Consider the following 72,089-nt stretch of genomic DNA (forward strand, 5'->3'; position numbering starts at 1 on the left):
CTGGGTTGGATAATGCTCAGATAAGAACTCTACAAAAGGAAATGGACATTTTGCTTGAGGAAAAGGACATGTTTTGTTTCCAAAGAGCCAAACAAAAATGGCTTCAAGATGGCGACAGAAATATCAAATACATCCATAAGTGTGCCACTCAAAGGAAGCAAAAAAACTTAATTGTTAAAATTGAGACTGAGAATGGTGATTGCCTTACAACCAATGAAGAAATTGGGAGAGAATTCCAGGCTTTCTTTATGGATCTTTTCTCCTCTTCCAATCCAGTAGGCATAGAAGACCTTTTGGAAAGTTTCAATCCAAGTGTCACTACTGAGATGAACTCAAACCTTACAAAGGACTACACTCTAGAGGAGATTGAAAGGGCCCTTTTTTATATGAATCCACTGGGTTCTCCTGGACCAGATGAGTTTCCTGCCCTATTTTTTCAGAACCATTGGTCTATAGTTGGGAATGATGTAGTTGCTGCTATCCTTGAACTACTCACCATGAAGACAGGCTTTCAGGCCATTAATAATACCTTCATTGCCTTAATTCCCAAAAAGAACTCCCCCTTGTTTGTTTCACACTTCAGACCTATTAGCCTTTGCAATGTCCTCTACAAAATCATTGCAAAGGTTATTGCAACCGATTTAAAGCCATTCTACCTTCTCTGATTTCAGAAACACAAAGTACCTTTGTCCTTGGCAGGTTTATTTCTAATAACACTATTGTAGCCTATGAATTGTTGCATTCCATGCAAAACAGAATGAGGAAGCAAAAAGATGCATTCATGGCTCTCAAACTCAATATGAGTAAGGCCTATGACAGAGTGGTCCTTTCTACAAGCAGTTTTGCTTAAGATGGGTTTTGTAGAGGGTTGGGTTGACCTTATCATGCAATGTATTGGCACAGTTTCTTACTCCATCAGTCTAAATGGATCTCCTCAACCATCCTTCAAACCCACCAGGGGTATTAGACAGGGAGACTCCCTCTCTCCCTATCTTTTCATCTTGTGTTCAGAAATGCTTAGTTTTGCTTTAAACCAAGCTGAACAAAAGGGGCTCATATCTGGAATTCCCATTACCCGTGGATCCTTTCCTGTTAACCACTTGTTTTTTGCAGATGACAACATTGTCTTCTATAAGGCCCAGGTTTTGGAATGGTCTAGATTACACAGCACACTAAGATCCTATGAATTAGCTTCTGGGCAGAGGCTAAACCTTAGGAAGACTTCCATTTATTTCAACAAGAATACCAAGCCTGGAATCCAACAAACCATCTTGGCTACTGCAGGGGTTCAAATCTCGGGTCTTTTTGAGCAATACTTAGGTTTGCCTTCCTATGTAGGCAAGAACAAAATAAGGGCCTTCAACCATATCCTAGACAGAATCAAAGGCAAGATTTGCAGTTGGAAAACCAACCTACTATCTCAAGCAAGAAAAGAAATCCTTCTAAAGGCAGTTATCCAAGCAATTCCCACATATTGCATGGGTATTTTCCTAATTCCTAAGTGTATCATGAGAAACATTAATAAGAGCATGCAATCTTCTGGTGGGGCTTAAGAGACCAAAAAACCAAGATGCATTGGCTTAGTTGGCAGGGAATGGGAAAGCCTAAACAAAAGAGGGGTTAGGGCTTCAGGGAATTTGAAGATTTTAACAAATCGCTCTTGGCAAAGCAAGGATGGAAGCTACTCACAAACCCATCTTCACTTGCAACACGAGTACTCCAAGCAAAGTACTACCCTTCAATAGATTTCTACAATGCGAAAGGAATTTTGACTCATTTTTCTGGAAAAGTATCACAACAGCCAGACCTTTACTACTTGAAAGCCTTCTATGGAAGGTAGGGAATGGTCAAAGTATTAAAATATGGTCAGATAGATGGGTCCCTTTCCCATCTTCTTACAAAATACAATCTTGTCCAAGGATTCTGCCCCAGGAGGCTACGGTGGTCTCTCTAATTGACCAAGACTCCCTTCAATGGAATATGCCTTTGATCTGAGACTTATTTAGCCCAATTGAAGCCCCAACCATATCAAAGATCCATATCAGTCCATGCAAAAGCAATGACAAACTGACTTGAAGATGCACTTTAAATGGCAGATTTTCAGTGAAATCTGCATATCATCTTCAAATGTCACTTAAAACGGCAAATCTGGGACAAACCACAGAGCCATCTCACAACACAGAAATATGGCAACATATTTGGAAGCTCTAGGTCCCAAATGCTCTCAAAATCTTTCTATGGAGAGCTACCAAAGACATACTCCCCACAAAGGTGAACCTGCATAGAAGAAAGGTGATTGACTCCCCTATGTGTCCAATCTGCCTGTCTAAACCAGAGACTACTTCTCATGCTCTTTGGACATGTAAAGCTGCTCAGGATGTGTGGAGCTGCAACTCGAGAAAATTCCAAAAATGCAGTATTGATGTGGCCCCTTTAGTGTAATTCTGGAACAGCTTTTTTCAACACTTCGAGAGGAGGAACATCAAGCATTGGCATTCACCACAAAGCAACTTTGGATCAGAAGGAACAAGTGGATCTTTGAAGCTCAGTTTTCCTACCCTCAACAAGTTAATAACCTTGTCTCTACTCGTATCCCAGAATTACACATGGCAAGGAGTCCTCAAAAGCAGAAAAGCAACCAAGTTCAATTTCCTCTCCAGTGGAGTAAGCCACCACTTGATAGTTTCAAGGTGAATTGGGACGCAGCCATAGACAAAACTCATTGTAGGGTAGGGATTAGAGTAGCAGTCATGGACTGTAAGGGACTAGTTATAGACACTCTCAGAGCATCTCGAGCTTCCTTCCTGGATCCATTGCTGGGGGAAGCATTGGTAGCCTTAAGAGCAGTTCAATTTTGCATAGAGCTTGGACTCAAAAATATTATCCTTGAAGGGGATTCCATGATTGTGGTAAATGTTATCAATGGTAGGGAGGATAGCTAGAATTCAACTGGCTTAATCTGTCAAGATATCAAGCTATTGCTAGAACAAGTTAGTCCATGGTCTGTTAAGCATGTTCCTAGGCAGGTTAATGTAGTGGCTCATAGTTTGGCTAAGAGTTCTTTAGATCTCTCTAAAGAATCCATGCATGTAGAGGATTACCCTCACTGTATTCACAACCTTCTTGGGTGAATTATTAATATGAAGTATTCGGTTTTTCTCAAAAAAAGGACTTATAGGCCAACCCCATTAGGCATGTATGTTAATGAACTACGACCCAAGACCCTTTGGAAGCCTCAAACCATGACCCGAATGGCTTCAACCAAGAATCGAAAACACGTTATAAAGACCACCCAATGGTTCCATTTTCATGCATGTATATCCAGCCTCACTTAGGTTTTTTTTCTTTTTCTCTTGCTTCAGTTCCAGTAGCCTCCTAGTGATGGAACAAACAATTTTTTTATAGGGGGCCAGCTTTTCTACCGTATAACACGTTTATGAAAAATAAAAAGAGATAAATATTAATCTTAATTTTACGAAAAATCATCAAAATATAGCTATATATAAAATTAGATCTTGATAATTTGCTACATTTGTTTTTTGGCTAAATATTGATAGCTTTATTGCAAATGCCCTTACTTTTGGTGGATGAATACATTGGTTACATTATTTCACTAAAAAAAACCAACCTTATGATCAAAACACAATTGGAAAAAAAACTAACATCCCCAATCTATAATTATTAGCAAATCCTTAAAAAAGGCAAAGCCAGTTTATCAATATGGATCAAACCTCTAAAAAACCTTGGAGCCTGAATTAAAGAATTTCACCAAGGTCTTTTGAAAAAGCTAGAACAACATTACCATGAGAATCACGTAAAACTCCTCCTGCCCCTAAAGCTCCCAGGTTCCCCAAGCTAGCGTCTATATTTAATTTAAACCTTCCAGAATGGCTTGAACCAAGATTCGAAAACACGTTATAAAGACCACCCAATGGTTCCATTTTCATGCAAGTATATCCAGCCTCACTTAGGTTTTTTTTTTTTTTTCTCTTGCTTCAGTTCCAGTAGCCTCCTAGTGATGGAACAAACAATTTTTTTTATAGGGGGCCAGCTTTTCTACCGTATAACACGTTTATGAAAAATAAAAAGAGATAAATCTTAATCTTAATTTTACGAAAAATCATCAAAATATAGCTATATATAAAATTAGATCTTGATAATTTGCTACATTTTTTTTTTGGCTAAATATTGATAGCTTTATTGCAAATGCCCTTACTTTTGGCGGATGAATACATTGGTTACATTATTTCACTAAAAAAAACCAACCTTATGATCAAAACACAATTGGAAAAAAAACTAACATCCTCAATCTATAATTATTAGCAAATCCTTAAAAAAGGCAAAGCCAGTTTATCAATATGGATCAAACCTCTAAAAAACCTTGGAGCCTGAATTAAAGAATTTCACCAAGGTCTTTTGAAAAAGCTAGAACAACATTACCATGAGAATCACGTAAAACTCCTCCTGTCCCTAAAGCTCCCGAGTTCCCCAAGCTAGCGTCTATATTTAATTTAAACCTTCCAGACATCACTTTCTTCCAAGATATAGCCCATAGCACCTTCTGTTTGATTGGGATTATCAGTACGTTGATATCATGAAGCCAAGCTTCATCCAATCGTGACCTTCTTTGAAAATTCAAAGACATATTATGTGACTTGCCCACTGAGAAATGAACCAGTTGGCATATTTCCTCAGCTACTAACAACTTCCCTTCCATCCTTACTTTGCAATGACATTGCCATAATCTCCAAGAAATAATTTATGGAAGTAAAGCAATGATACTTCCCATTTGAGTTGCTCTTGAGGCCCTCCTAAACCACAGCACAACTGATTGATACCAAGACCTGCCCGACTCATATGGAACACCCAAACGAGCCGCAAAAATCTCCAAACTGTCAAAGCAACTTCACCCACCATCAAGACATGATTTAAATCTTCTAAATCCCATCCTGCACAACAATCACATTTTGAAGGCATTGGAATGCCAACTTTTCTCAACCTCTCATCCACACTGAGACAAATGTTCATAGCCTTCCACATAAACACAGAAATGTTTTTTCGTAAACTTTTATGCCAAACCCAATCAGCCCTGCACACTTCAAGAGCATGGACTCGAACACACCCCCACGCACTTCTTGTTGAGAACCTCCCATCAGTATTTTTCGTCCATACCAAAATATCTTGGCCTTCTTTGCTTGAGCCCAGGAAACTACATATTTCTGCCGCCCTCTCAACTTCAACCATCCTTTTCAACTTGTCAATATCCTAGTCATTCTCAACCTTCAACTCACATATTTGCAACTTTGGTTCTTCCACAATCTGATTTGCATTTGCAAATGGACCCCCATCCAACCAGTTATCAAACCAAAAAGATAACCTTCCATCCCTAACCTTCCATTTAGTTTGTTGTAACACAAACAAAATGCTACAAACTGCCAAACGCCATAACCGACTACCTTTATGTGGATCAACCAAAGGTATATGTTTATTGGCACAATATTTTGCCCAAAAAAGTCTGCACCACAAGTCGTCGAACCACTATGTGTGCCGCCCAACCACCACTAGCCCTAGGAGTTGTACTCAGACTGGTTAGTATTGTACAAGTTGTGTGTATTTTGGTGATTTAAGTGCAACTCATTGTGATGTACAACTCTAGCGGTCTCGAAGTGGAAGAGATTTGGAAGGTGTAGAAAATCTAGGTCCTAGGTTTGGTGCTACTCAGGTTTGATCATTATTATGAATCCATGAGTGTAACTTCGAGTTGAAGTTATGAATCTTATTCGAGTTAATTATGGGTGTAGAGAATCAAATGTGAACTTATGGAGATGTTTGAATAAGGTGTGAAACTACTTAAGTATTTCGAGCTCTATAGGTTATGATTGACAGGTTGTGTGTTTTTGAAGTCTATTCTTTCATATGGAGGATTTTTAGGCTAAGCAACGAGGATTGGTGATACTTTTGAGGTTGTATGATACGATTTTATAGTCGAATAACAGAAGAGTGCAATCACAAAGAAATGAGGTTCAAAGGTTATACCTATAGTTAAGGTTGAGTCATGATGCTTTCAAGTTTGGGGCTGAGATAAGAATTTTTTGTTTTGTTTGAGAGTTTAAAATATTATATTTTAATATTATTATTGTTTTAGGATTTGAAAAATGTGAATTGTTTATTATATTTTGTATGGGGATTTGAAAAATGTATAACGATGAGATGAGATGAGATGAGAATTTTGCATCTCATCCCACCCCTGGGCCCAGTTTGCAAACCTGCCCACGGGTCATCCTCTGGGCCCAGTTTCATGATGCATGTTCCATATGTTAGTTAATGTAATAAGATGCTTATCCCACGATATTAATTGTTATAGGTTCCACTTGACAGCTTTGTGGCTCATGCCTTAACTTACTTCTTCGCATAAGGATGGAGAAAAGTGGTTATGATCATATTTTTTATACATCATTTTATGTAAACTGAAAGGTCGTTTGCAACTGTATATGTAAAGTACATGTTTATAAAAATATATGTATTATATGCATGATTCTTCTTTTGTAGCTCTTATTCATGAACCCCTATCTATGATAAAGATAATTGCATGTAATTGAGAAATTGCATGAAGATGGGACTAAATATAATATGGTATGAAACTATATTTTTAAATGAATGAAAGGCAAGGTAAGTTACAGTTGAAGGTAAGTTAAAGTTAAAGGAAAGAAAAGAAAATGAAAATGAATGATTGCATGTGATCGTTGAGGTAATGATTTGGCCATGACAATGAAGATGGTACCATAAGGTTGGGGGTAGATTGCAATGCCGGAATGCAACACTTGTAGTGCACCTAGTGATGACCCAATCTTGAGGAGGAGGTTCTTATCCACTAGCCATGGAAAGAGTCATGATCACAAAGTTCGATAACCCTAACATAAAAGGGTAATAGTGTGTTACAACTATTGTGAGGACTGTGCCGAAGTAGGGAAGAGACTCCTTCCCTTGGGTAAGGTGCTATGGAAGATGAGGCTACGATCAGGTAAACTGCAGCTGGTCCAAAGGATAGGACGAAACACACTATGTAGAAAGCCTGGCAGACACAGTTCATCACCGGAAAAACAAGGAAGGTTCATCCAACAAAAGGTGAAGAAGAGACAACTAGGCGGACAACATGTGGCCAAACAATGAGTAAGGTGAGCAACATGTTGTAGAAAGTGTAACTGACACATCTCAGGACTAGGTGATAAAGGAATTTTCACCCTGTGCTAGGCGAGCAAGCATTGTGCTAACCGTATGAAAGCGAGAGCGAGAAGTTGAAGAGGCTGGTTGTTATGGAAAATGACAGCTCGCAATACAAGGGCGAGCAACAGTCAAGGACAATATCGTTATGGACGTGAGGGTTCTCCAGGATAATGAAGAGATGTCTAGAAGGCGGCAGGTGTCGTACGCAAAATCCCATACTCCATCCGAGACATCATATTTAAAGTTGAGCCAACAAAAGAAAAAGATTACGGACCTACAGGCCATATCGTCTGATCTTAAAGGTATGGTCCAATGCCAAATGGAAGACCTTTATTAGGGGAAGGGCTGTGGGATTGGACCCAATGCAAGCAACACGAACATGCGTGCTTTGTTCCATCAGCCACACGGTCTCTACAATTCTTCGAGTCCAAAAGACAAATGGATGACCGACATGAAAAAGCTTCTATTCAAATATATATAGAGTCAGAAGAATGACAGAAGGGAATCTAACGGTCCTGCCTATAAAAGGCATTAGACAAGGAAACAAATCTCACTTTTAAGATCGTTAAGTGATTTATCGTCTTTGGAGTCGGAGTGATCAAAGAAAGCAAGTGACTGTGAAGGAAGCAATAGAAGAAGTAGAGCCAGTGCAATCGCAGTATTTTAAATATTGTTAGGGTATGTTAGCTTCTAAGACCGTATTGAGAATGTGGGGTGAATGTTTGTGGGTATGTTTAAAGGATAGGCTTTGCATATTCTGTAACTCTCTCCCTTTCTACATGAAAAGTAATTTCTTCTTCATTATAGTTATGGATTATCTTTATACTGCAATTTTGAGATGATGAGTTTGAATGGTGATGACTGTGATTTTCGGGTGTGTGAGTCTTACCATGTGTCGATCATCATGGACAACTAGAGTGATTCCCCACGCCATTTCTACGATAAGCTACCACGAGTTTCATACGGGTAGATGGAGTCCTCATAATGATCGGGGTGGAACGCTTTCGTATTGGCCTCACTTAATAGACAGGTAGAGAGATTCTTCGGATGTATCATGTGTGTTGTCTTCGAGTCGGTTGATTGGGTAGAGTGATTCCCCAGGTTGATCATATGTGTTTCCTTCAAGTGTGTGGACCGGGTTGAGTGATTCCTCCTACCGAAGGTTTTGAAACTAGTGAATTAGCTTGCACGTTGACCGAGTAGAGTAATTCCTCATGTCGAATGGTGGAGTGATTCATTGCTTGGCATTTATATGATGAGACATGATGGGTTTTATGAGTCTTGATAAGAGGGTGGTTCCTTGCCTCAATGGTAATTACCTATACTTGAGATTTACTCAAAGGGTGGTTCCTCACCATGCTTACATGTGTTTCTATCATTTTCCAATGGTGATTCATCGCCATGTATAAATATGTGTTCACAAATCATTTATATGAAATAGTGCATGCATCTTCACTTGCATTGTCTCTTATTAGTAGTATTATCATAGATGTTTAACCTACCTATGATTTCATTAATATGAACCGTAGGTCTTGATGCATTTGTAGTCTAAAAGGAGGTCCCCAAAGAGGAAGGATCAACCCCCCCTGAGTGATAGAAACGGAGGCTGACTCTGATATTAGGTATTTGTACTTGTTGAAATGTACTATTTAGTGAAGTGAAAATTTGTGTTTGGTATATCATACTTGGATGAGAGTGTTGAACAATTGGTATTGTATAATAGTATTTGGAGAAGTGAAAATGACTTGTAATTATTATTAATAATGGATGAACTTTTTGCTAGGTTAAACCTTTAGTACAATTAGCATTAGTTTGTGACTAAGCCTTTACATATTGCTCTGTAACTTATTCTACATACCGTGTACTCAATCCATGATTACGGGCCTAGATCAGTTAGTAATACCAGGGTGTTGCAAACCAACTAGCGTCTCTAGCACCACGGCTTCTTGCCAGGCTCTTTACCGAGGAACGAGGCGCCACAGTCATTAAGGATTTAGTAATGCTAAATACAGTCCTAGGGTGAAAAAAGTGGGGTCCACTATTAAAATAATAGTTGTTTCATGTGTGTCCCAGCGTTATCCACTTTCTCAAAGGGAGCGCATGAAGCCTATATACCCTAAGACTATAAATATCATTTCTTTTAAGGATATAAGGTTAATGATGTATGCTTTGAGGCTAATGTTATATATGCTACGAGGTTAAATCTTCTTGAGAATGTTAATATTTGACTGAAAAACCTATACTGCTAGTATGTTTAATGCATGACTGAGTATTCGAATCATTTTTTTGCGTTTATATGTTTTCCAAATCCAGGTGGGAGAATTATAAGGATGTTGTAGGACAGAATGATGTTTAGGGATGACATCGGCACTTGAGCCATTAAGGAGAACTTTTATTTATTTACGATTTGAGTGATTTTGTAGCACATAACTATTTTGTTTCTTTTATTTTTTAGAGGTTTTTCTTTAGTAAGGTACTCTGATTTTCGGATGTTTATGAGATCTTTTATACCTAATGCTAAAAATGTTAATATTTTAAGGTTAGTAGCATTCAGTTTCTCTAGTTTTACTAAAGAAATTAAAGAAATTAAAAAAAAATAGAGAGACGAGGTGTTACAGAATGAATCCACTTGACCATTATGTCCAAATAGAAGAGCTGTAGACCGTCGATCTCAATGGCAAAAAAGGAAAGTTAAAATTGTGTGGCTATTAGCAGTGACTTGAAATGTACAAAAATGCAAGGAATATATATATCCCCACCCTCTATGTTGCAAAACATCCAAAGTACTATGTTTTCTGGCCATCTTCAACTTACTACCAAATCAAGGATATTCTTCCACTCCCAACAAGAAGTGTTGGGAAGGGTTAATGGTGAAAGGTTTGTGCATGGAGGGCCTGCAGAGAGGGGTTACCATCAAGGCTAATATTGAGGGATCTTGTTGTTTTTGTAGGCAAGGGAGTGAAGACACAGCACATGCATTGTTTTATTGTCAATCTATACATTCTAGCTGGTTCCCATATGTTTCTTTAATGAAAAAATTGGATAAGAATTTAAATGTAATGCAGATTGCATTGCAGGTTTTAGAGAAGGGATAGGAAGATGAGCTCCCTTTATTATTCTCTATAGCATGGGGTTTTTGGTGGTGAAGGAACCAAATGATTCATGAGCAGAAAGTTATAGCAGTACAATGGGTTATTAATTATGCTCTTTCTATCCAAAGGTCTTTCATAGATCTCAAACAGTTGCCAAAGCCTAAGGTTCGAAATTACTTTGAATGGAAACCACCACCTATTGATTGGTTGAAATTGAATGTTGATGGAGTTGTTTTTGGTGAGATCAACAGAGCAGGGGTGGGGTTGGTGCTCAGAGATGGGAAGGGAGATGTTATATCAACAGCTAGTAAGATAGAGTTTGAAGTGCAAGATGTTGAAGCTATCAAATTGCTAGCCATCCTACGAGCTTTACAGTTGTGTGCTAATATGGGAATCCAAAGAATGGTGGTTGAGTCAGATTGTTTGATGGATATACAAGTGCTCAACAATGAGCTTGAAACTGTTGTTGTGTTAGCTCTACCAATGCAGGAAATCATAAAGCTTCAAAGGCTTTTTGTTGAGTGCAAATTTCAACATGTGTATAGAGAAGGCAATGGGGTTCTCACAAATTAGCCCCGTTTGCTTGAAATGTTGAGGATATCTCAATGTGGTGAGATTGTTTTCCAGATTTTATTTCTCAAGTCATTTGGTTTGAAAAATATCTGTAAACTTTCTTTTATTAATGAATTGTTATGTTTCCTATCAAAAAAAAAAAAGAGACTGTGTTCTCATTTTCTTTGAATGTAGAGTTAGATGTAGGACATCATAGAAGTGGATATCTCATGAATTGAAAGCATTTAAACAATTGACAACTTTACCCATTACTTATTGTGGCTCCCAATCCAATTTTTATTTTATTTTGATGCGTTGTGTCCACTGTAATGGGATTCTTATTTAGGACTATCCACCCTCCTCTTGGATCTTTGTTTTATTTAATTCATAGATGATTAAAAAGCTTACATAACTCTACGCCAATTTACTAACTAACTGGTTTCGTAAAAGATGAGCCACCAAGGTTAGATAATAATATATAATAATAATAATAAATAAATAAATATTAATTATATTACATAAACAGTTAGCTAGAGATTTGAGCTTCGAGATTTGAATATTATTGAGTTTTGTCCAACTCTACAATTTAGATTGAGAGAATAAAAGAGAGATACATAGTGTGTTCAATATTATTTATTAAGCATTCACATGGATCGAGGTGGCAATGTATATTCTGACGCCCAATTTATATGTCTATCTCTCTCTTAACTATAAATCTTTAGAGTTCAAACTAAAATTTTAGGTCATTTTGATCCATTGACTAGAACTCCCTTTTTGCATTTCCTTTCTTGGTGTAGTTTTGTGAGTGCTTACTTCCATTTTCAAAAATTCAGTGATTAAATTTTGTGATAGATCTTTGTTTTGTTTTGTGAGTACACTTTTGATTTGAATTGAAAGTGATAAGATATTGATAGTGTCAAAATTCTTTGATTTTGAAATAAAAGGTTATGATCTTTTGACAAGATCACATCAAAAAGATTTATTTGATCAAAATTCAATTCAAACATTCCATGAGTCACAAATCGGAACCATGTTATCACAGATTCGGTGCTTTCATGAATATGATACTTCCAAGTTTTCATTAACTAAGTTCCAAAGAGATTCAACTATTATAATAGGTTGAATACACATTGGCAAAACAAGAAGTGTTGCCGTTCAATCAATGGATGGGCCTTGCATGATCACCATGGCAACGGACGATCTATTAAGGAAGATGATGAAGATCTGTCACAATCCCAACCGAAGCAACAAATCAACAGCAAATCAATATATCAACACCAACTCTATCCAGCAGTAAATCAAGGGATTGTTTGAAAATTATTTGTAAATGCTGTCAGTTTTTGATTTCCCATGTAAATGCTTTACGTTGTATATTTCCATAGTTAGCTCATTAGAAACTTGTATTTAAGGCTAATACGAATTGCAATATTAGTGTGTTCAAAAATAAAATCAAGTGCAGGACCTTGTTTCTTTATGGTATCAAGAGAGCCAGTCCTCTAACGAGTTTCCCTAAGTTGTTCTTCTTTCCTCTATCTTGATCATGGCCGATGTCCCTGCACAATCCTCTTCCTCCGAAACATCCATCATCACAATCAACCCAGCCACCACCATTAATGAAAAACTTACCCCTGCCACATTTCCCCAATGGAGAGCTCAATTTGAGGCACTGCTCATAGGTTACGACCTTATTGATTTTGTCACCAGAAAACATTGTCCAGCCATTGATGCCACAAATTCTGCCACCTCCCAAGCCGCGTACTCCCACTGGGTTCGCCAAGATAAACTTCTCCTCCATGCCATTCTTGCTTCCACCTCCACGACAATCACCCCACTTCTTACCTCTTGCAAAACGTCTCAACAGGCTTGGTCTGCACTTACTCGACTTTATGCGGGCAAATCTCGAACACGTGCAATGCAACTCAAGGAGGATTTAACATTGAGCACCCGTGGCAGTAGATTTATCACCAAATTTCTCCAAAGCATAAAAATGCTTGCTGATGAACTCGCACTCATAGATCATCCTGTTTCGGATGATGATCTCACACTCTATATTTTAAATGGCCTTGGACCAGAATTTCGTGAGATTGCAGCACCCATCCGTGCTCAGGAAACCTCAATGAAATTTGAGGAACTTCATGACTTGCTAGTTGGTCATGAAAATTACATCCGCCGACTGGAAGTACAATCTCCAACTCTCACAGCCACTGCCAACTACACGCAACAGAAGCAGAGCTTCTCTGGAAATGGAGGGCCTTCTTCACATAGGAACCCTTCACATGGCTCCCGTGGTCATGGCAAACGCGGGCCTTCAGATTCAGGCTTCAAGAAATATAAGCCCAAATGTCAACTTTGTGACCAAATGGGCCATACGGCCAAGAACTATTTCAAGTTTAATTCAACTGAAATCACAGCAAATTGTGCAGCTTCTTCTCAAGGAAAGAATTAGAAATGGCTTGTTGATTCTGCTGCATCCCACAACATGACCACTGATCTTTCCAATCTTTCAATACACTCGGAATATGATGGTACTGATGAGGTAGTAATCGGTGATGGTTCAAGTTTGCATGTATCTCATGTTTGTTCCTTGTCTTTTGCTTCACCTAATGGTATTTTTCATTTACATGACACTCTTTGCGTTCCCACCATTCACAAAAATCTTATCTCAGTTCATCATTTCACCAAACAAAACAATGTCTATTTACAATTTCATCCCTCTTATTTCTTGGTGAAGGATCAGATCACGGGGGTGACGCTACTCAAAGGCGAGTGTGAAGATGGTGTGTATCCATTACCGGAATCGTTGGCCATGGTTTCAAAAAAAGATGTAGCGTATGTGCATGAACGCACTACATCTGACGGTTGGCATAAAAGACTTGGTCATCCCTCGTAAAAAATTATTAATCATATTATTCGTACATTTTCCTTACCCACAAAAAATCATGGGCGCTCATCTCTTTGTAATTCATGCTCTCAAAATAAATCTCATCGTCAACCTTTTAATTCTCATGGCTTAGCAATGCTCCCTTGGAATTAATTTATTCGGATGTTTGGGGTCCCGCTCATGATATTGGTATTGATGGTTCAAAATATTATATTATTTTTGTTGATCATTATACCAAATATATTTGGCTCTATCCTATGCACAATAAATCCAATGTCAAAACTATTTCTCCTCAATTTCGACATCTTGTGGAAAATAGATTTAACACCAAAATTAAGAGTCTATACTCGGACAATGGTGGAGAGTATATTGGGTTAAAATCTTATTTATCTGTCCATGGCATTGCTCACTATACCACTGCTCCGCACACCCCACAACAAAATGGCATGTTTGAAAGAAGACATCGCCATCTTGTTGAAACATGGCTCACTCTCCTCACAGATGCTCACATGCCTCGATCATTTTGGCCCTATGCCTTTCAAGTCGTTCCCTACCTTATCAACAGGATGCCGAGTTCCATATCTCAAAATAAATCTTCATTTGAGCATCTGTTTAAACAAGCACCAAACTACATGAAACTCAAGCAATTTGGTTGCTTATGCTACCCTTTTACCAGGCCCTACAACAATAATAAGCTGGAACCCAAAGCGATGCCGTGTGTGTTGTGGGTTACTCTCTGTCTCAAAATGCCTATTTATGTATGGAGCCCAAAACGCAGCATCTTTATCACTCTCGCCATGTCCTGTTTGATGAAGGGGAATTTCCCTTGGCTTCGCCCAGCTCTCTAAATCATGCAGACCCATTTCTGCCCTCAAGTGAAAAACAGTCTCATGTTCCAATCACCTTGCACAAAATCTCATCCCCTTCGGCTCCGCCTCTCACGATTCAGGAAATGGATACCTTCATGGATCGCTCGCCTCTGGTTGCGTCTTCTCCGACTCCGAATCCTTCTCAGGTAAATATTTCTTCCTCATCTCCATTGATTGAACAAGAAATTTCATCTGTCCCGATTTCTGAACCTCATCCATCAGTTCCTACCCAAATCGAGTCTGTGTGCCCTCTACTGTTGATTTGCGCGCACACACTATGGTAACCCGATCAATGAATAACATTTACAGACCAAAAAAATCTTTTTTGGTCACCAAGCATCCCATTCCTCCATCATTGGAACCCAACACAGTCTCTGAGACCATTTCTGATCCCAAATGGCGTGAAGCCATGTCCTTGGAATTAACTGCCCTCATGAGTCATGATACATGGCAGCTTGTTCCACCCCCAAAAGGGTGCAATATAATTGGATGCAAATAAGTTTTTTGGATTAAAAGGAATGCAGATGGTTCAATTGATCGGTTCAAAGCCAGACTTATGGCAAAAGGTTTCAATCAGAGGCCTAAGTTGGACTACAAAGAGACTTTTAGTCCCGTTGTCAAACCTGTGACAATTAGAACTATTTTATCTATTGATGTGATGTAGGGGTGGTCACTTAGACAATTAGACGTAAACAATGCTTTTTTAAATGGTCATCTCACTGAGAAAGTCTTCATGAAACAGCCCCCAGGTTTTCGGGATTCGGAAAAACCAGATTATGTGTATTGCCTTAAATAGGCAATATATGGACTCAAACAAGCACCTCGTGCTTGGTACTCTGCTCTCAAAAACGCCTTACTTGAGTTTGGGTTTATGAATGCTAAATCTGATTCCTCTTTATTTGTGTATCACCATAATTCTATCCTTGTTTATTGCTTGGTTTATGTTGATGACTTGGTCATTATTGGCAATAATCCGACGTTTGTGGAAAGTATCATTGATCAGCTTGGAAAAAAAATTCTCTCTTAAAGACTTGGGGTCTCTAAACTTCTTCCTTGGCACAAAACTAATACCCACAAGTGATGGAGTCTTTCTAAGTCAACACAAATATATCCGAGAGCTACTTGGTAGAACAAGCATGGAAGGTGCCAAAGATGTCACAACACCTTTGTCAACCTCAGTTTCATTAAAGCTTGATGATGGCACCTCCTCATTTGATGCCACTAAATACAGAAAGGTTATTGGAGGTTTGCAATATCTCTCACTGACTAGGCCTAACATCAGCTTTGTCATTAACAAACTTTCTCAGTTCATGCATGCTCCCACTACAACTCACTGGACAGCTATCAAGAGATTGTTGAGATACTTGAAGAATACAATTTTTCATGGCATCACCATAAGAAAAGCAGTTGATCCAGCTCTTGTATGCTTCTCGGATTCGGACTGGGCAGGAAATTTGGACAATCGAAGTTCGACATCAGCATATTTAGTTCTATTTGGTTCAACACCTATATCATAGAGCTCAAAAAAACAACGTTCAATTGCTCGCTCATCTACCGAAGCGGAATATTAGGCATTAGCAACAGCTGCTGCTGAATGTATGTGGATTCTATCCTCCTTCAAGAATTGCAGTTTCCACTCAAAAATCCTCCACTATTGTTACGTGATAATTTGGGAGCCACTCACCTTAGCTTCAATCTGATTCAGCATTCAAGGATGAAACACATTCAAATTGATCTTCATTTTATTTGTGACTTGGTTCAGAAAAATATGCTTACTGTCCGGCATGTTCATACCAATGATCAACTTGCTGACTTATTGACCAAGCCCCTCTCACGGCAACGTACAGATCATCTCAAGAACAAGATCGGTCTTACTGATGAAAGTCCGTTCTTGCGGGGGCGTATTAAGGAAGATGATGAAGATCTGTCACAATCCCAACCGAAGCAACAAATCAGTAGCAAATCAATAAATCAGCACCAAATCTATCCGGCAGTAAATCAATGATTGTTTGAAAATTATTTGTAAATGCTGTCAGTTTTTTATTTCCTTTGTAAATGCTTTACGTTGTATATTTCCATAGTTAGCTCATCAGAAACTTGTATTTAAGGCTAATACGAATTGCAATATTAGTGTGTTCAAAAATAAAATCAAGTGCAGTACCTTGTTTCTTTACGATCCTCATGTGTTGGCATAATAACTCTGCGCATCCAATAGTTACATGCATTGCACCGTTAGAATTTTTAGCCTTGATGAAATTACCCAATTACCTGTAACGCAGCGAGAATATCTATCGATTCACTCAATAAATTGGTTAGTCGTCAAGCATGTAATTAATTTGATAAACAATCAAATACATAAAATAAACAAAGTGCGTAACACCAAGATTGGTATCGAAGGGAAACCCTTTAAATAATTTTTTAAAGGTAAAACTCTACGGGGCAACCAAACCCAAAAAAGTCAATTTTATTATTTGAAAATCAATTACAAGTTCAATTACAAAACCTTTGTCAATTGGCACTCTTACTTGACCAGACAAATGACTCATTTGTCTTCTACTACAGTAGCAGCTAGAACCTCTAACGATTTTCTAATATTTGTTTTTCTCTTGGAACTCCAGTGACTGAACTCGATCACCTCAACTCCGATACGAAGTATGCACACACTCAAAAAGAGAGATAAAACATTAGAAATTTCTCTTAAAAATTTTCTCACACTCTAGTACCACTATCTGAGAGAAACAATATGAAAATTGTCCAATTAATTTTCTCACCAAAATATGCACTGGAAAGTACTCTAGAAAATATGCAAGTCTGAATCTCTACTGGTCCTAACCAATAGGATCCCTTAAATAAATAACCTGAAAATCAATTCCAATTGCAGTAGGATTCTGTTAAAGGAACAAATCTGATAGGAGTTTGATCTGTAGTTGGACTCTGCTGAAGGAATGAGTCTGGTAGGAATTTGATCTGCAGTAGGACTCTGCTAACGGTCGTGAAGTCGTCTCCTGACAGAATGCTGACATTCCGCGATAACTCTTCACTACACTAATAGATTTCAGATCAACCTCTTCTCTAGATAGGTGCAGATTCCTTGGGACTCGATTTTCCTACTTAAGACTTATCTAAACAACCTTTAATACCTTCAAAATAAACTTAATATTGTTATAGATAAAATCAATAAATAATTTACATTCATCCAAAATTACCAATTTAATGATAGGATAAACTCTATCATTTTAGTCACTTAATCATTTACAACTTTAGCAACTTAGTCACTTAATCCTAGCCAAACTTTTACATCTACACTCGAAAGTTCAAGATCTATTCCACCCAACCCAACTTTTGGCTTATATGTCGAAACAGTCATTATTGATGTAGTTTCTGGTAATAAGCCAGAAAGGAAATAGGAGCCATCCCAGCCCACAATAGTATGTTGAGCATCGGTACGAGTATTGCTTGTTGTTGTTGCTATTCCAAAAGCAAAAGGCCAGCAGGCAGGCTTTGATGACCCCTGATGCTTGGATACATCTCCTGCTGGTAGGCATGTTGCACTAGCTCTAGTATGGCTTTTGGCAGGTGGAGCACCACTACACTGTGTGGTTGGACGCTACTTGGAACCTTTGTCTTGGAGGCAGTTCCCTTGAAAACTTGTGCTTGGAAGGTGCTCCAAGCACTTGGGTGTTGCTTGTTGTTTCCTTTTCGCTACCCACCGCAGTGAGTGGCAAGCTACTGTGGGCAAGATTAGCACTTGCCATTGTTTATCTTGGGTGGCAGGCTCCTTGCCCGCCATGGTGAGTTCCTCTCGGTTGGCAGGATCATTGACTGCCACTGGGGTGGCTAGCTAAGGAAGCCTGTGCTTGCTCACAGGCGGTCTCTTCCTGTTGCCAGCCACAGGAAGTGGTGTTGCCAGCCACAGGAAGTGGCGAGCTGAGTTACTGTGGCGAGGAAAGTAACTGGAGGGTTTAGGACTAGGTGGATGCAATTCCATTAATGTAGTTCCATCCTCAGGCTTTGGTTTCTACCAAGCGCAGGCCACTACTAATGCACTCAGATTATCAGACTATCGTTTCTCTGGAGATAAAAGCATGGAAACTAATAACAATGACACAGCCGTGAAGTGGGCTTCTTGAGTTTGGTTAAGAGTGTCTAGCAAGGAAAGCAACCTGGTTCGTTGCCCACCAAGGGAAGTGGCAAGCTGAACAACGTGCCTCTAGCTGATGCCCAGCACGAGAAGTGGTGAGTTGCGGTGGGCAAACATTCAACCCACTTGTATGGCGGTAGAGTGCATGGTGCTCAACCAAGTGTCAGTTTAATTGTAATTTTTTTTAAAAAAATGTTATATGGAAACCTTACACCACACACATCAACTTAATTAATATGTAATTTTTTATTTTTTTAATTCTATTTAAATACATATAATTAAATATTAAGATATAAAGACAAAAATGATAAATCACATATTGAATAAGTATAAATGTATAGTATAAGGCTTCCATATATAATTTTTGTTTTACAGAACTAGGAATTAATTTTTGCAAATATGAAAAACAGTGATAATTATTTACAAATCGATAAAGATTAAGTAGTAAACTTGCAATTGACAAAAAAAAAATATCATAAGATAAACAAAAGTTATTTTTTAATTTTTTAAAGTTACAAAACCCTTTGGGCGGTTAGTCTGTTAATCTTTTCTGCTGATGATCAAAAAACCCTTCCCACGATCACAAATCCCAAAAATACCTGTATGAAACTGATGCCAAGAATTCCTCAACTTCAATGTCACTGCACATCTTCAAAGAAACCATCAAGGCCTGTACTAATAAACCGTCGTCCTCCTCGTCGTCGTCGTCGTCCATAACCCACAACTTTGACCCCATAATCCCTAGGAAACCTCCAAAGTCCTCTCTCTCTCAGCAGCTTCTGCGCCTCCAAGATGCTGACTCTCTGCCTCCAATTCAACCCCAGAATTCCCTTAAGCAAGCTCAAAGCCATAGTGGCTGTGGTAATGAAGAAGAGGAAGAAAAAGAAGTAGAGGACGACCCAGAACCCGAAGGATTTGGGAGACCCACGAAATTGGGTCAGTTTCAGTTTGACCATACAGGACCCTTTGAGCCACTGGTTTTATCTTCCCAGAGTGAAATTCCAGTCGTGCAGGTGATTATATGCTTACCCTTTTTTTCTCTAAGAACCCATTTGTCTATATAATGTGCTAACACTTATTTGTGGGCTTCCTGTGTACAATTTTCTTTTAAGTATTTTTAGTACGACTAGCGTAACTAGTCTTTCTTGTTATTTTATTATTCTTTGATGGGATTAGAGTCGAAAAAACTGAGAAATTTTATTGATCTTTTTCTAGATTGAGTAGAGAGAGGGGAGGGATTTTAAGCTTCTAACCCACAGTTTTCAATTCAGTTGGGTATGTGCATAAATGTATCTTACTGATTTTGGTTTAGTACATCATTGGAGCTCGTTGTATATAGAGTAGGCATTATAGATATCATTCTGGGAAATACTAAATATACCAACATTTATTTGCATCTCTGTAAAATGTTCAATTTCACCATTAGTTGAAAATTGCTTCTCTAACAAGATTAATTTTGATCACAAGTTCTCTCTCTGGTCATTACAATGTTGAATACAGTGCGAAATTCTTTTCATGATGAAGCTATAGAATTTTTAGAAGTCTGTTCTGAGGAAGTAACCCCATTCTTTTCAGGTTCCTGCATCTATCAACTGTAGGTTGCTCGAACATCAAAGAGTGGGGGTGAAGTTTTTATATAGTTTATACAAGAAAAACCATGGAGGCGTTCTTGGAGATGACATGTAAGTACACTAATATTTTTATTTCTCATAAAGTTGAATATCTTTTTCTGGATTAGTCACTTCAGAAAATTAGTTTCCCAGAAATTATCTATGTAATTCTGTTGAAGTATTTTACCATAATTACATGCCCTTACAATGTGATACCTACCAATTCCATTTTGATAATTGCATTTGAACTAATGCGTGGGAGTAGATCATTTCTACCATTACCTATCAAAAAATAAAAAATAGTGTTTGGATGTCTAGATGAGATGAGTTGAGTTGAGTTGTGAATAGTAGTATTTTATGGGTCCCATTGAGATGGGTTTAACTTTTTTAGGTTGAGATGGGTTTAACTTTTTTAGGTTGAGATGGGTTTAACTTTTTAGGTTGAAATGTATGAAGTAGGTTGAGATGAGTTTAACTTTTTTATGGGAAGTTGAAAAAGTAATGGATCCCATCAATGATTGGTTTGATATGAGTTAAGTTGGGTTCAACAACCAAACACATTAGTCATTGCAAGAAAGAGCATATAACATTTTCAGCAGGTAAATGTGAATCTACAATCTCAACTATAAGGTTGACCCTTTTCTTTGTGCTAGTCATGCTTGATGCTTATAATGTTGTTGCAAGGGGCAATTGTTTCTTGCAACGGTAAAGTGCCAGACTATCAAGAAAAAATTGAAGGGTTGGAGTCTTGAGAGAGGCCACTTCATGCAGAAAATGCTGAGGATGGGACCGTATCCAAGTGACCCCTACCAGGATCCACTCAAGTGGGATCAACACTGAGTAGTGAACCTCCTACTGTCGTTGAAGTATAAAATTATTAGATCTAGTAGACTCTAGGGAGTTTGCATGCCTGTCTCTGTGTATATATATGCTTTTGGATATGTGCATGTATGTGACTGTGCTGCTTCTGATTTCAATTTGAATGTTCCTGGTGGGATAATCAAGTTCTTCCTATATCGTATTTGAACAGGGGACTTGGCAAGACCATCCAAACAATTGCCTTCCTGGCTGCTGTGTATGGTAAAGACGGAGAAGGTATTTCCTCAGTACTGGAGGAAAATGAGGTAGGCAAAAAGGACCCAGTACTAATAATCTGCCCCACTTCTGTTATCCACAACTGGGAGATTGAATTCTCTAAGTGGGCAACCTTCAGTGTTTCTATTTACCATGGTGGAAACCGCGATATGATCAATGAGAAATTAGAAGCACATGCAGTTGAGATTCTTATTACCAGCTTTGACACATACAGAATTCATGGCAGCATTTTGTCTGAGGTCAAATGGGAGATTGTGATTGTTGATGAGGCTCATCGGCTTAAGAATGAGAAGTCAAAGCTTTATGGAGCATGCTTAGAAATTAAAACCCCAAAACGTTTTGGTCTGACAGGAACCATAATGCAGAATAAAATAATGGAATTATTTAATATCTTGGACTGGGTTGCACCAGGATGCTTGGGAACAAGAGAACATTTCCGGGATTTTTATGATGAGCCCCTCAAGCATGGTCAGAGATCAACTGCTCCCCAAAGATTTGTACTGGTTGCTGATGAGCGAAAACAGCATCTTGCGGCAGTTCTTCAAAGATATATGTTAAGACGGACAAAGGAGGAGACTATTGGGCATCTTATGATGGGGAAGGAAGATAATGTCGTGTTCTGTGCCATGAGCGAATTGCAAAAGCGGGTGTATAGAAGAATGTTACAACTACCAGACATCCAATGCCTTATAAATAAGGACCTTCCATGTAGCTGTGGAAGCCCTCTTACCCAAGTTGAATGTTGCAAAAGGACTGCACCAAATGGAATCATTTGGCCTTATCTCCACAGGGACAACCCCGATGGTTGTGATTCATGCCCCTTTTGCCTTGTCCTTCCTTGCCTTGTCAAGTTGCAGCAGGTTAGTGAGCTAAAATTTTTTTTGCAGTTTTATTTTTTTTATTACGTTGATAACTGAATAAAAAATAAGTATTGAGTTATATGAGATGTTGTATGTTGCAAGTGTACTTTTTCTAAAGCATTTGTTGGCACCTTCCTTGGCTAAGGAAAGCTATGCAGCTTATTAATTAAATTTAATAAATGCAGAGGTTCAGAGCTTGGGTAAAGTTTTTTGTTTTCTCATATTAGCTGGTGAATGAGATGAAATGAAACTTCAATAAACAAGAAATGAATATTAGCAAAGAAAAAATGTATATCATGAAACTTTAAAAAAACAACTACGGAAATTGTGAGTTTCAAATATACTTATAATTACCGTTTGAAAACTTATGAGGCTTGAAATTCACTCTTGTTGTACAGTCATTTCATCACAATTAGGATTCCTTTAATGTTGTTACGAGGACATCAAAAACTTTTTTCTGGCTTGGATTAGGTGATATTCAGTATGAACCAAGTCAAAATAAGTTAGAATTAAATAAAAAATAAGATTTGACTTTTTTAAGATTTTCTAGGAGACTAATGAAACCTTTAAAAGTAATTAAGTATATTCTGGAAGGGTACTCGAAACTTGTAGTCCTTTTTCTCTCTTTCTGTTGATCAGGTCCTGGTATATTTGGTTTACAGAAGAGGCATATATGCACCTCCATTGATATGTTGATGAAGGCTGTTGTGAAAGGAAGCCTTAAAACTTAAAGCTCCAGAAATGATTTTTATGGTCAATGTTTTTTTTTTATTAGTAATTTTTATGGTCAATGTTCTATGAGAAATGTTGAGGCAATGGATTTAGAAAGTGAAACACCATTACTCAGTCCATCAAAACCCAGATTACCTGTTGTTAGAAAAATAAAAATGATATTTGCCTTTGTGCATGTTACATTTTGGGCACAGATAAGCAATCACCTGGAGTTGATTAAGCCTAACTTTAAGGATGACCCGGATAAACAAAGGAAAGATTCAGAGTTTGCCTCGGCTGTCTTTGGCCCTGATATTGATTTGGCAGGAGGGAACACCCACAGTGAGAGCTTCATGGGCCTAAGCGATGCCAAACATTGCGGCAAAATGCGAGCACTGGAAAAGCTAATGCTATCGTGGGCTTCACATGGTGATAAAGTTCTTTTATTCAGTTATTCTGTCAGGTGATGTGCCATAATTGTACAATCTAGGCCATTCAGCGCAAAAAGTTTTTCCTGGTTATTAATACTAGTTGCTCTGTCAAGGTCTGACAACATAGTTTTCTAGTCTATAATTCATGTCATAATCCGACTTCTCATTTTTCTTTCTGGTCATTCTAGACCAGAAAGTGGAATTCTCTAATGAGAATAAGTCAAGATTAAATTAGTTCATCGACTAATGTATTCCACTAATCAACCAGTAGGGATCTTATGTTTAATCATTCTGTGAGTATGGAAAATTGATTGACTGAGATATACTGAACTTCACATTAATCAATAGGAGTCAAATTCTGCATTCTGGACAAATTTAAAATAGCTCGGAAAGGAAAGCTCTTTTCTGAGAAAGTTAGCAAGAAAGAAAAAGGTTGTGTGCTAGTTCCATGATAATTTGGAGAGAGAGAGAGAGAGAGAGAGAGAGAGACTCCTGAGCTGTAGCCTTTTGATTTTCATCTCTCTCTAAGAGCATTGGCAATGGTCTAGCCATTGCTAAATCTAAAATTTAGCTAGAATCTTAATTTTTTACTATAATATCAATTTTTGACTAGATGAGTCCACATTGGACTAGCCATTATAAAGTTAAAATAATAATATAATATAATTTTTTTTTTATTTTTTTTTTTACAAATACAATTTATATATTTCTTAAATCTTCATGTTTTGTAGAAATAATGTGTCTACTCTATCAATCAGTAGAAATAATGTGCATGCCATGCATGTTTTATCATTCAAAGAGAGGGAAGTGATGAAATAATTAAATATTGCTTTTCATTGTGAATAGTAGCTAGCCATATTTGGAGAAGACTTAAGATTTACTGTTCATCAAGTCTTAAGCTTTGGACCATTGGCTAGTCCAATGTAGAGGCTTTTTCTCACATCTAGCTAAAGTTTAGACTTGCATTGACATTTGGCTAGTCCATTGCCAATGCTCTAAAAGCTGCTAATTTCCTTTATGTTCCAGAGAATGCAAGGGCCTGTACCAAATATATGTTTGAAACCCTTAAATTATTATTGAAGCTACAAGTAGCTAAAGGCTCTTAGATCATTAGGGGAAGAAAAAGGGGTAGACAGTTAATGTAATACCACAAATTGTACATAAGAAGATGGGAATGATATCCCACATTGTCTGGGAGGAAGACATTCAAGCCCTTTATAATGATTTCAAGGGGCTCCAATTATAACATCGAGTAGTCGTTTTAGAGTATGGGCATAGATGTGACTTGAGTTTTTCTTGGGTTGTCCCAAATAGTATTAAAGACAATTCCATGCAAAAGTGTGGGATTTGAGCTGTGCACTTGTGATAGAATGGCCCAACGAGGAAGTCAGGGTTTTAAGGGGGGGAAGATTGTAATAATCCGGAATGAGTATTGGACGGTGATAAGTGGAATCCCACATTGCTTGAGGGGGAGAGATTCTTGCTCTTTATAATGATTTTAAGGGGCTCCAATTGTATCATTTAGGCCTTGTTTGGGTAATGAGATATTCTCAAATATTTTCAAAACTTTTCATAATTTCTTTCTCAAACATCACTCAAACACAAAACACTTTTCAATTTCAAATCTTCTACTTTTTCATCTAATCATGGCTTAATCATTATCCAAACACAAAACCCAATACAACTTTCCCAAACTTCCAAATAAAATGCAAAACAATGCAACTTTTCCAAATTTCAAAACAAAATTAATATTAAAAAATTATATTCAAACATTTTTTTTAACTTTATAATATTTTTATTCAATTTTTTCTCTTCTTTTCCAAAACCCAATAAAACATCTTAATTCAAACAATTTTGCTACTATTCACAAACTATCTCACTGCTATTCACAGAATTTTGAGATATTCTATTTATTTTTTTTTTATAAGTAAGAAGTTATATTAATCCACGTAAAAAAGCAATGCCCAAGTACACGGGAAGTGTACAAGAAAAAGCCTAGTTACAAACTACGCACTACAGAAAGTAGCATAAAAGTCATTAAAATTCCTCCCATTCAATACAATAGAAGAAGCCCAAAGCAACAAAGTGTGATAGAAAAAGGCCCTAAAACTATCCGGAGAGTTCCCTATTTTCAAAACATTGACCATTTCTTTCAATCCATGTGCACCACATTAAAGGCACCATCTTCCAAACAGCTGCAACATGACAATAAATCCAAGACCCTCCTGGGCATCACCCATGCAATACCAAGCCTCATGAAGATGTCGTCCCATAAAGCCTTGACTACTTCGCAGTGGAGAAGTAGATGGTCTGCTGATTCGCTGTTGTGTTTGCACATAAAGCACCAATCGGTTAAGTAGAGGCCCCGCTTTTTCAGTTTATCAATAGTCAATATCTTCCCATGGGATGTCAACAAGCCGAAAAAGGCAACTTTAAGGGGTGCATTGCTCATCCAAATGCTCTTCCAAGAAAAGGCATTTGTGGGATGAACCGTCAAAAACTTGTAATAAGAGCGGATTGAAAATTTCTTGTTCCCTGTGTGTGTCCATATTAGTCCGTCTTCCCTACCTGCTTGTACTTTCAAAGTGTATAAAATATTGTAGAAATCAACAATATCGTTCACCTCCCAGTCCTGTACAGCTCTAGAAAAACTCACTGACCAATGAAGAGAATTAGTGGAAATGCTCATATTATCAGCCACAGAAGTATCCTTGTTTGACGCAATCCTATAAAGCGAGGGGAAAGCATTTTCCAAGGTCACATCGCCACATCAGATATCATGCCAAAATCTGATACGTGTGCCCCTTCCCACCTCAAATCTGAAATTACCGAGCAGGTCTTCCCATCCATTTCGAATGAATTTCCAAACACCCACCCCATTGGCCGCTCTTACTGCATTAGAGCACCAATCTCCCCAAATGCTCCCATATTTAATGTCGATGATGCTTCTCCAAGAGCATCCCCTTCCTGATGATACCGCCATAGCTACTTTCCAAGTAGAGCCTTGTTGAAGATTCTCAATTTTCTAATCCCTAAACCACCACAAGACAAAGGGGTGCAAACTTTATCCCATTTAATCAAATGGAATTTTTTCTCATCTTCTAGCCCTCCCCACAAGAAGTCATGGAAGATCTTTTTCAGTCTATTTGCCACCCTTGCAGGCAAAGGGAATAAAGATAAAAATTATGTTGGAAGATTAGAAAGTGTGCTCTTAATAAGCGTGATTCGGCCGCCTTTAGACAAGTAAATTCTCTTCTAACCCGCCAGTTTGCATTCAATTTTTTCAACAATCTCATCCCACATTGCCTTAGATTTGTGGGGAGCCCCCAAAGGAAGTCCCAGATACTTCATAGGCAAGAGTGACACCTTGCAGTCCAAGATGGCAGCCACTTCACTTAGATTATTAACCAAGCCAACTGGAACTAGCTCGGACTTTGATAAGTTCACTTTGAGGCTTGAGACAGCTTCAAAACACAGAAGGAGGGCTCTCAAGAAGCGAATCTAATCAGGGTCTGAGTCACAAAAAATCAACGTATCATCGGCGAAAAGGAGATGAGCAACTGATAAGCTTTCATGCAAGGAACTACCCACCGAGAAGCCCGATATGAAATCCCTATCCACCACCCCCTCCAACATTCTACTCAATACATCCATCACTATAATGAATAACAAATGAGATAAAAGGTTCCCTTGTCTCAAACCCCTAGAGCTGTGAAAGAAACCTTCGGGGATACCATTGATCAAAGTGGAGAAACTAACGGTTGCAATGCAATGTTTTATCCACTAACACCATCTTTCCCCGAAACCGTGCCTGCCAAGAATGCTCAACAAGAAATCCCAATTGACATGATCAAATGCTTTCTCTATATCCAATTTACACTAGAGACCTGGGGTGCCGCTTCTAACTCTAGACTCCAAGAATTCATTAGCAATAAGAACAGAGTCTAAAATTTGTCTTCCTTTAACAAACGCACTTTGTGACTTCGAGATGATCTTCCCCATAACTTCACTTAGTCGCTTTGCAAGAACTTTTGAGATGATCTTATAGACCCCACTCACCAAACTTATGGGCAGGAAATCGTGCACCTCCACCGACCTTGCCCTTTTCGGGATAAGGGCAATGAAAGTGGCGTTTAGACTTTTCTCAAATTTCATGAAAGAGTGAAATTCGAGAAAAACTTTCATAAGATCCTCCTTTATAATATTCCAACAAGTTTGGAAGAAAGCCATTGTGTAGCCATCAGGGCCCAGCACCTTATCTTTGGCCATCCCGTTAAGCACACTAAGTACCTCGTCGTCCTCAAAGGACCTCTCCAACCAAGCCACACTTGCTTGATCAATTGAATCAAAAACTAGTCCGTTTACCTTGGGTCTCCATTGATATTTGATCCGTTAAAAGCTTGTCATAAAAATGAACAATGTGATTTTTTATCTCAGCACTAGCCTTCTGAATGTAGGACCTCAATGGCATTGTTTCTACGATGGGAATTAGCAACTCTATGGAAAAACTTTGTGCACCTGTCCCCTTCCTTCAACCAAAGGGCCCGAGATTTTTGTCTCCAAAAGATCTCCTCCATAAGCGTGATTTTTTCCAGTTCAGCTACTACTACCATTTTCCTTACTTTATCATCCTCCAAAAGAGTCCTCCCCCACTTCTTAAACATCAACATGTTGTAACTCTTGAGAGAGTAAAACGCTAGTCATTAATATTCCCAAAGACTTCCAAATTCTATTTCCTTAGATCATTTTTCAAAACTTTTAGCTTCCCAGCCAAAATGAAGCTAGGGGTGCCCGTGAGTTGATAGGAGTTCCACCATGATCTAACTTTCTCCGAGAACCCGTCGACCTTTAACCACATATTCTCGAATTTAAATTATCTTCGTCTCCCGTGAAGACCCCCACAATCTAATAAGAGGGTGAAGTGATCGGAGCAAAGTCTGGAAAGTCTTTTTTGGCAAAGGTTGGGGAAGTGGATCTCCCAAGAGGAAGAGACAATGAACCTGTCCAACCTAGACCAAGCCCTCCCGTTAGACCAAGTGAAATCTCCTCCTACCAAAGGTAGATCAACCAGTTCCATCTTGAAAATAAGTGCTGAAAAATCAGCCATGGCTGAGCCCATGTGGAATCCCCTAATCTTTCACTCGGGAACCGAGTGACATTGAAATCACCTCCAATACACCACGGGATATCCCACCAACTACACAAACCAGCTATTTTGTCCCAAAGAAATTGTCTTTTGTTGTCAAGATTTGGCCCGTAAACACCTAAGAGCCCCCAAACGAAACCATCTTCTACATTTGAGAAAGAGCAAGCTACCGAAAATGCCAACGAAATCCTCCACCAAATTAACTACTCTCTTATCCCACAACACTAATATGCCCCCTGAAGCACCCTTAGAGACAAGGGTGGTCCATCCCACGTAAAGACAATTCCACAAGCTTCTTATTAATTGCCTATCGATATACTTCAACTTGGTCTCCTGCAAACAGATCACATCAAGCTTCCATTCCCGTAATAAGTTCTTTATTCTCAGGCGCTTGCTTGGATCATTCAAGCACCGAACATTCCATTAAAGGATATTGGGCTTCATGGAACATCGAGGTTCACCCTATCATTATGTCTTCCCTTGCTCGCACTTCCTTCTCTTGCATCATAGTTAATGGAGCAAGCAAGCCTCTTGAGTTCCCTATCTTTTTTGGCGGCAGATTTAACAAGATATTGTTGTCCTGCTTCTATGGCAATGATGAGGGCTTTAAACTGGTCCTCATAACCTTCGCATGAAATTCCAAGGCAGTATCAAAGAACATCAACCTTTTGTATACCCAATCAGGTTGTAAGCCAGCCCCTGAAGGCACTGGTGGCGGCGAGCATAGAGGACTAGGAACATCTCTAGGATTCCCCAGATCCGCGTCATATCCATACTCCTTGCAAACTAGTTGTAGATCAAAACCGTGTGAAGACTCATCATCTGAGAGAGCCCTTCAATCGATGACTCATCATCCCTTTCTTCCACCGTGCACAGAACCATTAAAAGGGTCTCCAAAACTTCAGAAGAATAAGGCAATCCCTGAGCCCTAATGAGAACATCTAAGGGTTGAGAGGGACCGGAAGGGTGCGAGGGAATGTCTGAGCCCACAACCCAAGGCAGCCCAGTGGAGGTCAAAGCCTCCATGCAAATTTTCCTCCCAACTGAGGTTGGGGGTGAGCCCAAAAAATTAGCTAGAGGCCTGGATGAGGCCATCGGCACTGTCTGTGACAGGGGCGAGGGTGACGGCTCTTTGTGTCGCCGACGAGCTCAAAATGGTTCTTTCAGTTGTCGGCGGTGAGTACATCCTGTTAACTAGAGGCCTGGGTGGGGCCGTCGGCACTTTCTGGTCCATAGGCGAGCTCGAAGGCTCGTTCTGTGTCGCCGACAAGATCCCCGAGGCCAGGGTGCAAACGGCTACACCAGCCGACACCTTCTGCCTCGGGGAGCTTTGCTTCTCTGTCGCCGTGTGTTTGCCGGCGACCGTCGGTGGGTTATGTGCCGCCGGTGAGGCAACTAGGTCAACCGTCGAAGGGGAGGAGCCTTTACGGCCCAGACACTGGGGCTTACAGGCTCGAGAGAGATCCTTGGCTATCTAGGAAGAATCGGGCTAACGGGCCTGGTGGGCTCATGCTTGAGGCCCACAGACTCACTTACTCCTTGTGGGCACACGAGCCCCCTGAAGCCCATACCAGAAACTCCCACTTCCTTTCCCACCTCCATTACCAAGCTAAGTCCTGCATCCACTTTATTCATCAACATCGAAACTTCCTCAAATACACCAGACAACTGTGCTCTGACAGCCCACAAAATACCTTCCACCTCCCCCAATTTCGTACACGACGTCCCACTACCCATGCAGTGAGAATCACCTGCAACACAGATCTCCTTGCCCCTTGACTCCATGGCAGAGTTGCCTCCTGCCAGTGAGGTTGTTGGTGACCTCAAAACAGAAGCAAAAGAGACACCATTTGAGGGAGAAGGTTTCTCTGTAACCACACCACCCCAACGTAGGCTAGCCATCTTCTTGAGATGGTAAGAAAAACCTTCCCAACCACATCCCTTCTCACCTTTAGGAACAATAAAAAAACCACTCCTACCATTTCAAAACTCCTCCAAGCACAAAAAGCAACCCCTACTGTTACTGGGACATTGGAGTAAGAGGAACCCATTACCCACCCATAACTTTCTGAAAAACTCTTGGCACCGATGTGTAGCAAGAGCTTCCTCCACCATCCATGCCAACCATGAAGTTGACGTCCCATTAATGAAGAGAAACAAGACCATTCTTATGCTCCTCTCGGTAATACGAAAGCTATTAGCTGCCACCTTCACAAAGCTAAAGGTTTTAGACTCCACCGTAAAGCTTCCATCGACATCCATATTAAAACAGCAGCAGAGAAAGGGGAGTAAAGAAACTAAAAAAAGAAAAGGAAGAAGAAAAGAGGGTGAAGAAACAGAGAATCAACTCCGGCGAGAAGCCCTGGAGAAAGGATTACATGCATGCATGAGAGGAGAAAGAAATGTGTACAGAGAGAATATTTTAGGAGACTCAACCACCTCAATATATTCAACCTCCCAAATTTTTTTGAGATATTCTTAATGTCCAAACGAGCCCTTATTTCTTTTGGAGTATGGGCCTAAATGTAGCTTGGGTCTTCCTTGGGTCATTACAATTAAATATAATTAAATGGTGATTCTTATTTTGTGAAGCACCAAGGCCACAGCGCTTTGCTTATCAAAAGTGAAGCAAATTTACAAAAGCGCACTTTAAGCACGCTTTTGGGGGCTTTTTATGTGAATTTAAAGTGCAAAAGCACACTTTATAATTTGAAATATATATATATATAATATCATTTCAAGACCCAGAAAATGATGGAAACAAATATAATATCATTTAGATGATATTGAGATCATTTACATACTATAGCTCCACATAATATCGTATGTGATGTATATACTTTGAACTCAATATAATAGTCCAAATTGGCTCTCTAAATGGCATGGTACTTTATTTCTTATTTTAGCATAGAAGTTAATACCTACAATTCTTGAGCTTTTTAGGTCATGACCCATTTGATAAATTTGATTATGACCATCAAATATATTTTTTTAATGAGTGGCTATCAATATCATATATGTGTATATCAAGTAAAGCACAAGAGAATTTATATAAAATGTTATGTTCAAGTAAGCATGCCTGCCACGATGATGGGGCCACCCTCATGGTGGCCATTCTAGTTTTTTGTTTTTTGGTTTTCTAAGTTTGTTATATTTAAATAAAATATGTTTTATTATAAAAACTTTAATAAACTGGAAGCAAAAGAAAAGAAAAATCTCTCTCATTTTCTCTCCATACAAGTTTTCCACTTTCTTTGTTTTTTCTTTTTTGTTCTGACTTTTCTTTGATGTTGGAGGTGATTCGTTAATGGCTTTCGCTATGTGTGAAGATTAACGAATCATTGTTAGCTTTGGGATTTCGTTGTGGGTTGGAATAGATGGGGAGTTGTAAAGAGGTTTTCATTGATCAGAAGCTTTTTGAGTTCAGGAAGGAAAATGATAGGTGGTGGAAAATTATAGAAAGTAGTCACCGTGTTGTGAAATACATAGCCTTAGATAATGAAGCTATGGGGTAGTTGGGTGCTATGGTGAGGGAGTGTGCAGTATCAAAGGGTGTTCATGAGTTTCTGAGAACTCGTAGAATAGGAGACACGGTGCTAATGGTACGGAAGGGACATAATTACAATGGCAGTTTCATGTCTCTCTTGGAGTTTGGTCGTGATAAGAGGAGAGGTTTGATTGTTGTGCCGGAAGGTAGGAAGGGGGAGGGGTGGAGAAATTTCGGTGATACATTAATGGAACTCCATGCATCTTCTGGTTTGTGCAAGAGAACCAGAGCACTTCGTGGTGTTCAAGCAGATAAATTGAAGATGAACAGAGGAGATGGTGGGGGCGTTCCATCGTACAGTGAGGTGCTTCAGAAGAAGGCAGTGCCTCGAGCCAGTGCTGTGATGTCAGACGTGCCCATTTCAGAGGTTGTACAGAGACAAGAGGGTGAAGGCAGTGGGTTGTTGGGGTTGAATGAGGAAAATATTCTGAGGATGCTGGTTGGCTTAGAGGAAAAAGTGGATGCAGTGTTAGAGGAAATTGGTTATTTGAAACGCTGCGTTAAGGGTAAGGCAGTGATGAAATCTGAACTGGGCCGAGTAACGGGCCATAAGAATGGGCCACAAGAATGGGCCACAAATTTCGTGGGGCCCAGGTTTGGGTCGGGGCGCGGGCCAAATGAAGGCCTGGAGGGCCGTATCTCGGGTTCCTACCGAAACATCAGGTCAGGAACCGAGACAGGCTCCTGTGGAGCCGATACTGAGTATGCCAGCACCACCACCGACACAGAAAAGTTCGCCGGGCTCCATCGACCATGTTGGTGTGTCGGCTGAACTACTCCGATGGGAGGGGCTGGAAGATGGCGAGGTTACGTCGGAGCCAGTCTTGGTGGAGACTTCGCGTGAGGTTATATCGTCGCTATCGCTTGAGGTGGGGCTGGGGAATGGCAAGACTGAACCGTGTGTGGAGGTTGTAGCCAAAGATACCGTGTCGGTGCAGCCTACTCTGACAGTTTTTGGGTCATCGTGTCTGGAGGTTCCGATAGAGGTGGGGAGCTCGGAAATGGAAATGGAAATGGATGCTTGTTATGGGCATAAATCATGGGAAGATATTTTCTTTGGAAACTTGGTTACAAATAATGAACCAATTTTTGTGGAGGGCTCGGAACTATCTCTGCTTCCAAAGGACAGTGTAGGTGAGGAGGGGGCAGCTACTCCTCTTTGTACACTCCCTCCCACTAATTATGGGAGTTGCTCATCTAATTGGATTTTTAAGAAGGTAGAGGAACTTCAAGATATTTTTGGGGTTTCTTTTGGAGGTTATGGAGAGCAATTTATGGCTTTGGTAGTGGCTATTGAAGCTAGTCGTTCGAAAACAGCCACAAAACAGGATAGGGAACTTAAACGTTTAACGTGTTCCATCAATTATGATGTCAAGGAAGGGAGTAGTGGAAGGGATAGACTGAAAGGGAGGGGAAAGTTAAGTTTTTTATGAAGCCTAAGATTTTATCTTGGAACATACGGGGACTCAATAATAGTAATAAACGTCTTCGTATCAAAACCTTGTTGAGGATGTGGAAGGGCGATGTGGTATGTTTACAAGAAACAAAGTTGAGTATAGTAGATAGAAATATTGTGAGTAGTCTATGGGGTTGCTCGCATGTGGGTTGGTCTTATTTGGCCTCATTGGGAGCCTCAGGTGGTGTTTTATTAATGTGGGATAAACGAGTGGTGGAGGCGATTGAGGAGTGTGTTGGTGAGTTCTCTGTTTCAATTTTATTCAAAAATGTGTGTGAGGGATGGAAATGGGCTTTTGTAGGGTGTTATGGTCCAAACAGGGACTATGATAGGAGAAGGTTGTGGGAGGAATTGGCCGGAATATACTCATTATGGGATGTACCGTGGTGTATGGGAGGTGATTTCAATATTACTCGATTTCCTAGTGAACGTTCAGGGCATCATCGGCATTCTAGGGACATGGAGGAATTTTCTGAGTTCATTTTTTATCTGGACGTTATGGACCTTCCCTTGGTGGGGGGTGAGTACACATGGTCTAACGGTCGGGTTTGGTCGAAGTTGGAATTCCTTGTCTCTCCGTAATGGGAAGCTCATTATCCAGAAGTAAGTCAAAAAAGATTAGCTCGAGTCAGTTCAGATCATTTTCCCATTCTTCTAAATTGTGGGGGTATTCATAGAGGTCGCCAATACTTCAAGTTTGAGAACATGTGGCTAACAACGAATGGGTTTGTAGACACGGTGCATGATTGGTGGGCATCGTATCAGTTTAGTGACACGCCAAGTTTCATTTTAGCAACTAAGCTTAAGGCTCTAAAACAAGATCTGAAAAAATGGAACTTGGAAGTTTTTGGTCATACAGACAATCAGAAATCTACGTTGTTGGAGGAATTGCAGGAGATAGAGGGTAGAGAAGTGTTGGGAGATGCCTCGGAGGAGGTATTAGAGAGGAAGGGTACGGTTGTGGCAGAGTTGGAGAGGGTTTTATTGTCTGGGGAGATATCATGGCGTCAAAAATCCAAGGCTCTTTGGTTGAAAGAGGGGGATAAGTGTACAAAGTTCTTTCACAAAGTGGCTAATTCACATCGTTGAAACAATGATATTGAGTCGCTTCATTCTGGTACTCAGGTGTTATCCTCTCCTCCAGAATTAGAAAATCATATTGTACAGTATTACGAGAATCTCCTCATTGAATCGGCAAATTGGAGGCCGAAGCTTGATGCTTTGTCTTTTGAAGCAATTGATCCGCAATATGTGAGTGCTCTAGAGAGACCGTTTGATGGAGAAGAGATTTTCAAGGTCATCACTAATATGGCTAAGGATAAAGCGCCAGGCCCGAATGGTTTCTCAATGGGTTTTTTTCAAACTTGTTGGAGTGTTGTGAAAGGTGATGTTCTGCAGGTGTTCAGTGAATTTCATGCTTTTCAGAAGTTTGAAAAATCTATTAGTGCGACGTTTATTGCCCTTATCCCCAAGAAACACGAGGTTTCAATTATTGAGGATTTTCGTCCAATAAGTTTGGTTAGTAGTATTTATAAGATAATTTCGAAGGTTCTTGCTAACCAGCTTAGTCCAGTGTTGGAAAATATTATATCCAAACCTTAGAATGCTTTTATTCATGGGTGACATATTCTTGATTCGGTACTCATAGCTAATGAGAGCCTCGATGCCAGATTGCGGGAGGGAAGTCCAAGTATCCTCTGCAAGCTGGACATGGAGAAGGCTTATGATCATGTCAATTGGAAATTCCTCTTGTACTTGCTTGAGAGATGTGGCTTTGGAAATAGGTGGATTTCTTGGATGAGGCATTGTATTTCAACTGCCCGATTCTCAGTTTTAGTGAATGGTACTCCTGCTGGTTTTTTTGAAAGATCGAGGGGTTTGCGACAGGGAGACCCGTTATCTCCTCTGCTATTTGTTATCGTTATTGAGGCATTGAGTAGGATGATGCAGGCTACTGTTGATGGGGGTTTTTTATCGGGTTTTAAGGTGGGAGATGGCTCTGGTGGCCCATTTATCATCTCAAATCTTCTTTTTGCAGATGTCACTTTGGTATTCTGTGAAGCGGATAGAAGTCAGGTACAAACTTTACGGGCATTGTTACTTTGTTTCGAAGCAGTGTCAGGGCTTAAGGTGAACCTTAGCAAATCTGAGATGTTCCTAATATCCGCAGTCTAGCAAGCCTTTTGGATTGCAGGGTGTCCTCTTTTCCAATGAAATATTTGGGCCTTCCATTAGGAGCATCTTTCAAGAGTAGAGCTATTTGGGATGGGGTGGTGGAGAAGATAGAGAAAAGGCTGGCGGGATGGAAAATGGTGTATTTATCAAAAGGGGGGCATCTTACTCTTATAAAGAGCACACTTACTAACTTACCCACGTATTTCTTATCTCTCTTTCTTATGCCTGCAAGGGTGGTGAATAAAATTGAGAAATTTTTTAGGGCATTCTTATGGTGAGGATTAGGGAAGGAGAAGAAATTCCACCTAGTTAGCTAGAAGACGGTATGTGCCCCAATTGTGAATGGAGGGTTGGGTGTTTGCAACCTAAGAACCTTTAATAAAGCACTATTGGGGAAATGGCTTTGGAGATATCATCGGGAGGGGGGAGCATTGTGGAAGGAAACTATAGATGCGACATATGGTGTTGCATGGGGCGATGGTGTTCCAACAAAGTGAGAGGGGGGTATGGAGTGGGGTTATGGAAGTATATAAGGAAGGGGTGGTTATGTTTTGAAAATCATATTCGCTTTGTAGCCGGTGAGGGTAACCGAATCCGTTTTTGGCAGGACGTGTGGTGTGGAGATCAGACTTTGGAAAGGGTTTTTCCGGCTTTATATCGTATTGCAACTAATAGGGAGGTTTCAGTGGCGGAAGTGCGGTTATTTTCTCATGGTTCGCATCAGTGAAATATTCTGTTTAATAGAGATCTTCACGATTGGGAACTAGATATGGTTACTGACTTTTTCAGCCTATTACATTCCTCGGGGACTATGAGGGCACAACATGATATAGCTTGAAGTGGAGGTCTAAGGATCATAAGTTATGTACTGTTAAGGTGTATTATAACCTTTTGATAACACAGGACCATACTTCATTCCCTTGGAAGAACATCTGGAGATCTCGTGTGCCTTCAAAAATTGCTTTTTTTGTTTGGAACGTTGCCCTTGGGAAGATCTTGACCACAGATAATTTGAGGAAGAGAGGATGTGTTGTGATGGATTGGTGCTTCATGTGCAAAAAGAATGGAGAATCGGTGGATCATCTATTACTACATTGTGAAGTAACAAGGGTGTTGTGGGATGAGATCTTTCGGAGGGTTGGTGTCGCTTGGGTAATGCCTATGAGGGTGGTGGATTTGATGGGCTGTTGGAGGAAATTGTAGGGCTGTCGTCAAGTGGCAGCAGTATGGAAGATGATTCCATTGTGTATCATGTGGTGCATTTGGAGGGAAAGGAATGCACGCTGTTTTGAAGACAAGGAACGTACAGTGGTGGAGCTGAAGAATTTCTTTCTAAATACCTTATTGCTTTGGTTCTCTGCTATTGTGTTAGTTGGGGAAAATATTCATGACTTCTTGTCTTTAGTTCATCGCTCTTAGAATGTATTTAGGTGTTCTTTGGTATACTTCCTGTGTACATGGCTTAGGCCTTTTTCATTCTTATTAATATAATTTATCTTTTACGTATCAAAAAAAAATTATAAAAACTTTATTTATTATTATTTTTAAAAATTAATTATTTTACAATTTACAAGTTGACACATGGCCCTCTTTCTAATTAACTCATAAGTCATACCATAGGTGGTTAGTTCTAAAAAAAGTCCAGGATCTTAAACCTAAGTACCCTAGAGCACAACGGTGATTGACTAAATTTTGTGAGTTTTTTTGTTATTACACATAAAATAGGCATTTTACTTCAATCATGCACTTGCACTTTGCACTTTGCACTTTGCGCCTAGGTTCTAGATGGTGTTTGCACGTAAGTACACCTAGCGCTATTAACAACAATGGCCACTATAGACATGGCTCCCATGATGGGCTGCCATTTTTCTTTCAAGTTCTTTAACTGAGGATAATTATGTTATATAAGTGAGGGTAATATTATTCAATTTAACCCCTCCAAACTGGTTTAGAGACCAACTTATAAGAAAAAGTTGGTTTCGGAGGGTGACTTGTAAGAAATTATAGTTTGGAAGTGTGTTGGAAAATGAGGTGGTAGTTTGAGGGAGTTTTAGCGAGTTTTCTTTGTATACCTTCTTTAGTTAAATGTGTCTTCCTCTGCTGAAACTGATTTACTCTTCTCAGGATGCTGGATATACTGGAAAAATTTCTTATACGCAAAGGCTACTGCTTCTCAAGACTCGATGGTTCTACCCCAACCAACTTGCGCCAGTCTCTAGTTGATGACTTCAATTCAAGCCCAAGCAAACAAGTAAAAATTTGAAATTAAAATTTGAATATTAAGTTTGTGATCAAAATTGCTAGTGAGTTCTAAATTCATTTTTCAGGTTTTCCTTATATCAACTCGAGCTGGTGGCCTTGGATTGAATCTTGTCAGTGCAAATCGCGTGGTAATATTTGATCCAAACTGGAATCCTGCACAAGACTTGCAGGCCCAGGACAGGTCCTTTCGATTTGGACAGAAGCGGCATGTTGTGGTTTTCCGCCTTCTTGCAGCTGGTTCCCTTGAGGAACTTGTTTATTCCCGTCAGGTGTACAAACAGCAGCTGTCAAATATAGCTGTTTCTGGAAAAATGGAAAAACGATATTTTGAAGGTGTTCAGGTACATAAGCCTCTGTTTTTGTTGCTGGTTTTGCTTGTGTTTGTTTCTTATAGTATATTTCTTGCATTTGACTTCATTAGGTCCTTTTCAGGATTGCAAGGAATTTCAAGGCGAGCTTTTTGGAATCTGTAATTTATTTCGTGATCTATCCGATAAGCTCTTTACAAGTGAAATCATTGAATTACATGAAAAGCAGGGAGATCAAAATGGGCATAGTCTTAGTACGAAACACAGATTAACTGAACCTGGAAACAATTTTGTTTCATTGAAAGAAGAGGGCATAACACGTTCATCTCAGTCAGAAACCAGAGTGTGTAATGATTCTGTGACGGATAAAGCAAGTAAACCAGTGCTTGAAGACATGGGTATACAAATCTTTTTCTTTGCAATTCGTATTTTCTGCTGCTATTACTGTTCTTGTTTTCTTATTCTGGTCCTGACGTTTTGTGAAGAAGAAGATATTCATTTTTTTTTATTGGCACCGGGTGTCCAGGAACAGCATCCCGACTAATCCCACGGGTGCACAGGCCCTTCTCGGCAAAGAGTTTCCTGCAAGTGCAGCTCGGGTAATCCAAGGGGGAAATCCCCTAGTCAGATGGCCCCTAGAGAGTGTTTGCACCCAAGGGGATTTGAACGTTAGACCTGGGGAGAGCATACCCCCAAGCCGGCCTTCACCACTTGAGCCAACCCCTAAGGGTTGAAGATATTCAAAAAACATCCTGTTTCTCATCTTCAAAGACACCAGATATAGGCTATCAGTTCCTGTTCAGCAGTGATTTTTCTTTTTTAGAAAATTTCGTTTTGCATCCCAAACTGATTTTTTCAAATTGCACCCCAAATAACTAAAACCAACAATTTTGTATCCCAAACTACCAATTTCTTTCAATTTTCACCCTCTGTCCAATTCAAGACCACCACCTGGGTCCACCTTAGGGGTGGCCTGATATGGGTGGCTGACAAGGGCCACCCTTCGTGGGTGGCCTGGTCTTCCTTTTTTATTTATTAATTTTATTATAAATTAATGATAGGTAATTTGACATGTACAGGGAGAAGATTTTTGTCAATTCATTGGTGGCTCTGGGGTTCCATCAAAATAACCTATTAAATAGATCGATGCAAATTAGGAAGTTGTTAGTTTGTGGTATCAAAATTGTTGGTTTTGGTAGCTTAGTGTGCAAAAAAATGGTGGTAGTTATGAGGTGCAAAATTAAAATTTCCTCCTTTTCTTGTTTTGTTTAGTCTAATTGACTCTATGAAACACATACATATTGCACTCATTGATGAGAACTGCTATAGTAGTTGTGCAGGAAGGCCCGTATTTGCATTGTCAATTGAGCTATTGTTTTTCCTAGGATAAAGGCGCTTTGACGAGAAGCAGAAGGTCAAAAAGACCTTGTGTTGCACGAATAGGATTGCTGGCCTCAGAGTTAATGAAGATCTTGGTCTTTTAGATGGACCTTGCTGTAAGTGGGGGTGGATTTCAGATTAGGTTAGTCTTTAGATTTGATGGGATTTGGAGCTTGTAGAGAGTTATAGAACAAATGAACACTGAGCTATAGATTTGGTATTAATAAGGATTTTGTGTGGTTGGGGCTGATAATTTTTTTCCCCTTTGAATTTTCTTTTGTTTTGGGCATAGTACTGAATTATTCCACTAAGTCATTAAATGAACTGCTGTTTTTTTTTTTTTAAGGCATTGTATATGCTCATCGTAATGAAGACATAGTGAACGTCAGAGCAGAGATTCAAGGAAAGATAAATAATAGCATTCCTCAGGATGATAGACTGAGCCAGCCATGCGTCCTTCTGACAAGGAGAAGCAAACCAGATGTTATTGGGAAAGAGAATGTTTCGTCAATCAATGACCAGAAGAGGAGGCAATTCAGCCTTATTGCTGAGTTCATGGGTATGGGAGACCTTGAATTTAGCAAGTGGTTGCTTTCTGCAACTCCTTTAGAGAGGGAGAGAGCGCTTCGAGACTACAAAAAGAGGAAGGAGAAGGATACCTAATGGTTGGAGCACTTCTACTGCGGAAAGATTCTCTCTTTACCGCCTTCACCCCATGTTTGTGTACATTATTGTATCATAAACATGTATTAATTAGCAGATTTCTCTCTCTTTTGTACAGCATTGCACGCTTGTAAGCATCTCTTTTGTACAGCATTGCATGCTTGTAAGCATCTATAAGGTTTTTTGTTACTGTTATTAAATAATTTCATTAGTAAAAGGAAAGTAAATAAGGATGGTTGGGGGTCTCAATAATCACCCCAACCAAATAGTAGATACAACAGCCAAAAAATAATAAAAAAAAAATTATACCAAATAATGAGTCAGGTCGCATAATTAGTCATTTGTGAAGGTAGATGTTGGAGCAATTCATGGGTCATATTGCATTGAAACATCTATTGTGAGTGAATCTTGCTACAAGGAATGCACATCGCGTCTAATTGAAAAAATTTAATTGTAAGCGATTTTACGTACTAATACGTACACCTATTCAATATGATTGGTCAGAAAGTAAATTTTATTAAAAATAATATTAATTTGAATTTTAAATATGAAGACAACATTAATACACAGATGGGTACGTAAATTTATTTGTATATAGCAAAATTTTGCATCTAATTAATAATTATGCTTGAGTAGCATTTGAAGATCTTCAATTTGGTGTCCTTGAAAATTACTTCTTGCAAAAGCAAGAATCGGTATGCTTTTGCTTGTGGAAAGTGTGGAGTGAGTTGGATTATAAAATAGGAATAGATTCAAAAACAAAACATCTAGACAAAAGAGTAACGCTGTATATATAAACATTTTTCACAATTTTTTACATAATTATGTTTTAGAATGAGAATAATTTTATAAGACGATAATATTTTTAAAAGTTATTTTAGAAAAATGTTCTTCGTTATGTAAAAAATTATGTATTTATCATTTTTCTCTTGAGGAGAGTGCGGTAGTCCCATTGTAGGGGCAAAATAGGTTGATTTGAAAGAGCATGAGAAAGGGGAGAACTTCAAAAGATGCATGGGGGTAGATGTGACAGGTGAATACCTCATTTATAATATAAATTAACTTTAAATATTTATACATCAAAAAATAAAATTAAAACTATTAAAAATTAATAAATAAGATAAAGACAATAGATAATTATATTTGTTTTTCAATTCAACCATTTAATATATATATATATATATATATATATATACACACACATTGATAGATGGATAATAGGATAAGCCATATGTTTCTAGTTAAGTATTATTATTATATTCTTATTATTCAAATTGTAGTTTTTGTGATAAGTTCTAGTTGCATAATATATTGTTATAGTATACGTTACTAATTATATTTAAATTTTATTATAATCATATACATAAGCATATAATTCTAGTCCATAACTTATACATATATTATAGTATAGATATATATTAACATAAAACTAAGCTGTAAGTGATAGTTATAAATATTAATCTATTTAAGCTTCATTTAGATGTTGAAATGAGATATGATGAGATGAAGAATTTATGAATAGTAGTGAAATAGTTTGTGAATATTAATGAAATGATTTGAATTACGATGTTTTATAAAATTTTGGGAAAAGAGAAAAAAAAAGTTGAATAAAAATATTATAAATTTAAAATATTGTTAGAATATAATTTTTTAATATAACTTTTCTTTTAAAATTTGAAAAGGTAAATATTTTGTCTTTTGTTCTAATTTTCGAGATACCCTCTCTCACAATTCTCTGGTTTTTCCCTCACAAGTACTCATAACCCAAAACTATAGAGAGAATCCGAGAGAGAGAGAGAGAGCAAGTGACCTAAGTACGGTGAGAGCTCTAACCCTTAGCCGCAAGCTTTTAATATTTTGTAAGTCAAGTTCTCCCTTGTATTTTCGGTAGTTAATTGACAATTATGTTAGTTAGTAGGAGAGCGCTTAAATTTCTGGAAATAAAATGGTTCTTGAACTTTGTTGGTCAATAATCTCAACTAGCATCTCTTGTAAGTAGTTGGAGTTTGAATTACTTACAAGAGATGCTAGCCAAGATTATATATATATATATATACACATACTGGTATATGGATAATAGGTAGGAAAAAGCTATTTTTCCTCTCTCTCTCTCTCCATAGTTTTGGGTTATGATTATATGTAAAGGAAAAACCAGAGAATTGTGAGAGAGGGTATCTCGGCAACTAGAGCAGAAGTAGAGAGAAGTGAAACATAGAGATTATGACCGACTGTTTTGGCACGAAACACCCGCTACCTTCACAAATACACAACTTCCTTGTGACACATTTAGAGCTTGTGATCAAAAGTGCGGTGCGTGCTGTCAATGAAATGAGAAGGAGCTGCAGCAGATGAACCTTACGTGACATGAAAAGAAAAATATGAAGAGAGAATGTAAAAACAATGTCTCGGTTGCAAGGTAAAAATGCAGAAAATCAAAACTGAAATGGTGTAGGAGGCGTCCAAACTCATCTCTCTAATACCAATTATGTTGCCACAAGTGAGGTGCAAATTCATCTTGCTTTTGAGCTCTCCAAGTCTCCAAAGATGGTGCTGCCAAGTGACCATGGTGTGTGTCATGTGAAGGTGACCATGTTCACTCAATTGGAAATGGAATTGGATGCAGTTGCGAGTGAATGCACAATCGTCTAGTTCGCTTAACAATTTAGCATTCTGAAAGAACCCAACGGACAACTTCACTTGCACTAGAGTTGGGGAAGTCTTTGAGAAATGCAACTTCAGGCAACGCTAATCACTTTTACCAAAGAATTACTTACAATTTTTCTCACAATCGAAGTGGTAAGCTGTGCGGAGCTTTGAACAGCTAACTGATCAAGTGAAAGAGATTGACTTGCCTGAAACTGATGTTTAGAAAGCCATATTGGAGGCTAAGTTGGAGAGTTTGGTTGACCTTAAGCAACTTGACATTCTAATCGTTATAGTACTGATTACTTTCATATTAACAGGAACAATAAAGCCTGGAAATGGAGACTCCCGGTTCATCTTTCCCATCTATTGCAAGTGTTTAGTTTCGTACATGCTGCAGCAGCAAATCATGCTAACTGGTTGAAACTTAGCTTGAAACAAAAGACATGCAAGTTCACGTCATGCTAGGATGGACACAGATATTTCCCTGTACCTGCACACCCTCTTTTAACCATATTGCACATGCAATTTTCCTATGCTAAGGTAGTAGAGCATGTGCCTTTTGCAAACTAAATCTTGTAATTTAAGACTTTTTAGTCAACCTCGGCATGTACACCAGGCTGATCCCCACATGGCACATGCTTGGGGCCTGGGGGGCGTTTTGATCCCACCTCCATCAGATTCCAAAAATCACCTAATCTGCCAGGGGTGTCTGCAGATTTCTGACAATAGTGGCAGCTATCTTCTCTGCATCTTGAATCTGGACACTGGCTTTGAAGGTTGGGAACCGGTAGACTGCAATGGTCAAACAATTTTGTTCAACATCAATGGACAGGCTACTAAACACCACACTTCATAAAACATAGAGTGATGCTAAAGCCACCGCTGGTGGCTCCCGCTGGAAGCCACCGCTGGCTCTATCATGTATTTTTCTATGTGTTTTTTTTATAATTATTTTTATATAGATGTTTTTAACAATTTTAAATATTTAAAAAAAATAAAATAAATTTATAATATTATTAAAAAACACTTCCTTAATCATGAAGTAAAAAAAATTATTAAAAAATACTTCCTTAATCACGAAGTAAAATAAAAAAATAATTTTTTTTTACTTCATAATTAAGGAAGTATTTTTTAATAATATTATAATTTTTTTATTTATTTTTTAATATTTAAAATTATTAAAAATATCTATATAAAATTAATTATAAAAAAAACACATAAAAAAACACATGATAGAGCCAGCGGTGACTCCCAGCGGGAGCCACTAACGGTGGCTCTATCATTTTCCTAAAACATATTAAGAATCAGTGAGTCTACCTGTGATGAAGTCGCAGCCTGTTGACTTGAACTTGTGTGTATATTGTGTGCGCGCTCTATAATGGAGCCTGTAAAAGCCTGTAAAAATTATATGCTTATAAATAATTGGCAGAGGCTGAAATAGGTACTAGCTAATGTTCATTTCACCCAATTGACAAGAGACATACCTTGCGACTATCAAATCCCGGCTTTGAATCCTGGAGAGGAGCCTGTAAAACAAAGGCTGCTTACAGGCCATGCACTATTGAATCTATTTAAAGTTTGTACATGAGTTTGTATGCATGCACGTGCACACCATATTAAAATATTAGCACTTGTCACTAATGGGGAGAGCTATGGATTCTTTCTTTTAAGATGCACTAATTGAATGATATGGGAAATAACTGTAATCAGCCACCATTTTTCATAGCTTTCACAGATGCCACAACAGAATTTAATTTTATGGCGTTTAAAATGGGGAAAAAGCAATTTTCCTAGGTTACGGAATTTACCAAGAAAAATCCCAAGTCATGCTTCTAAAACTCAGAAACCCTAACCAGTTTAGAATACCCTTAAGAACAGCAAGATGGGAGAATTAAAAAAAAAAACAAATATTGAAAAGCATTGCAAGTGAATCCTTCTAAAACTATTTATACTTCAGAGCAACTACAGATGCTAAAATGGACGTTTAGTGTAAACGATATGGGATTCTTAGATGTCTTACGAAATGATCTGTGCTTTTTGGTTTATTCATACAAAGTAACATCATTCCAAAAAGATTCTCTTTGAATCAGATTTTTAAGTTGTTAATAATCAAGCTCAAAATAACCCCTAGGGGTTGGCTCAAGTGGTAAAGAGGCCTTGGGCTTGGGGTTATGCTCTCCCCAAGTCTAGGTTCAAATTCCCTTGGATGCAAATAATCTCTAGAGGCTATCGGACTGGGGGATAATCCCCTTGAATTACCCGAGGTGCACTTGTGGGAAACTCCTTGCCGAGAGCCTGTGCAATCCCAGGATTAGTCGGGCCGCTATTCCTGGACACCTGGTGCCAATCAAAAAAATAATAATCAAGCTCAAAATGATTGCCTTGCCATTGGAGAGTTCAATTCTTCTCTAACAACATTCTGTATAGGTAGAGTAACCATAAAATGATGTTATTCATTGGCACCAAAAGCATCAAAAGTTTAAAAGACACAACCTTCTTGAGTATGCTCGAAAAATAATCAAGATTACGAAACTCATGCCTTCCAAAAATGAGCTCTAGAAGAAATGACAAGGATAATCATCTACCAACGCACCAATGAAAAAAGAAATATCTACATGTTTGCAAAAAAGCATTGGTGGCTTCTGCCTAAGCACAACATCAGATACCCAGAGTAATATAATTATAATGCTACTTGCATGCCGTTTGGAAAGGTAATAGATATGCCAACACCAGAGAGCAGCAAGAGTTCTGTGCAGTTTGGAATCAGGACATAGATATACCTCACTTCTCGATGAAGATGCTGCTTGAACATTCTCCTTCACTTCAGGAAGCACCAAAGCCTTCTCAAGTGAAGTGGACTTCATTATACTTTGTACCAAACCTTTACCATGCGACATTTCTTCTGAACAAGCATGATATAGAAATCAATTTTAGCAGAAATGACAAGTCGATAAAAAAATTAGCCCAAGTGGCAAGCTCATCAATCCTACTCGACACTGAAAGTGTCATTATGACAGTCAAAGATTAATATAGACTTGATGGATTCACAATTAGTTAGGAGCTCCTCCCATCAAAATTCTATACCATCAGAGGAAAAAGGGGAGAGGGAATTACCATCAGTCTGTGGCATATAACACTGGGCAGAAGAAGTGAGGTGTGACTGGTAGTGTATCAAAGATCTAGAAACTAAACTGCCATTCAAGAAAGAAAAGATAAAGACCAACAAGAAAGAAATGTTATAAACTAACCTTTGGGTCTAGATTGCACTGTCAAACCTGTGCACTGCAGATTATTGAAAAGAAATATGCTATCAGTACCTGAAACTGTTAAACAAACAATAGCACCAGGAACGAGTATCAGATGGCTATCTTACATTTAGCTGACCAGTCAAATCTTTCTGAGTATCACGCTTGCTTAAAGTCTCTTCAGTGGCTGACTTTTTATCTTTTGTCCGTTCCAACAGTTTTCTAGACTGATACTCCAACTTGATCAGTGACAAAATCCAATGTGATTGAAATCATCTTTCAACATCTCTAGCCAAAATCTTAAAAACTAATCAAAATATTACCTCTGAGAATCTGTTAATTTTACCAAGAGATGTCTGATCTGATGACCGATCAAAATCAGCTTTAATTTTCTCATCTTCATCCCTCTCATTGCCGCGTTCAGTTTCCGGTTTTTTTTCAATTTCATCCAACCTGGCAATCATATGAGCATATTCTTCATCATTAACTGAAAGTTTTGCATTGTCTTCATCCCTCCCGTTGACAAATTCAGCTTCTAGTTCTTCTTTCTCAAGTTCATCCAACCTGGACATCATACGAGCATATTCTTCATCGCTAACTGCAACATTTTCAATGTCTTCATGCCTCTCATTGCCATATTCAGCTTCAAGTTCTGCTTTCTCAAGTTCATCCAACCTGGACATCATACGAGAATATTCTTCATCTTCAACTGCAACTTTCACCTTATCTGCTTCAGAAAAACTAGGAGGATGTTCTTTTGGTGGACCTGAAAAAGTAGATTTGACTTCATAAGTGCACATAGGCTTGACAATAGTGCTCATTCATATAAAACTACGAGCAGGCCTGGACATGAAAATTATTGACTAGTTCAATTATACACTTGCTTATGTAAACAACATTAATGCAATGATAAATCAAACCTCTAGAGCATATACAATATTCCATACATTTATAACATTTGGCAATTAAGATCTTGGGAGGGCCTGGGAATTTTTTTTATAAGATAGATACTTTTGCAATGACCAGGCATAATGAAATTACACTGAGGGTATACAGCAAATACACTAATTAGATATATGTGTGTGTGTGTGTATATATATATATATATAGAGAGAGAGAGAGAGAGAGAGAAGAGCAAGAAAGTCCTCGAAAGTAGAGCTCGAAAGGCACAGGTTGACTGTCGTCCACCAGCAAACTGTAATGAGAAATAATGCCTTGAGAACTTCAGTCTCGAGGAGGTGCGGTTTTGGGAGTAGTTTGGTTGGATAACTCAATGTATCTCTGCTCTTCAGTCTTGGTGAATGGCTCTCCACTGGAGTTTTTGACAGCTCAGATGGATTGTGACAGGGTGATCCACTGCCTCCCTTGCTGTTTGTCATGATTATGATGACCCTTTTTTTTTATGATTATGATGACCCTTAATACAATGATTTAGCATTAGTGGCAGAAGGCCATCATTCCAGCTCCCAATAGGTACACAAAATGAGGAGGGATTACTCATCTCATATTTTATTTGCAGATGACACACTGATTTTTTGTAAAGCAAATCTTGAGCACTTGCCTTTCTTGTTTCTTTATTTTGAAGTAGTCTAAGATGTGAAGATTAACTTGGCTGAATCCGAGTTACTACCAGTTGGTAATGTGGATGACAATTACAGCCAGGTTGGAATATTGGGTGTCTTTGTTTGGATGACAAAGATCGGCCAGCTGAGCTTATTTTAAGGCAAAGATGATAAGAGAAGGTATTTTGATGTAACGATGTATGATGTATGATCTAACAATCAGCCTCTTAAAAGGGCTTTCCCAAATCTATTCAACGTTAGTAGGGAGAAGAATGCATTGGTGACCAACAACATATAAATTTCAAATGGCTCTCCTCAATGGGAGAAATGGCTCAGAATTGGGACGTTGATTTCTATATCTCCTTCTATGATAGATTATATTCTCTTTGGTTAAGTTTGGGTGGGTAAGATAAGGTCCCTTGGAGCATATCAAAGAGAGTGGTGTTTCAAGTCAAGTCCTTTCATAATGCACTAGCCCCTCACAACAATGGTACTTTTTCATGGAAAACCATTTCGACCAAAGTTCCCTCGAGGGCTACCTTCTTTGTTAGAACATTTCCAGTTGGGAAGATCCTCTAGAATATTTTAGAAAGAGATATCATTGTATGTGGAATCAGGATGGCGAGTTGGGGGATCATCTCATATTTCATTATAACATTGCTTGTGCATTATGGCAAGCTGTCCTCAATTTGTTTGGGCTTAGATGGATGATGTCTAGAAGGGCGATTTATCTTCTAGCATTTTAGGAAGGGCAATTTGAGAGTAATCATAGTGAGAACTTGTGGAAAATGATCCTGGGCTGCTTCATAACAATCATTTATTTTTGTCTTGTTTGCTAAGGATATGCTAAATCGGAGTTTTGATGGGTATAGGAAGTGACTACTGTTGCAAATCCAACATTTCTTTTACCCAGTGAAATACCAAAGCCATGTAATACTCCTACATCACACATATCAGGTAAATCACCGGCTTCTCACCAATGGGACATGGTCCCTAGAAATTGTTTACACCCAAGATTGAAACCTTAGACCTTGGGGGAGCATACCCTCAGAACCTAGGCCTTGAGACAACCCTTAGGGGTTGATAGCAAACAAACATAAAGAACAAAAGAAAAAAAAACACGAAGTTTATTATTACCAAATTGTAATCAAGCCCTCCAATACTTTTTAAAATTAAACAGTTTGAGTAACGAGCCACTAATAAATAACAAAAGGCAAGAACCTGCCTGATTGAGATTCCCTTTCAGTAAAATTTTCCTCCACGTAATCTTCCCTTATCTCTACAAGGCCTTCCTGTTGTAGGAATGAATGACGATACCAACAGGTCAATTTCTTAAGTACTTAGGGCCATCAAATACATTATATGATAAGTAGCACATAAGGAAATGATAGCAAATATTTTTTCTGTAAAGGGGGACAAGGGGAATCAAGCATAACAGAAATTAATACAAAATAGATTATATAAAAAAAAGAGGTCTCTGACCTTAGAGAGAAGGCATTATTAGTGTGTAAATATTCAATGACCAGTGTCATAAAAAAAAAATCAACAAAGCTATGTTTTTTCAGAAAATAAAATACAAGTCTATATGATGTCAGAGACAAGGCATTATTAATATGTAAATATTCAATGGCCAATGTCATAAAAAAATCAACAAAGCTATGTTTTTTCAGAAAACAGTAAGACAAAGATAATGCAGTTCATTAAAAAAAGCAGGTGCCCACAATTATATACTTGCACAATTGACTAGCAAAAGGGTTGCCACATCAGAGACTTATCCGCTCTAAGTCACATAGCATAATCACAGACAACATGCACAAACATGTAGGCTACAAATGTATCAATTACATAAAGAAAGATTAACTATTCTCAAAATCGTGGGCCGTTTTCAACGTCTTGCTAGAGTCCCTGTATAATTTTTCTGCTACTTTGGTTCCAGTGGGAAATGTTCCTGGTGTGGAGAACATGGATCACATTTTGGGGGGCAAAGCTTCTTCTTTACCAATGAAATATCTCAGTCTCCCATTGAGTGCATCATTCAAGTCAAAGTATTTGGGATGGGCTGATAAATAAATAAATAAAAAAAAGAACGAAGATTGGCTATTTGAAAGAGGATGTATTTATCTAAAGGTGGAAGGGTTACTTTGATAAAATGTACTCTTTCCAATTTGCCCGCCTATTTCTCGTCTTCGTTCCCACTTCCCACAAAAGTTGCCCATCACATAGAGAAGCTACAGCGGGATTTTCTATGGAGGCACATGGATGATGAGTTTAAATTCTACCTTGCAAAATGGTCCAAGGGGTGCACCCCAATCTCTGGGGTGGGCTGGGAGTTTAGAATCTGTGGTTTTGAACAGGGCTCTATTGGGAAAGTGGTTGTGAAGATACCAAATAGAAAGGGACATTGTGGAGAGCCCGTATTGATTCAAAATTTGGTGGGACTTGGGGCGGCTGATGTTCGAATGAGGTGAGTGGACCACATGGGGTGGGGCTATAGAAGCATACAAGGATGGGGGTTTTCTACAGTTACACTAGCCATGAGGTGGGTGATGGGTCCAGAATTAAATTTTAGCATAATCTTTGGTGTGGAAACAAGGCCACCAAGGAATCATATCCAGAAATCTATGGAATTGCAAGGTTGCAGGAAGTATCAATCACAGATCTCCTAGACCTATCCAGTGTTCTACACCAATGGAATGTCCCTTTTTTCATACCGCACAAGACTGGGAAGTTGATGCTTTCACTGAGTTTTACAATCTTGTGTACTCTATGGGGGATGTATGGATGGAAAAAGTAGGGAAGTTCTTGATGAATGGTGAAGAAATGGAGAATTGATGAAAGTGTAATAAATTTTTATGTCAATGAGGGTCCCACTATAAAACGTGTAAATAATGAATTAATATAATTTTTTAAATATTTATTATTTAAATTAATCTGTTTTTATATTAAAATAATATTATTTACCGTAATTTGCCTCTTTTGTCGACTCTTGTGAATGGTACTAATCCCCGCCTTAACCTTTGTTGGTTCAAAATGTATTCCCTTCTCTCCAGTGTTTTATGTACGCGCTTTATATAATAATATTTTTTTATCAGTAAACAAATATATATTGATCAAAAGTGTAGGCAAGAGCCCAAGTATACATGACATATACAAGAGCAACATCTAAGCATGCTAGTTTAAAGATACAAGGAATTCATGGAAGATCATGCCATGAAAATCAATTACAATCAAACAATGTAGTAAGTATTGAAAAATAAGTTTCTAAGCTCATCCATTGATCGTTCTTGATCTACAAAACTTCTTGCATTCCTCTCCCTCCAAATGCACCACCATAGACATGTTGGGACCATCTTCCATATTGATGCAATTTGAGAGTTGCCCCGAATGCCTCTCCAAGAAGCTAGAAGATCTCTAACTGTAACGACCCAATCCAATATTATTGGGGATGAAATATGGATAAATTATTGGGCCCAAGTTAAGTTCAATGAGTTATTTTGGGTAAGCTACGAACTATAATTTTTTGAGGTTGTCTATAAATTTTAATTGGGCTCATAGGCCCAAAAGTTTATTTAAGGCCTGTTAAGGTTTACTTGACGATTTTGGACATTATTATTTGGTCAATATTTTTGGGAAGCCAATTTGATATTTAACGAATAGTTTTGAATAGGCCACGAGCCCAAAATTTTATTATGGTGGACTATGGAATTTTATTGGGCTTAATAATTAGTTTGAAGCCATTTAATTTTTTATGGACCAATTGGAATCTATTTAATTGATAATTGGCCCAAGAAATTTTTATAAGCTCGAAAGTATTTATCGGACGAGTTGGACTCAGTTTGCACTCAAGTTCAGGCCAGTTATAATTTATTAAATACGCGGCCCATGAAAACATGGACAAGCCAAAGAGATTATTTGGATCGCTGCCCAACCCATTTGTTAAGTTCATACACTGCCTAAGAATTTGGCCGAATTTGTAACGCCTCAATGGAAGATCCAAACCACATAGCCTATACTCCAAAAGAACTAGTCAATGATATAATTGGAGATATCAGGAGAACAGATCCGTTGGAACATCGCCTTTAGTAGAGCAGCACAAGACTGGGAAATGAGCAGCTTTAAATATTTTTACAGCCTTTTGTACTCCATAAAACCTAGCATTCAGCAAGAAGAATTAATGTGGTGGATACCCAATGGTAAAGGGGTATTCTAGGTTCGCTCTTTTTATAAGGCTCTCATACAAGAACCCAAAACTCAGTTTCCATGGAGAAGGCTTTAGAGACATAATGCGCCTCTCAAAGCAGCTTTTTTTTAGTAGACAACCTCGTTGAGGAGGATTCTCACAACCAACATTGCAGATTGGTATTGCATGTGTAGAGAAGGGGGAGTCTGTAAACCATCTTCTACTACATTGTGAGACAGCTTGGGTATTATGGAATGAGGTGTTCAGGAGATTAGACTTGTCTTGGGTTATGCCGGAGACAGTGGTGGAAATCCTGGCCAGCTGGACAAATCTAAGAGGCATGCAATAGATTAAAGTTGTCTGGAAGATGATCCCTATATGCATTATGTGGTGTTTATGGTAGAAGTGTAATGACAAGACATTTGAAGACAAGGAGAGATCGCAGAAGGAGCTGAAAGATTTATTCTTTAGAACACTTTGTACTTGGGCCATTGTTGTTGACATCAATGGCATGGACCTTCATGATTTTCTTTGATCAATAAAATTTGTTTACTTATCAAAAAAAAAGTTTTGACTTGTAAGTTGTAGTAAATCATCAGTGAATGATTTAGTTTTTTGTTATGTTTTTTTAACTTGTATTAAGGATGCGTTTAGCTCCCAAACTCAACTGAGTTCAGTCTAACTTTAAGCTGAGCCTAACATCCAAACACCCAACTTTCAAATTATTAAAATCATCCCAACTCCAAACCTTCTTACACGTGGGACTCAACCTTTTTCAACTTTTCAATTTCAAGTTTTCAACTTTTTCATCTAATCATTACCTAATCATTACAACTTTCCCAAACAAAACACAAAAACGATACTCCTTTTTCAAATTTCAAAACAAAAATAATATTAAAAAATTATATTCAAATAATTTTTTAACTTTATAACATTTTTATTCAAATTTTTTTCTTCTCATTTCCCAAAACCCAATAGAACATCTTAACTCAAACCATTTCACTAATATTAACAAATATACTGAGATATTCTAAATATCCAAATGGGCGCTTAGTTTTAGTTTTTAATTCTTGGAAAATTTTAAATTTAAAAGCCCACAAAAAATTCTTTTTTAAAAATGGGCTAAATATGAAGCAAAAAAAAAAAATCCAAATCCGACTCTGCTCCGAAAAGTCGGATTGGAGCCTACACAAGTTAAAGTCAAAGTCAAAGTCAGATTTAGGGGAATCCGACTCTAACTAGGTCGATGCTCACCCCTACAATTGACGAGTTTAGTGTTCTGTATTTTAACATTTTATTCCATTGGTCGATTGTAATAGATTTTAATTGAATCTCAATGACTTCCTTGTATCACTAGACACTAATGCTTAGCGATCACTCTTGTATATGTCCCATGTACTTTGGTCAGGCTTATATTTATTTATCATCAATAAAAATTCTTGTTTACTGATAAAGAAAAAAATTATGCTACTAATTAATCCAAAACATCTTGAATTACTATTATTATACATTATCCTATATCATGTGAATATATCTAGAAGACAGCACAAGTGCAGCTCAAAACCACTTTCTGGTCAATTTATAACTTACTTTATCCCTTCTCTACACTGAAAGTAAAGCCATCTTTCTATGAATATATGTCCACTAAAAGGACCTGAAGAAACTAGTACCTTAGGTGTGAGAACGCACATAATCAAGAGCTCTATTGAAGTAAAATTGAGTAGCATCCCAAATCTTTATAATCCAATTCAAAGTGCAAATAACAAACTTCCACTTGTTTTATGTATTACGGGTTGATGTCGTGTGTCTCTCAAATAATAGCCCATCATGTGCCCCAAACATCGTCTATATGCTTTCAATAGCTTCTAAGATTTTTAACTTACATCATCATCCAAAGCATGCCAAACAGAAAACAATGCATCACAATCTCTCATTTCACTTTAAGGTTCTAAATCACAACCAATTCGCACCATATATAAATTCCAATCCATCTGTTGGTTTTAGCGTTTCCATGAGCTTGACACATATTGTCGACTCATTTCCTAGCGCTTAAGCTTATGAGACTGATGGTTTTACAGAATCATTAATTAAATTGAGTTTAATTTCTTGGATAAAAGAGGTACTAATATTTCTAAATGAGTTTGATTTTTTTTTTCTTTTATTTGATATATAAAAGAGCATGCTGCTATGTGAGAGAGACACACCGCTGCTTCAGAAGCCGTGATGCCAAAAAAGGAAGCCTCGGCCTTAAGGTCCTGCATCGTGGCCTTCAGAGACTCAAATTGGGACTCCAAAGCTTTCCCTCTTCTTTTCAGAATCTCCACGGTCTGTTTGGATGTTCTTTCCACATGGTAACCTTCTCCTAAAAGAACCTAAATTACACAAATCATATTGAGTAACACAAAATCTGTTTTCTTCTACAATCAAGTAAACGGAATATAAAAATACTAGAACTTTTATTTTTACCAGAAACTCATTTGTGTGTATCAAACGGCCTGGGAAAAACGCCGCTTTCCCGAAAGGAACCTATGAAGGAAGTTCAAAATTTGAGAGGAAGGTAAGTTTTAAAGAGAGGTAAAAGTTTGTGTGTGTGTGTGTGTGTGTGAGAGAGAGAGAGAGGGAGGGTGCTTTGCCATGATATTGTGGTGGAGGCCTTCGGGGAGCTTTTGGACGAGGTTGATGAGGTTGGTGTTGTCGGAGATGAAGCCTCGGAACTGATCTAGCTCGGCCTCCTTTTCTGAGAGCGTTTCATGCACGCGCCTCACAGCCTTCTGGGCCTCCTCCACCGGAAACAGCGACGCGAGTGGGGTCACCCTTCCCTTTTTCGCTGCCTCTTCCATCTTCGCTGAGCCGCGCACAGTGAGTTTTTTTCCTGAGCAAAGAGAACTCTTTTGAACCTTGAAGGCAAAGAGAACCCTTCCCTTTTGATGAGGTTAGAGTCCAAATTTTGTTTATTTATGGTCAAGACTTTTATAAATATTATATATTTTAATAATATTTTATAAATTTATTTTTAATATTTTATAAATACATTTTATATATTAATTATTTTTAATTTTATTTTATACGAAACATTGAAGCTCATGAATAAATAATTTAAGAATATACGATAGCAAATCTGAGACAAGCCTAATGTCAAAACCCAAAATCCTCAATTTATTGAAATCCCATGCTCCAAATAAACAGCCAGAATTTTCCCAACCATCGATTACAACAGCCACACAAATCAACAATTTCAACCCAAAGTTCATATATTCCCAAAATCAAGACAAACATAACTATCTAGAAAACATGAATTTGTTTTCTAAAAAAAAACACATGAATTTGTAGAAAACCAAGTGTCAGATATACCTTTGTGGTTTTGACCAACAAGAGCAACCGCCAATTGCGATGGGAAGCGGCTGAGTTGCGATGAAACAGGAGATGTTGTGGTGTGACAGTGGCCAGCAGCGGGCTGGGTCCTCTATGAGTGGTGGTGCACTAGCTCTTGGGAGCCAAAGGCGATGTTACGATCTCACATCAACTAAGTATAAGATTGATTGATGATTTATAGGCACCCTTTCCTTGTAAGTTAGTTTTTAAGGGTGAATTCTACCTAGTGAGTTTATAACAAATGGTATCATAGCCACCCCACATCTAAAGTTATGTTGTGACGATTGCAATCGTGCGGTACGGGAGTGATACCGGCATGAAAGTGTTCGCCCGGAACTAGGAAAAAGACCTAGCGCATAGCCAGTCCGTGTGAGCCGTGGACGTTGGTTGAGGGCCGTGGACGTTGGTTGAGGAGCGTGGTGGTTGTTACAATCTCACATCAACTAAATATGGGATTGGTTGATGGTTTATAAGTCTCTAGACACATTTCTCTTATAAGTTAGTTTGTAAATGTGAGTTCTACCTAGTGGGTTTATAACAGGCAACGAGTTGGACTATGACAAATAACGCAAGAGAGAGAGAGAGAGAAGAGGGAAATGGAAGGAATTGCGAAACACAAGGAAGATGGAAGAGAAATGCGAGGGAAACAGAGGGGCGGTTGCACGGCAATAATAAACATTTGGTCCTACAGTAAAGGTAGGCTTGGATAAAAAGTTGAGATGACATGAAATGATGATGAGTCTATACCCATCACTGGGGGCTCTCACTAGGAGCTCCTACTAGGCATTTTAAGTTTTTTTTCATATCATTTTTTAATACTTTTAAATATTTTTTAAAAAAGAAATAAATTCACAATATTATTAAACAACATTTTCTTAATTACTAAGTAAGAATTAAAAAAATAATAAAAAAAGGGAGCGGTAGCTTTGAGCTAGATCCCCCAACGGGATCCCTAGCTTTTTCCATAAGATGAAATGTTTTGTTAAAAGTTGAATAAAATATTATTAGAATATAATTTTTTAGTATTATTTATATTTTAGAATTTGAAAAAGTTTATTTGTTTATTATATTTTTGTATAAAAAGTTGAGAAAGTTGTAATGATAAAATAAGATGAGATGAGATATTTTGTGTATCCAAATCTCTCCAAAACCCATCATTATAGCTCAAAGGTCTACAAATATATCTTTAGATAAAAAAAAAAAGTTGAAGTTTAACTTTCACTGGTATTTGACTAGGCCAATGCCAGTACTCTTAAAAGAGAGGCCACGCTTACAATTCCTCACTATTATTTATTATTTTATTATTATATTTTATCTACTTTTTATTACTATTCACTATTATTTAATATTTTATTAATATTTTTTCACTAATATTCACAGAATATTTGATAATACTTCACTATCCAAACACAACCTTAAAGTGGACAACTGAAACGAATAATTTTAGGCCCTTTTAGATAGTGAGATAAGATGTGATTGTTTTAGATAAAATTGAAAATTGAATAAAATATTGTTAGAATATTATTTTTTAATACTATTATTGTTTTGGGATTTGAAAATTTTGAATTGTTTATTATATTTTGTATAAGAATTTAAGAAAGTTGTAATGATGAGATAAAATGAAATGAAATCGTTTCTATATCCAGACTGGACCTAATGTTCTTTTCTCATTTTTTATTTTTTTAAGAAAAATGATATTTGCAATTGAATGTGCAAGTATCGTGCAATCGCTTTGAAAAAAATGAATAAATATAGGATCCACATGAAAAAAATAATAATTTTTTAATAATAAATCTTACTTTTTTTCAAAGCGATTGTGCAGCGCTTGCGCACTTTACGACTGCATGTAGCATTACTCTTTTTAAATCAAGAACTTCTTTTTCATTCTTATTAGGAGATGCTTGAGGAATGAGATGGGATGAGAATTTTGTAAATAGTAGTAAAATGGTTTGTGAATAGTAGTGAAATAATTTGAAATTATGTTTTATGCAGTTTTGGTAAATGAGAAAGAAAAAATTGAATAAAAAATACTATAAAGTTAAAATATTGTTAAAATATAATTTTTAATACTAATTTTATTTGAGAATTTGAAAAAGTTAAATTATTTTTTATTTTTTATTTTTTAATTGAAAGTTTGGAAAATGTATAATAATTAATTTGAAAATGTTGTAATGATTAGTTTGAAAGTGTTTGTATTTGAGTGATGATTGGGAAGAAAATGAGATTAGACCAAAATAATTTCCAAACATACCTTAATTTATGTTGAGATTAAAATCTAACTATTTATTTTGGTTTAGGACACTGCTACACCCACCGAGAAGGTGTAGCACGATAAAAGTCACCAACAATGCCATTTGGATTTTTTTTCTTTTTTTTATGCATTTTTTTAATCCCTTAAACATTTAAAAAAAATTCACATCATTAAAAAATATTAACTTAATCATCAAGTTTAAAAAAAAAACAAAAAAAACAATCGGGACCCAACGCATTTTCCTTTGGTTTAGCGCTGGCAGGCGAGTCACCTAGACTCGTCTCACTCTCCATCTTGCCTGGTTGGGTAATATGTTGGTCAACCAGTTAGGTGAATAGATTATAATTAACATTTCAAATAATCGAGCGAGTGATGGATCACTTGGTAAAAGACCCGCTCACGCCATATTACAACTATATTTGAAAAAACCCCAATCTTAGGCCCACTTCTTATTTCTTTCTTTTCTTCTAATTTTCTCCCCACCTCTTCTTTCTTCTTTCATCTTTCTTCTCTCTTATTTCTCATCTTTTAATTTCTTCCATTCTCATCTTCATCTACTCTCGTGCACAAAAACCAACATCCATGACCAGTTGTGTCTCATCCTCTCAAAGGTGCATGCGAAGGGGGATTATTGGCCCAAAAATTGACACATGCCCAAGTAGGAGTTGAAGGCAGGTAGCGAATGTGGGCAAGTAGCACCCCTAATAAACCTTGGACATGAAACATCGGTTGGAATCAACCTCGGAGCTCGTCCATTGGTCTGATCAATTTGGAATTTAAGTCCATTGCACATTCACAAAATTACCAATCCAATATTTAATTTGTTAAGATAAGCTTTGAGAACTAAATCGTAACCTTAAATTTATCAATTAGTATCACAATTCAATCCTAGGGTCTGTTCACACCAATTTCCAATGTGGTGAATGATGCCTTGTTATGATCCTATTGTAATGAGGCGTCATTTGTTGGAGAGTACCTTGGCCTGAAATGCAGTGTTTCAACTTATGGCATGATGGAGTAGTGGAGCTAAAGGCGCCTAATATGAAGTCGTTTTATTGGTTGTGATGCTCTTTTCCTTTTGAGTTGTCAGTGAGGTTTAGTTTAATTTCATAGAGGTCAGTTTATCAATCCTAGAAGTCGTTAGTCTGTTGTAGAGAGTGAATACAATCGAAAGGAAGGCAATGGAGGGGGATCATTTGGTATCTGGAATTTTATTACTGAAATAGTTGTATTTTCATTGGGAGGAATTGGGGACCTCAAATACCCCAAGGCATAGCCATTATCTTCATCTTCCTTGTTCTTGATTCTTCTTTTAGTGTTTATATTATTGTTCTTTTAGTCTCTCCATGCTTACAGAGCTATTGATGTTGATTTTTGGAATTTTTCTTTGTTTTTGTTGGCTGCACTGTGTACATGCATGTGGATTGTCAATCTCCAAGGCTTCTCCATCTTATTTGGCAAAGTTGCAGTGGGATGAGGACAAGGTGTTAATGCTCCAACCTTGAGGACAAGGTTTTTTTTTTTAGGGAAAGGCAATATAGTTTGCGACTTCAAGGACCATGAAGCATAAAGATGGAAAACCAGCTTCCCAATGGGACAAAAGTTTGAGGCATGTCCCCATGTCAATCATGTTTTTAGTGCTATACAGATGTTCCTTTCATCTTGGTGGGATATTTTGTTCTGAGAAGAGCAGGTTTGACACTAAGAATGTTGCAAGTGGTGATGAAAGTGTATTAAAGGACGTGGGTGGAAGTGGATTTCCCAAAAGATTATCATGGATATATACCAAGGTGGTCCTAGGAATGGTAAAATCAATGGATTTGGACATGGATGACCAAGAACTCATTATTCATGATGTGAAACATGTGGACGGATTTGTTTGTAAACCTGCTGGAATTCAAGGTATTTTGGATCATTCTCTCTCAATAAGTCATTCTATTTTTGCAACAAAATTGGGACTTGTAAATAAAATAAAAAATAAAAATTCTGGTTCCTGTCTTAGAGAGCATTCAAACCCTGGAAGAGTACATACGAGAGGCTTTTATTAGTCTGTTTCACAAGTGCAGTAGTGGGCTAGTGTTTTTATGATATCTAGTGAGTTAGGAGAATGATCCATGCTCTGAGCCATGAGGACAAGGTTCTTTAAGGGGAGGGAGTTGTTATGATCCTGTCGTAATGCGGCGTCGTTTGTTGGGGAGTACCTTGGCCTGGAATGCAACGTTTTAACTTATGGCATGATAGAGCAGTGGAGCAATGGAACTAAAGGCGCCTAATACGAAGTCGTTTTATTGGTTGTGATGCTCTTTTCAGTTTTAGTTGTCTGTGAGGTTTAGCTTAATTTCATAGAGGCCAGTTTATCAATCCTAGAAGTTGTTAGTCTGTTGCAAAGAGTGAATACAGTTGAAAGGAAGGCAGTAGAGGGGGATCATCTGGTATCTGGAATTTTATTACTGAAACAGTTGTATTTTCATTGGGAGGAATTGGGGACCTCAAATACCCCAAGGCATAGCCATTATCTTCATCTTCCTTTTTCTTGATTCTTCTTTTAGTGTTTATATTACTGTTCTTTTCGTTGGGTTCATTACATACTTATCCTCTATATATATTCCTACAAAAATAAGACAAAAACTCAACTGATCTTGGTTGACCGCTATATGATGAGGGTAATATCTTATGGTTAAGTTAGAATATAAATACTTCTTTTATCTTCTCTCTATATTAAAATTTTTATTTTTCAATAAAAGTCCCTTACCTTGGTTGCTAACTAACCTATTTATACTATGTAGAATGAATCCATGTCCTTGGTTGTTGAGAAGATGTTGTTCCCTAGTATGCTGGGATCCCCATATCTCACTTTCTTTTTAGATTCCTTCCTCCGAATCTTTAACCATTTTGATCAGTAAACTATTTTTAAATTAGACAGGTTTTGGTGGGCTCATTTTTCTATCTTGGTTCCCCATCATTTGGCCCAACAACTAACCCCAATTCTCTAATTGGGTCTACCTGCACCGATAAGACAATTGTGGAGCCCTGTATCCGGGTTGTTTTTTTATGATCTAGCCTATGATTGTCGGTTCTCCTCCTATGATGAATTTTTTAAGGGCTTGTTTGGTTATGCAGTTTAGATGAAATGAGATGTTCCTTTAAAAGTTGAATAAACATTGTTAAAATATAATTTTTATTTTGAGATTTGAAAAGGTTGAATTGTTTTTTATATTTTGTATGAAATTTTGAGAAGGTTGTAATGATGAGATGAGTTTATTTTGTGTATCCAAACCGAGCCTAATTTTAAAATTCAAAAATCCATCTCTTTAAGTTCCTCCATCATTAACAACTGTTGCACTTTAACTATATTTACTTTTCATCTTCCTCTTTTGCTTTTCGAGTTCGTTATTTGAGTTGCAATGGATAAATGTAGCATTACTTCTTCCCATGGCCCTAGCAAGGTTCTTTTCGATAAAAAAAAAAAAGAAAAAAAGTGAATCTTGCAATGTGGCCGAACAATTCTACTAGGGGTAGTCGAATTCACGCACCCCATGCACACCCCCTGCTGACCTGGCAGGGTAATTTAGTAAATTTGAAGAAAAAAAATAAAAAAGAAGCTGAATTAAGGAGATCCTCTCCAAACAGTACAATTTCATTGTTTCAGATGGATTTATGTGTTAGAAATGGTGGACAAACGAAGAAAAATCTGGAGGTTGAGACTTAAGAGCCAGCAATGATGATGAAAATGAGTTGACTCAGAAGAAAGTCAGACTCACCAAAGAGAAATCTGCTTTTCTTGAGGAGAGTTTCAAATAGCAAAGTATTCTCAACCCAGTAAGTCCGAGCATCAAAAGTCAATTCTTTTTATCATGCATTTGTTTGATCAAAACCCAGATTTGAGCAAGATTTTGCCCATAATTATGTGTTTTAACTCAAATAGACAAAACGACCATCTTTTTCTACTTCAAGGAAATTTCTTTTTTTTTCTTCTATATAATATAAAATATTTTCCGCATAATTAAAGAACTTAGCTTGCTCCTCCCCCCCCCCCCTCCCAAATCAAGAAGAATGAGAGTAATTGTTTTGATGGTGTTTCGGAGTTTTTGAAAACATTGAGAGGCTTGAAGATTAGGGATTGCGAGGAGGCAGGGGAAATGAGCTCTACTTCTAATTGCTGGAAATTACTAGATATGGGTTTTTAACATCTTTCTATGTTTACTTTTCAGCCATAAAATTCAGAGATAGGCAACGAATGAACCTGGACTAGACGTCTCCGAGAATTGTGGGTCTCATCGATGAGAGAGAGAGAGAGAGAACGATTTTTAACTTGCAGAAGCAATGGGGAATGGGGAATGGGACGAAGGAAGAGCTTATGGGGGAATGGGGAAGAAGAAGGGTTGGGGAGGAACGAGAAGGGTTGGGGAAGAAGGAATCCGCTAAAAGCAATCTGCAGCATTTCAATTTTTCGTCTCCCACCTAAAGTGCAATCCGCACCGTTTCATTAAATCCATTCCATGTCATCCGGTGTGCACAAGGGGTGCACAAATTTGACTACCTATAGAGTTTTATGTGGCCAATTGGAGGTCCAATGTAACAGATTCTGACTTGGAGAGGATCTGTGAAAGATTTGTTATCCCTTCTTCAGTGATTCTTACAGTTCCTGATGTAGGTGAGACTAGGGTAGTTTCCAAGGACAATGATGAAGTCAGCTTGTAGGAAAAGACTTTCAAGGCGGGGTTACATCTTCCCTTGGAAAGAGCTATTAGAGCACTAACAATGGATTATGTAAAATTCATTTATCTGTAAAATTTGAAGAATTTAGCTTAAAATGCACGTTCAACCGATTCTCTACTTCATCTCAGTTTTTCAGTTTGCTACAGTGTTACCGCTACATGTTGCATGACACTGTTGATGAATGTAAACATTTTTTAATTAATTTCTCTGTCTTCTGGTACTCTTTCATCTACATCCAAAGTTCATCTTATTTAACAGAAGCCTCTCCGTGTGTTTGGCACCATCTTCCCTTCCTCAGTTCTAATCGATTCCATCAACCTTGGTTTGCATTCAGTTTACTTCAAATTTGCAAGTCCAGTTCAAGAATCTCGTCATCCAGCTAAGATAACTTCTCCTCGTTGCTTTTCCTTGTCTGAGTGGGTTCTGGCCGTTTGGGTAATCTTTCATCTACATCCAAAGTCCATCTTGGTGGATTGGAGGAAGGTAAAATGGATTGGGTTGGACTGGGTACGAATTTGAAGCTGATTTTGGTGGATTGGAGGAAGGTAAAGTGGTGGTGTTGGGTTCATAAGGTTTATATTGGATTGGGTACGAGTGTAAAAGGTCTATTGGTTTCTTTTTTCTTCTTGCAGCTAATAAGGTTTCTGCCTGGTGCAAATATATGTGTATGCTTATGCTTTTGTTTTTGGAGATATTGATTTTTGGTTTTTGCAGAGAGAGATAGAGTCAGGAGGAAGAGAAGAACTCGTCATGTTTGGGAGTGAGCGAGACATTGAGAACTAAATTTGGATTAATTTAAAATAAAATATAGATTGTATATGGGGAGATATTGTAAATATTAAAAGATATAATAATATATATAAAATAATTTGGATTTCAGCTACATTGTTTGGCTAAAGATAGAAGATTACTATTGTTTCATTAAACATTAAAATACTAGTCAAAACTAGTCCGGTTCGGTTTTGAACCAGTTATGTTCTTGACCCTTTCCGCCATTTTAAAAACTAGTCAAAACTGGTCCGGTTTTGATTTTAAGTTTTTCGACACCGGACCAATTTGTATATATATATAATTAAATTTTAATATTATATAAAATATTTTATATATTATATATAATTTATATATAATATATAAAATTAGTTGTGAAATAATTATATATTATAATTTATAACATAAAATTTTAATCTTAAACATGAACATTTGTTTGATCATATGTTATTAATATTATATATATATTAATTAACAAGACATCAAAAGCCTCCAAGAATATATTAATTAATAAATTTTCAACATATTCCTTTTGATAAATGCATTAATAATACTAATATACATTATTATATTAATTACATTTTATGACCTAATATTAATACCATTATTATTATTAAGCTATTATAAGTAGTTATTTATTACCTGAGATTTACGTCTATGGTATCAGAGCCATTGGCGATTATATTGTTATATTAATATTTTATATTGCTATATTATTTTATTGTTATATTTTATTTCGTTTTGAATGGCATATTTTATGATATAGAAAATCTGATAAATAATATCTGATGAATTAGAAAATATGATGAATAATATAAAAGATCTTAAGAGACAACAACAATTAATGAGACAAGACTATACATTAATGATATCTAAATATCATATATATCAAATTAGACAAGCGGCAACAAAAAAATGAGAAGATCATTGCAACTTCTTAAGAAGAGAAATTAAAAGTGTAAGAAACTATTTGAGTATCCTTGCTTTATAAAAATAATAAATAATAAATAATAAAAAAAAGAGTAAAAATCATTGATACAGATTTCTACGAAGATAACCTATATAAGAAGAAGATGGAGTATATTGGGAGGCTTGTGTTGGTAAGCCATGAAAAATCCGTTGGTCTGCCCATTCGTGCTGGAAGGCTTTAAAGGTGGTCCCAGTGGTGTTCCTTCAAGTTCTTAATCTACTTATTTCTCTTTGGATATAGGAAATTTTTGTTTCAAATCCTGTCTCAATGAATTCTTTATTTAAACCTAATAAATCTACTACTAGTATCCTCATAGAACCTGATAGCATCAACCAAGAAGATTATAATATAATAGATAGATATAGAAAGAAATTTATAAGATTGGACAATTCTTAATGTTCTAAAAAGTCAAATATATAAATATTCTACTTTTTCTTCTAAATTATCATTTCTTACTAATTATACTACTAAAAAAAGTAGAAAAAATTATTAGTTTAAATAATGATTATAAATCATTACAACTATTAACAAAAGAAGCTATTAAACATCATAAAGAACAAAAATATTCTTTCATACATATTGGACTAGTACAAGTGGCTATAAAACCACTGACTAGAAATGGACTAAACACCTCAGTATTACTCTGTTTAAGAGATAGAATATATTATAATTTTCATGATTCTCTACTTGGAATGTTAGAATCAACCTTGTTCCAATGTCCAGTTTATTTTAGTTATTATCCCAATTACTCTTTTTCATTATTCGACACTAATATATTACATGCTTTAACATTAAATATTAAAACAAATAGTTATAATATGATAAAAGGATCACATCCTTTAACAATAGTATATATGATCCATTATAAATTGATGAAAACAACATTAGAACCACAATCTCTTATTACCAGTCCAAAAAGATATACATTATTATTACAATCTAGTACACAAAACTCTAATGTACAAAATCCTAAATAAATTAATTGGAATCAAAATACTGATATGAACCTGCGGGAAGGAAATCCCTTGAACCCACAATCAATTTGAAAACTCTCCAAAAAAACCAAAATCAAGTCAATGGATGGAGAATCTAGACCCGATGAAAACTAGTTTCAAGAACCTAGATTATATTAAAATCTAGACCCGTTGAAGAACCCGTCTCAAGAACCCAGATTACAAAGGAGGAACGCCACAAATGTTGTGATTTACCTTTGATAAGTTTAAAAGTTCAATTAAAAACAAGAGGAGATAAACTCAACTCACAATGAATAAATTCATCAAATTTCATAAACTTCTGAAAATGAGGCTACGAAGAGTATTTAAAGCAAAACCTAATTAGAATCCTAACTAAAATAAAGTCCATTTTACCCAAAACGACCCTAGATGAACAGTGTCTCGGCTACAGTAACGCTACAGTAACCTCTTGAAACCCTAGTTTAATAAAATAATAAAATTTCCAACATGCCCTTGCGTAGGCCCCCTTAAGTCCTTTCCATAATAAACTCAATTATTCTAAACTAATAAATAAGTCATTTAAATGAATTAAATAAATTGAAAGCCTTCAAGTGCCCAAAGCCTTTAAGTCATGTTGTTGCCCTTTTCATAGCTTATCAAATAAATCAAAACTAAATCTTCATCTTTTAAGCCCTTGAACTTGTAATTTACTCATCTGGAACTTGCAACATATCTTTAAAACTAGGCGCACCTTAGTTCCCATCATTCCCCCTCTCCTCAAAAGGATTCGATTTCAAATCTCCACCTAGATCAAAGGGAAAGAGGTTAGTAACATTGAAAATAACAGAAACATTATACATACCTGGAAGATCCATTTTATATGCATTTTCATTAATTTTCTCAAGAATTTGAAAATATTGATTCAAGCTACTCCTATCATTAACAAGCACAAGCATCAAAGTTAAATGAGTAAGTGGATTAAAACCATAAACAATTTCAAACGGAGAATAAGAAATAATAGTAGGGAAGGTTTTATATGCACACTCTAATAAGGGCAAATGATACTCCCGGAAACGTCCATGTAACAATTCAATTAATGGCAAATGATACTCCCATAAACGTTCATGAAACAAACCTAAATCTTTCCTTACACCAAAATGACCACTCCAATTATATGCAAACTCAATGAATTGCAAGTAATACTTCCACAAATGTTTATGCAACATGTTAATGAAGGACAAATGATGCTTCCACAAATGTTCATGCGATACGTCAATGAATGGCAAATGGTACTCCCACAAACGTTCATGCAACACATCAATGAATGAAAAATTATATTTCCACAAACGTCCATGCAACACGTCATTGAATGGCAAATGATATTCCCAAAAATGTTCATGCAACACAACAAAAGTCTTCTTTACACTAAAGTTACCCAACAAATCACCATGTCTATCACACACAAGCAACTTACACATAAAACTAGTAGGCACACAAAAACTATTCTCTCTAAACAAGTACCAATCTAGTTTATAGAACTTACCAAACAATGCTTTCTCACTTGTTCCATACACACTAGTAAAGTCATCATTATTAGCTTGCAATTCCTTATTATATTCAAGTCTCAACAATCTTGCATCTAAAATGAAAACAATGACATACCTTCCTGCTAAAGCATCAATCACAAAATTTTTCATACTTTGTGTGTATTTGAATACATTAGGAAAAGTCTCAATATAGTCCTCCCACTTAGCATGCATTCTACTCAACAACTTACCATGTCCCTTTAAGTGTGTCAAGGACTCATGTTCTTCAAATAAAGATCGGTTAGGAATTGTCGCACCTTGTAATGTAGTGCTCTATCTCCCTCATAGGTGTCAATCCACTAAACACACTACTAGGAATCACGACCTCATATCCCTACAACAAATAAACAACAATACTAGGCAAATATACGTCAAGTTCGTTAGTATTAAGACTCGCCTTAGCATAAAAACTTACTTTTCTCTTTGTTTTGCTCTCACTTTCTTCACTCTTTCTTTTATTTCCACTCTCTTTTTTCCTTTCACACTCTTTTTTCTTTTCACTCTCTTTTTTGTTGTACTCTCTTTTTCTTCATCTTTTTTTGGACTCTCGACCTCACAATTATTTTTCAACTCATTCTCTCTTTTTCTTGAGGTCTTAGTCTCACCCTCATCTTTTTTATCTCTCATTTTTTTCTCTTTCTCCATTTCGGCCTCACTATTTCTTTTTTTCTCAATCTCACATTCACTTTTATTTTTCAACTCAATCTCACTTTCACTCTCACATTCACTCTTGTTTTTCAGCTCAATCTCACTTTCACTCTTGCTTTTTTACTCAATCTCCTTTTCCCTTTTTCTTTTTTGATCACTCTCACTTTTACTCTTTTTTTTTTTATTACTCTCATTTTCACTCTTTCTTTTTTGAGCAACCTCACTTTAAAGCTTCAATTGGTCCCCATGGACCTGTGTTGAAGTTAAAGGAGCGAGTTTGATTGTTTTTCCATACTTCTCAAAACTGTACATATTCCTTAACCCATTATGGATCACCTTCCTATCATACTGACATGGCTTCCCCAACAAAATATGACTAGCATGCATAGGCACTACATCACAAAGGATCATGTCCTGGTATTTTCCAATTGAAAAAGAAACTAGCACTTGCTTATTTATCCTAATCTCCCCACAATCACTCAACCACTGCAACATGTATGGTCTAGAGTGTTTCAAGTTACGTAAATTCAATTTCTCAACTAAAGTAGAGCTAGCCAAATTAATACAACTCCTCAAATCAATGATCATACTATATACCTTGTTGTTGATATGGCATCTAGTATGAAAAATGTTCTCACTCTGCTGCTCTGTAACATCCATCTTAATTTGTGTATTGAGTGCACGCCTAGTAACAAGAAAATCACCATACTCTTCATTGTCATACCCATTTTCAACACTAGACTCACATCGCCTCATATATCTCCCACCTTGCAGATTTCTAATCACTGCTTCTTGATGATCCATCATATCCCTCACTTCACCCAACACAAGGTTCAACCGCTCAAACTGTTGTTGCATGGCTTCCAACACAAATGATGAGTTATCTGCTCTCCCCCTTGATGATGAGCTACTCCGATGAGACATTATAAGGTGCTGCACAAAAGAATGTTAGTGGTAAAAAAGAAAACCTCACACACTCCCTTACGTGTTTTCACTCGAATAATGGCACTCCACTCTTGTTTCACTCTTAATTGACTTTTTCTCAATAATAGTCTCACACTCTCTTGCATTTTACCTCAAGAGCATTTTCCCACTCAATAAACAAGACAAGACAACCTTGTCTTATCCCAACTAGTAATTAGGTCCAAGAAACAAGAATAAGAGAAACTCAGAAGGAATAAAAATGACCCAAGAATCAAAAAAGTTATACGAATGAAAGAGTAACAATAAGACAAGATACCAACTTTAATGATGTATGCAACCCCTTTGATGATAAGGTTTAATCAAAAAATTTATTTCTTTCTCTTTTTTTTTGTAACTATGTAGCAACCTTTGAATATGCTACATTTTCTTTTCCTCTTCTCTTTTTTTTTTTTTTGAATTTTTTTTTTCTTTTCCTTTCCTGTCTTTACTTTTCTTTTCTCCTCTTCTCTCAAATTAAATCACAAACAACAATACTCAATTGTGAAAATCAAGCAATTGAATTCAAGAACACAAGAATTGACAATGAAGTCGAAGAGAATCAACAGAACGACACTCCAAGCAATGAACAAACTTAGAGATGTAAGAAACCCTAGAATTTTGAAACCCTAGGAGATGCAAATTTTAATCAAACCAAAAAAACTTTAAGAATTTAGGCAGCCTACTTTTTGCTTCTATTTTTTTTTTTTTTTGCAACTCGAGAACAATGAAGTCCTAGAATTAAATTTAAAAATGAAAGAAATTAAAAGATAGAATCAGACTTGATTGGAAACCTTGCTCTGGATATCAAATGATATGAATCCGCGGGAAGGAAATCCTTTGAACCCACAATCAATTTAAAAACTCTCCAAGAAAGCCAAAATCAAGTCAATGGATGGAAAACTTAAACCCGATGAGAACTCGTTTTAAGAACCTAGATTATATTAAAATCTAGACCCGTTTAAAAACCCGTCTCAAGAACCCAGATTACAAAGGAGGAACGCTACAAATGTTGTGATTTACCTTTGATAAGTTTAAAAGTTCAATTAAAAACAAAAGGAGATAAACTCAACTCACAATGGATAAATTCATCAAATTTCATAAACTTCTGAAAATGAGGCTACAAAGAATATTTAAACCAAAACCTAATTAAAACCCTATCTAAAATAAAGTCCCTTTTACCCAAAACGCCCCTGGATGAACAGTGTCGCGGCTACAATAACGCTACAGTAACCTCTTGAAACCCTAGTTCAATAAAATAATAAATTTCCCAACATACCCTTGCGTATGCCCCCTTAAGTCCTTCCCGTAATAAATCCAATTATTCTAAACTAATAAATAAGTCATTTAAATTAATTAAATAAATTGAAAGTCTTCAAGTGCTCAAAGCCTTTAAGTCATGTTGTTGCCCTTTCCATAGGTTATCAAATGAATCAAAACTAAATTTTCATCCTTTAAACACTTGAACTTGTAATTTACTCATCTGGAACTTGCAATATATCTTTAAGACTAGGCGCACCTTGGTTCCCATCAAATACTCTCCCTAATGAATGACAATTAGAGAACATTACTCTATTACCTAAGATAGAAAATAATTCTAAAGATGATCTTGAATATATAGATAAAAAAAAATGGATAGAATAGTTCAAATAACTTTTCAACTTTTTAGAAGATCTTTATCACATTATTATTTTCCAGTACCTTCTAGTTATCATGCCCCCAGATCTATTCTTACATCAATTTTCTAGAATAGATCTCAAAATTTTGACACCAGATCCCAGAGTCTAGATACATAGATTCGGATAATTATTCCCGAAAATATTATTGATACACCAGTATATACTGTTAATTATCCGGATAAGGCATCCACCTCTAATAATCTTGAAAATGAACCTTCTTCTCCAACATATTCACAAGTGATTAGAGATGATGTCCAAATCTTGAGTAAGCAAGAATTTAAAATTAATAACGAATATCTCAAACAAGATTATATGAAAGAAGAAAATAATCACAAAAAATTAGTATTTTTCTCTACTTTTACAAAAATAGAAAGAAATTATATTAAAAAAAATATTACGAGTATTTAGAAGGAATACAAATTAATATACCGTTCTTTACATGGTTTGAAATTTATAAATCAAACCAATTATAAGCTATAAACAGGACTAATAATCAATGGGTTAAAGAAGAAAATAATCAAATTGTTTATGAAGAATACCCTCATTTTGAAGCTATTAAATTCAATCAAAGAAATACTCAAATATTGGCCTCCCCAATAAAAAAATATAATAGTTAAGTAGAAGTTAAAAACACTGATAATATAATACAACAAAACAATTATACCAATTTATATCTAAAAACCATGAGGAAACAATTAGAAAGAATTGAAGCCTAAATATTTCCTATTCATCCTACTATTGAAGAAGTAAAAGAAACCCCTCTATTTGTTCCCCATGAAATCTCATCTCATCTAAAAACTATTTTTTCTAAAAAAAAAATAATTTATTAGAACAAATCTCTAATAAATTAGAAAAATGAACTATTAGCAATACCGTATCTAGCTCAAAACAACTTTATATTAATGTATTAAATAAGATAGGCTCACATGTATTATCTGATTCTGAAATTAGTAATATTGAAAACTAATTTAAACATATAGATTTACAAATAAATAAGATTAGAGGATATCATGTTAATAGTTTTTCAGTTAGGAATTCTAAATATCATGTTTCTATTACTCGTAATTGGTATCCGAGGCCTACTCCACCGGATATGCAATTCGAAGAAAGATAATATATAGTAAGATCTGCTGTTGCACCAAATGTATTATATGAATGGAATATAGATGGATTATCTGAGTATGAAATATTAAATCATTTCCAAGAAATAATTATGGTAGCTAACGTATATAAAAGTAATAGAAAACTGATCACCAAGTATCACATATTATTGTTACAGGTTTTACTGACCAATTAAAAGGTTGGTGAAATCAATACCTTTCAAATGAACAAAAGACACAAATGTTAACTGCATACAAACATGATGAAAAACATGCAAATGATTAAAACAAAAAATGATTTACCGTTAGAAGATGTTGTAAATACTTTAATATATGTATTAACCAAACACTTTGTTGGTGATCCTGTTCAATTCAAAAAAAGAACCAGTGATTTGTTGATTAATCTAAGATGTCCTCAATTATCTTATTACCATTGGTATAAAGATGTATTTCTAACTAAAGTTATGATCAGAAATGACCGCTAACAACTAACTAGAATGAAAAGTTCATAGCCGGACTTCCATATTACTTCGCCCTAAAATTATGAGAATCATTAGTAAAGACAAATGGTACTATTGAATTTATTAGTCTCACATATGGTGATATAATAACTACTATTAACATAACACGTTTAATTATGTATAATGATTTAAGATTAAAAAAATTGATGGAAAAAGAAAATACATTTGTTAAAAATGAATTAGGTATCTTTTGTGAACAATTCGGTTATACTCCATTAGTAGCCAATTCAAGAAGACACAAAAAGGGAAAATGAATTTATAAAAATTATTCTAATAAAAAACGAAAATATAAAAAACCGTATAAAAAGACAAAAGATAAACAAATATATAATAAACCAATAAAAAAAAACCTAAAAAGACTAATAAAAAGAAAAACAAATTGTTTGTTATAAATCAGGAAAAGTTAGACATTATAAATCAAATTATAAAGTCAAACAACAGATTAACGATCTAGATATATCTGAAACATTGAAAGAAAAATTATTAAATATTTTTATGATACATTCAAGTGAAGAGGAGGAAAGCT

The 72,089-nt window shown here is 37.0% G+C and overlaps 2 protein-coding genes across 4 annotated transcripts; one reads left to right on the plus strand and one right to left on the minus strand.

Annotated features, from left to right (window-relative positions):
• Positions 1-19,311: 19,311 nt before the first annotated feature.
• LOC108999484 (switch 2) lies at positions 19,312-40,620 on the plus strand. The gene is given in 9 exon segments (XM_018976390.2): positions 19,312-19,772; positions 20,335-20,441; positions 21,400-22,324; positions 23,251-23,498; positions 37,915-38,041; positions 38,118-38,393; positions 38,485-38,758; positions 40,087-40,394; positions 40,396-40,620. Coding segments are annotated over 9 exon segments (2,730 nt in total). The 5' UTR covers positions 19,312-19,394; the 3' UTR covers positions 40,483-40,620.
• A 2,686-nt stretch (positions 40,621-43,306) lies between these two features.
• On the minus strand, positions 43,307-54,960 carry LOC108999445 (RNA polymerase II subunit 5-mediating protein homolog). 3 transcript variants are annotated; one of them, XM_018976362.2, is made up of 12 exons: positions 54,670-54,960; positions 54,503-54,562; positions 54,241-54,408; positions 49,082-49,148; positions 46,618-47,060; positions 46,423-46,521; positions 46,298-46,331; positions 45,830-45,951; positions 45,309-45,386; positions 44,534-44,575; positions 44,367-44,444; positions 43,307-43,841 (listed from the first exon to the last, which is right to left on the minus strand). In XM_018976362.2, the coding sequence occupies exons 1-12, from the start codon at positions 54,874-54,876 to the stop codon at positions 43,785-43,787; spliced, it is 1,455 nt and encodes a 484-aa protein (XP_018831907.1). In that variant the 5' UTR covers positions 54,877-54,960; the 3' UTR covers positions 43,307-43,784. The 3 variants fall into 3 exon arrangements, with proteins under 3 accessions (XP_018831907.1, XP_018831902.1, XP_018831883.1); XM_018976357.2 differs by having other exon boundaries at positions 45,830-45,948; positions 46,423-46,533; XM_018976338.2 differs by having other exon boundaries at positions 46,423-46,533.
• Between the last annotated feature and the right edge of the window lie 17,129 nt (positions 54,961-72,089).

Source organism: Juglans regia, chromosome 1 (assembly GCF_001411555.2).
Source record: "Juglans regia cultivar Chandler chromosome 1, Walnut 2.0, whole genome shotgun sequence".
NCBI classification, from domain to species: Eukaryota; Viridiplantae; Streptophyta; class Magnoliopsida; order Fagales; family Juglandaceae; genus Juglans; species Juglans regia.

What these genes read in the sequence shown, in the direction of transcription:
- LOC108999445 (XM_018976338.2), bottom strand. Translation starts at nt 54,876, where the DNA reads ATGGAAGAGGCAGCGAAAAAGGGAAGGGTGACCCCACTCGCGTCGCTG. An exon ending in TACACACAAATGAGTTTCTG is followed by an intron (nt 54,409 to 54,502) that starts GTAAAAATAAAA and finishes TGTGTAATTTAG; the next exon opens with GTTCTTTTAGGAGAAGGTTA. An exon ending in CGGGATTTGATAGTCGCAAG is followed by an intron (nt 44,445 to 44,533) that starts GTATGTCTCTTG and finishes TAATTTTTACAG; the next exon opens with GCTTTTACAGGCTCCATTAT.